General features: G+C 48.5%; 1 protein-coding gene across 5 annotated transcripts; it reads right to left on the reverse strand.

The window, feature by feature from the left end:
• Window positions 1-30,504: 30,504 nt before the first annotated feature.
• Window positions 30,505-48,175, reverse strand: LOC139361188 (uncharacterized). 5 transcript variants are annotated; one of them, XM_071089662.1, is made up of 4 exons: window positions 47,879-48,168; window positions 43,431-43,593; window positions 43,078-43,217; window positions 30,505-31,647 (listed from the first exon to the last, which is right to left on the reverse strand). In XM_071089662.1, exons 1-4 carry the CDS (start codon window positions 48,030-48,032, stop codon window positions 31,589-31,591), a joined length of 516 nt encoding a protein of 171 aa, XP_070945763.1. In that variant the 5' UTR covers window positions 48,033-48,168; the 3' UTR covers window positions 30,505-31,588. The 5 variants fall into 5 exon arrangements, 4 of the variants coding, with proteins under 4 accessions (XP_070945763.1, XP_070945765.1, XP_070945764.1 ...); XM_071089664.1 differs by lacking the exon at window positions 30,505-31,647 and adding an exon at window positions 32,713-33,446 and having other exon boundaries at window positions 47,879-48,175; XM_071089663.1 differs by lacking the exon at window positions 30,505-31,647 and adding an exon at window positions 39,596-39,676 and having other exon boundaries at window positions 47,879-48,175.
• Window positions 48,176-71,620: the final 23,445 nt, after the last annotated feature.

Genomic DNA, 71,620 nt, shown 5'->3' on the forward strand with positions numbered 1-71,620 from the left:
AACCTTGACTGTCGGGATCATTGTAGAGAACCTTGAGGAAAGCAAAACAAAAAGCCTCTGGAGTAGCAAAAGATGTAGCTGATTTCATGTAGTAAAACATACACATTTTTCTTTAAAATGCATCCATTGGAACCTCAGCTTGCTGATTATTTTAGAATCGCTGTAGTCTGCTGACAGCAGTCGTGGGAACAGGTGCATGGCCCTGCTGGTGCAGGAGGGTCTCAGAGCACAGCCACACTGCTGACACCGAAGGGAGGGGCTGGAGCCATCACGCTCGGGACTCGTGCAGATGGCTTTGGCTGACCTCCAGAAGAGGAAACGTCAGTATCCAAGGAGGAAAAAGTATATTCATTTCATGAGCATTTGCCTTCGCAATGGCTACAACCCTGAGTTTGTGGCACCTGCTGTCTCTGGAATGAGGAATCTTCCCTTCATGCCAGACAAGCTCTAGATGGGAACAGGAGCTGTGATTGCTGGATTGAAGAGGTTTCCTTCTTGAGGAGGTGGCCTTCGAGCCTGACTCAAGGAAGCTGTGGCTGGCAGGAAAGGGCCTTGGAGACAGTGTATTTACCAGGAGGGTCAGTGACTGAGAACCATCCTGTTCCGAGTGTTGCCATTCTGGTTCTAGAGTAAACTTGGGGAGAAATAACAGCCAAAAGCCTCGAGGAATCTTCTGTGATGTTGATGACATTTGGTAGATTTGTTGCTGAGACTCTGAAATGAGAAGTCCGGGAGGTGCAGGTCTATCAGGCTGTGGGACGTGGGAGAGCTGCTGCTTCAGGGGTTGGAGTCCCCGTGCCAGAGGCTCAGTCCTGCAGAGACTTCTGCACAGTGGGCAACTGATGCCTCCGGTTGATTGTGAGTCCCCCAGATGAATACCCATGAAAGGTACCATGTCAGTAAAGAGTCAAACTCTGTGAAGCATTTGGAGATTTATTCTGAGCCAAATGAGTTACCATGGCCCTTGATACTGCCCTCAGGAGATCCTAAGAACGTATTCCCGAGGTGGTCAGAGCCCAGCCTGGTTTTATAGCTTTTAGGGAGACATGAGACAATTGATCAAATAAACGTAAGATGTACATTGCTTTGGTCTGGAGAGGTGGGACAACTGGAAGCAGGGGTGTCCAGGTCATAGGTAGATTCAAAAATTTCCTGACTGACAGTTGGTCGAGAGAGTTGTCAGATAAGGGGTTGTGGAGACCAAGGCTTTGTCATGTGCAGGGAATCCTTGTCATGTGCAGGGAATCCTCCAGGTAGCTTCGGAGAGAATGGATTGTAAATGTTTCCCATCAGACTATGAGTCTAAGTTCTGTCTAATTCCGGAAGGGAGGTGGGGTGATGAGGCAAGTCCGACCCCCCAGCGATCATGGTCTGGACTAGTTTTTCAGTTTAGCTTTGGAATGCCCTTGTAAAAAGCATGGGCTGTTCAGATGGCCAAAGGGGCTTCGAATTCTAATGTTTTTACAACCAGAAAGTGATCGTGTTTTTTTCTGTGGATGACAGCCAGTGTGGTAATTAATATTTTATTAGCAGATTAATTTGGAAGTCAATGTGTTTTCAAGTATGTTAATTATTAAATCATCAACAAACAGAGAAGCGCTTATTTTGAAACCAGCCTGAGACTCAAGAGGCTCATCAAAGAAAACGATGGACGTGTTTACTGCCCCAAGTTTCAGGCATTATGAGAGGTCTGTGCTGATACATTGTGACTTGAGAACTTAAATCTTGATTGACTCTTGAGAGTGAGGCTTTTTTTTCTTTTCTTTTTAAACGATCAGTGTTTCTGTCTCCTGTGTTTTGTCTTCCAGCCGCTGAGCACTTTAGGTTTGTGTTCACGTGGCGTTGTTCCCTGAACCACCCGCTTTGCGGCTCCTCTGTCCTGCCCGCCTTGATCGCGTCTTCCCTGCCCCGTGGGTTTTATCCCGGGGACTGTTCTCCGCTGTGTGGAGTGGTGGATCAGTGGACACTGGCTTTACCGACTCATTTTCTATGTAGCTCCCAGTTTCTCAAAATCATAATCGTCTTGGATTCCCTGTGAAACTGGGAGTCAGGCCTTGGGCACAGTGCTGGGTGGCCTTGGGCACAGTACTGGGGCAGGAGGGAGAGATGAGAACAGGACGGATGGTTTGTCAGGGGAAGGAACCCCTTGCCGCATTCCTGTGTCTGTTTTAGGTTAAAGATGAATGGCCGGGTGGTGGATGTCTCACCTGCTGTGGCTGGACCTCGCTGTGCTGAACCCTGAGCAGGGGCCCCAGCAGCTGCCTCCTGCCAGGCCAGGGCCACAGGGCTGGGCTTCTGCCTCTGGGGTGGGTTGCGAGGGCTCCTGCCAAGGTGCAAGGGTCTGCACCGCTCCTGTGTGACCTGAGGAGCATGGGGGAAGCTGGTCTGTGCTCCTTACCTGGGAGAAGCTGAGCTCACCTGGGCCAGAGCCTCTGGGGAGGTAGGAAGGCAGAGGCCTGGAATTCCTGCTTTCCCCACACAGCAAGAAAGCTCAGTGTTGCACCTGCTCTGAGATGCCCTCAGCAGCCATATATAGTTGACTTGAACATGAGGGAAGGTGCCACTTAACCCGGCTCTGTGGAGAGCTTTGAGGAGTCCAGGCCCTGGGCCCCGGGCTTTTTAATATGTTCCTTCCTGAACAAAAAACAACAAAAGATCCCTGTGGCTGATGCCGACTGCGTGGGATAGGACATGCCGAGCTTGCGTGGGGCTTGCCCCTGAGTTTTCTTGGTGCTCCTCCCAGGACCCACGGACACCAGCTTTTCCAGGCCAAGGCTTGTCCTGTTTAGACCCTCGTTGGTGGGGTCTGTGGTCCTGGATCGAGGGCCCAAGCACTTCTTTTTGCAGGATTCCTTAGGTTTCATCATTAGTCCCAGCTCTTCAGCAGGTGGAGCTGATTGACTCTGACATTTCCATTATGTTGTTCTTGTGTTGCCTCAGTTAGACTAACCAGTATTTGCCAGAAATAATTGATGGTGTGATGGGAATTATTGGTGATTCCCTGACATAGGCAACCTGTATAGATAAGCGTGTTACACGGTGTCTGATTTCTGAGATGTTGGTCCAAACCTTCTCAGCAACACACTTTCAGGGGTAGATTCCTGTGCAGGAGAAGCTACTTTTCCCCGAGACGCAGTGGCGGCCCCTGCACTGGCATGGCAGGGTGGGTGTGTGACTGGGCAGGGCTGGACATGCTCCTGTCCGCCCCTGCACTGGGCCCGTGCCTCCGCACCACATATGTGTCGAGGGTACCTGCCTTTGTTCCCCCAGCTTGAACTCATAGAATTGTATACCTTGCTTGACACATTCCTGCATAGAAATGATTAGATCTGGGGGCTGAATCTCAATCTGACATGCATTTAGGTATATCATTCACGTGAATGACTTGGGTCCCCCACGTTCAGTGTCAGGAGGCGCGAGATGGGTTTGGAGACAGCTGCCTCGCCTCAGGAAGTTTCTCTCAGAGCCTGTTTCTTTCTCTAGCAAAGTAAATGATGCCTACCTCACGGGGCTTGACACAGGCTCAGTACTCAGATGCTCTCTGGTCTTTATTATAGTTGGTGTTTGGGGAACAGCGTGGCTGGTAAGAAAATGTGCTATCTTTATAATTTATAGAATGTCATACAAGGCAAGCGTGAAACCGGGATTCTACCCTAATCTTAAGATGCTGGTGCTTACTCTTCTCCTGAAGCATTTTGTTGTAATTCTGGTGTGTCAGCCAAGTCATATGATGGCACCGCATGTGTGATGCCAGCTGAGTTACCTTGGAACGGGAAGCCTGAGGCTGCCAGGGAGCATCCCTCCTGCCTCCAACCCTCGGCGATTTCTTTCTCTCTATTCTTCCCTCTGTCCCCCCCTATCTCCCACTCCTCCTCACCACTCCTGCTCCCCTTCCTACCCTCCTCACTTACTCTACAACAGAGGCTCAGACTTTGACAAATCCCAGCTGGTCCTATTTAATGCTTGGCTGGGAAACCAGAGGGAAAGGGGCCCAGTTACTACAAACATAGAGAATTGAAATAGAATGTGAGCTACTTTTACATATTTTTTATTTTAATCTGAATATAAAAGGCAAGTGTCAACACAAAATCGGTGCTAACTGAGCCACACAGCTCCAAGTCTGCCTTGTCGGGGCTCCGTGGGTTCCCATGCCCTGGCCTTCTCTATGAGCGTCTGGACACGCCGTGACTGCGAAAGGAGCATTCAGTTATGATCCTTTGAATGTTCCAGAGTCATGTTTAATAAAAATCTTCACGTTTACCCACAGCCAAGTCTTGATTTAATAACAGGTACTGCAGGTATCTGGGTGGGCCTAAGCCTCTGTTTTAGAAGCAGCCGCACCATCTGAGGGGCAGGTCCGTGTGGGCTGGCAGGCGGCTTGGTCCTTGGAGCACAGGGTGGACCTGACCCAGTCCTGGCAGTGGGGGGCCTTGCAGTTCTAGAATGTAGTGATGCAACCTGTGGCATAAATAAAAAGCCTCATGTGCCCCCATGAGAAACTGGGGCTTCCCCTCAGTACTGTGGTGTGCTGTGTTTGTGATCGTGCAGATGTAAAAGGGTGAGGGAGATGTCTAAAAACTAGGCTCCCAAAGACAGCCCTTCAGGTCTGGTGCTTTCATGTGTGTATGCACACCTGTTTGATGCGTGTACACCTTCACGCGTGCACCTGTTTCATGCATGTACACCTATTTGTGCATGCGCCTGTTTCACACTTGTGCCTGTTTCACGTGTGTATGTGCCTGGGCATTCACCCTGTATTGCGTCATATGTTGTATTTTACAGATTGGTTTTTTTCAGTTTGTATCGTGAGCTTGTAACGACTTTGGGAAGAAAAGAGGGGTTCCTGGCAGCCTTTGGCTCTGAGAAACATGATGTCACGGGAACAGATGAGACAGCCCGGGTGAGGCCGGCAGAGGCCATCGTGGCCTGGGAGTCCGTGCACATCCACTGTCTGTCACTGTGTGACAAGTGACCCCAAAACCTAGGGGCTTAAGGCAAAGTACACGCACGACTGTACAGCTTCTTCAGGTTGCAAATTCAGGGCAGCCCTGCTGAGCTGCTCTGGCCCAGTCCCCCGGGTCACCGTGAAGATGCTGTCCAGGACTGCAGCCATCTGTAGGCTCAGTTGGGCTGGAGGTTCTGCTCCAGGATGCTGTGCTGACGTGTCTGCGGGCAGAGGCCAGGTCCTCCACACCTGGCCCCTCCCTGGGGCTGCCAAGTGCATTCCTGTGCAGGGCCACTCCTTTCCCCAGAGACGTAGCAGTGCTGGTCTTATGCCCAGCGTCAAGGTGGATGGGTCAGGAGCAAAGACTTGTTTCCTCTACTCAGCGGCTACGCCTGCAGGGCTGGGCGACAGTGGAGGTCGCGCAGGAAGGTGTTCGCTGAAGACCGTGCTCTGTGACTTGACGGGTGTTCCTCCCAGGAGGGTGAAATGGAGACTGGACGCTGGAAGCGGCGTCCTGCGTGACCCGACGTGTAGTGGGCTCACAGCAGAGTTAAGTCCTTCCTTTACAGATACTTTTCAGAGTCTGCCCGCCTTTAGATTCTCTGACTAACGTGTCTGAGGAGGGTCCCAGGAGTCTGCCACCTGCCAGGCCAAGGAAGTTCCCTACATGTGGCTGGTCCCCTGACACCCTGAGAAACATGACTCGAGAGGATCACCCGAGTTTCCTAAATGAGTCACCTGCCTTCTTTTCTCTTTGCTTTCATGCCTCCCCCAGGATGGGTCAGTCCTGTCAGCCGCAGCGATACCTGCATGCTGGGGTTCCAAGGAGATTGGGGGTGTGTGTGGTCCCCCAGGGAGATTCGGTGACTGAGGATGCTGTCATAGCAGTCAACATGTCCTTATTGTTTTCACTTTTAATGAAGTTCAGTTACTAGGTTTTCTGAGGCACAATGATGTCCTTGTGAAAAATTGGTGATCAGGGAAACAAGCAAGTGTGGGAAAATGATCCTGCCCTTAAACCTGAAAAACGATGAAACAGCAAAGAGCCCTGAAGAGCCCAAGAACTTCCTCATGGAGCAGTGAGGAGACACCTCAGTAATGGGTTAAAAAAAAATGAGATAATACTGAAGAAAAGGTAAACTAAATTTTGGGTCTCCTATGGGTAAAGAGATTGTGGTTTACATTTTGGAGGCATGCTTTTATATACTTATTTATTTTTCTTTGTTGGATTTAGAATTAGTTGCAATAAATGTGTTTTTTAATTTAAAAAATTGGGGTATACAAAGTCTAATCTCTTTGTGATATTTCTGTACTGTGAGACTCCACATACAAAAGTGAAGCCCAGACTGTATCTCTAATGAAGCAGAGTGAAGTTGTCATCTCCTGCAGGCCGGTCTGGACTCCAGGCATCTGGCCATCCTCCCAGTCTTGGGCACACCTGCATCACTGGTGCTTCCTGCCAGACTGTGACTCTGCCCAGGTTTCAGGAGCACCCGGAACAGTTTTCCTGGGGGCTCCTGCTTTGTCCTGGCTCCTGGAAGCACAGGCTTTTGATGAAGGACTCTCCCCACTGCCAGGTAAATTGGTGATTGCCCCACAGTCTGTATTTCTCGCATGGGGCGCAGAGAGTCTGGGCGTGGTGTCCTGGCCCTGGAGCCAGTTCTAGGACTGCACGGTGGCCTTGCCTCTGCCCCTCATCTGGGAACAGGGTGGTGGGGAGGAGAAGGGAAGCAGGGTCTTGCCCCTTCTGCGTCTCGAGAACATGAGAACATATCGTCCCATTGCCTCGCACCATTCACAGCCCAAGCTTGTGTGAAGTATTATTTTATAACGTCCCCTGACAATGATGTATTTTATATAAGCAGCACATAAAGTGGTAATTTAATACCCTATCGAGCAAGATTAAACAATAAGGAGCAGATATCACTGTAGAAAGGTTACTTTATCCAGGAAACATTTATCTACTGCAGGTGGATGTGAATCATGGCTTCCTCCTCGGCGGCGCCCGATGAGCCTGTGAGATTCTGTCCTGTTCACCACTGTTAGTTATAAGCTACACCTTTCCTTCTCTGATGTTAGAAGCTCTACCTTTCTTTCTATGATGTTTATTTCTTGCCTGTTCACCGCTGTTACAGTTACCAGCTATACCGTTTCTTCTGCGATGTGTATTTCTTACCTGTTCACCACTGTTAGTTACAAGCTATACCTTTTCTTCTGTGATGTATATTTCTTGAAGGCATGGACTAAATCCTAATTCCACAGTATTTGATGCACATACTCAAGAGATACTTGTCTGAATGAATGGATTAATGGAAAATAGAAGTGGTGACTTCACTTTATTTCATTATGTCAAACTTTGTTTACACAGAAAATTTTATGGTCCTTTGGATAAACAGGGCCTCTGTGCAGCGTGGTTAGAGATTGTGAGAGTGCTGCAAATGGCTCTGTGGCTCTAGGCTCACAAAGGTCATCAGGGACTTGGTGGCGGCACCTGTGTTGAAAACTGAGTTCTGCAAATCCATTCGAGTGACCTGCCAGCACACACAGCCCTGCTTCCCAGCTGATTTCTGCACAGAGGCTTCTCCTGAATGCCCCAAGTGAACGTGGGTTCAGCCAGCACTGCTGGGCTTCCACAGCAAGGATGAGAGAGAAGAGGGGCAGGACCCGAATCTTCCTGGGCCCCAGTGCCCGTGTGGGGACGCTGCCTGGCCTGGCTCTTCTGGGGGAGGTCAGGGAAATGATGGCATGGAGGGACTGTTGGCACGAGCCGCTTGCTCAAACATAGATCCCAGTTCTGTGTGGGAGGCAAAATAGAAATTTATGTGGATATCATCAGTAACATAGCAAACATGGGCTTCTTCCCTAGGGTGGCTGACCCTCTTGCTCATCTGCTGAGCAAAGGCCAGGCCTGGCCTTCTGGGCCTCCACAGTGAGCTTTTCCCAAACTCTGTCCACTCCGTGGAGATGGCTGGAGTCAGGGCAGACATGGGGTGTCTGCCACTTTTTTTTTTTTTTTTCTTTTCTGAGATGGAGTCTTGCTCTGTCACCCAGGCTGGAGTGCAGTAGTGTGATCTCGGCTCAGTGCAAGCTCCGCCTCCCAGGTTCACGCCATTCTCCTGCCTCAGCCTCTCGAGTAGCTGGGACCACAGGTGTCCACCGCCACACGAGGCTAATTTTTTTCGTTTTTAGTAGAGACGGGGCTTGATCGTGTTAGCCAGGATGGTCTCCATCTCCTGACCTCGTGATCCACCAGTCTCGGCCTCCCAAAGTGCTGGGATTACAGGCGTGAGCCACCGCACCCGGCCAGGTATTTGTCAGTTTTTGAAAGCTACATTTAAAGAATGAAATAGACCAAACAGAATTACTTCCTTTTGAATATTTAATACTTAGTCTACCAGAACACTTAAATATAGTTACTGTATTAAAATAATAAGGAAGAACTTTCCCTCTGTTTTCAAAGCAAAAGTATAAACAACCTTTTATTTGGCAGGGATTTCACTATGTTTCTAAAAAGTCAGCAAGCACTTTTCCTGAAATAGACCCGTCTCTTCCTCTGCATAGACCCTATGAACATTTTAGCTACATTTCTGCTGTATCTTGATGTGATAGATTATAGAAAATTCCTTGCTACTGGAACTTCACGATGCTTTCCTTTTAAACATCAAATAGAAAGTATAGATAGTAAATCTCAGATCAGTTGCCATTCTCGGTCTTGGTAGGGCTGCCACAAACAGCCTCTGTCAGTTACAAGAGAGAGTGTCTCCCCAGCAACCCGGCTTAGATTGCAGACCAAGCCAGCCTCACCCAGGATTCAGTGCAACGTCTTCCAAAACTGTAGCCACTGCTCTTGGAGGAGACTTGAGAAGAGCTCCCTTTGATGCCTGTGCATGGCTGTTCTCAGATCACAGCAGCTGCAGCAGCATCTCGGAGGATGCCGGCAGGGGTGTCCTGGGTAATGACACCACGGCAGGGGCCTGCAGTGTCTGAATGAAATGGGCCGTGACACTGAGCAGCCTAGAGGAGTCCACAGCCACGTTTCAAAGGTGCAGTGGCCCGAAGTGAACCCCAGAGCACTGAGGAGCCTGGAGTGACCTGTCACAACTCCATTGAGAGAGCTGGCTGAATTCCGTACCTGTGCGGTCAAAAGATGGCTATTTGCGCTTGGCCCCTTTCCAGGCCAGGGCTAGGGAGATTGTCTGCACAGCTAGTGGGAACTTGATTCTGTTCACACTCGGGGTTGAGTCTCGCTCCTTTCTGTGAGCCCAGGGAAGATAGACATACCGAGCTCTCCTGGAAGAGGGCCCTGACGAGTCGAAACTGAGCTTCAAAATGGTCGGCATTGTGGTGTGCGTGGCGGGTTCGGACTCGGTGCGTGCTACATGGGGCCCAGCTGCTGCTGTCACTGATTGGTCTCAGGAGATGCTGCTGGGGACGTGGCTCCTTGTGGTACTTGGTGATTTTCTCCTCACGGGAGTGGGTTTCCCTGCTGTGACAGGCAGCCTGGCAGGAGGAAGGCCCCCATGGGGTTGTGCCCTGAGGCCCCCTTCCTCTTGAAGAGCAGGAAAGGGGGTTTGGGATCCTGCTTCCAGCTGCGCTGCCTTGCTAGGTTCTTGGCCTCGGGCTGGGAGAAGCTGAGTGCAGACTTGAAGCCTAGACCCCTTCCACAGGCTCCTGGGCACTTGTGGTGGTATGCAGGACATGGCCCTTGGAACTCCAAGCCCTACCCTGGTATGCCTTCCCGTTGAGTCGTCTCGAGCACCTGCTGTGTGCTAGGCTCCGTGGTGGGGTGGGCGGTAGCAAGGGTTGTGGGGTAGAGTGGACACGGTACGCGGATGATGAGGAGAAGCATCAGGGAGGCAGTGAGAGCACAGCTGAGACCTGCAAGGAGGGGACTGGCTGTGGGTGTTGGTGCTCTGGGAGCTGCCTCTACCCAGAGCCACAGTGGCCAGTGAGGGCAGAGCAGGGGACCGAGGACCAGGGAAGCCGTGTGTATAGGTCGCATCAGGTGTGCAGGTCTGCCGGGCTGTGCTGCCCTTCTCAGTCCTGGCTGGGCCTGGGGTCCCAGAGGGAACGGAGGGTCTTCGCATCTCCCTCCTCTTGCTTCCCTGCTGCTTCCTGGTCAAGGGATGCTTCTTTATTGCAACTCTGGCGGTTATTCTGCATATTAAGAGGAGTTTCACAAAATCATAGGGGGAGAGGCGGACTAGGGATTCATTTTTTTTCTCCCCCTGATTTTACACGGAGGCTTCTACTATCCCTTAGTGTGAAGGCAGAGTGCAGATGCTCTACAGTTCTCTGTCCAGGAAGAGAAGAGCTGCTGGGAAGTCACAGATCTGATCATTGCAATAGCACTGACATTTTTAAGTGGCAGAATGCTGATGTCTATAATAATCAGAGTAAAACTTCAGTAGCTTCAACATAAAGATGTTGAGATGATCTTAGAGCCATTTCATCCCTAGATCCTTCTAGAGTGTGGAGTGTGACATCTCTACCAGCCTCTGGTCAGTGGCCGCCTGTGGGTAACTGAATGCTTGAAGTGTAAATGAGAACTTCTAATTTTATTTAATTTTAGTCAAATTTAAATAGCTATATGGGCCCGGGCACCGTGGCTCATGCGTGTGTTCCCAGCAGTTTGGGAGGTCGAGGCGGGTGGATCATGTGAAGTCAGGTGTTGAAGACCAGCCTGGCCAACAAGGTGAAATCCCATCTGTACTTAAAAATATAAAAAATTAGTCGGGCGTGGTGACAGGTGCCTGTAATCCCAGCTACACGGGAGGCCGAGGCAGAAGAATCACCTGAACTCGAGAGGCAGAGGTTGCAGCAAGCCGAGATCGAGCCACTGCACTCCAGCCTGGGTGACAGAGGGGAGACCCTGTCTCAAGAAAAAAAAAGATTTTAAAAAACCCTACATGCCCCTAGTTGCTTCTGTAGGAGACGGCATGTTTCCAGAAGGTAGACTTTGTGTTGAGGACTCTGCAGTGTCAGGCTGGAGACAGTCTCCCTTCCTAGCAGCGTGGGCCCCTGGGCTGCTCTTCTACCAGAAGGGATGGTGGCATCTCTGGGAGGTATCTGTGGACTCAGATCTGCGTGGATTAGTGACTTGTGTTACTCACAGATACTTAAATTTGTGGGTAAATGAATACCTGGACTAGCTGCAACTTCAGGGCGAGATTCGGGAGTAGGGAGTCAAAAGTGACGACGGAACCCTGGGCTTGTCCTGCCGCCCCCACGACCCGGTCGGGGCACCTTCTCGTCTGAAGTCCCAGCACGTGGTCAGGGTACCCCTCCCCTCTGAACCCCCCAGGAAGTGATCGGGGCACCAATCCCCTCTGAAGCCCCAGCACCTGGTCGGGGCACCCCTCCCTTCTGAATCCCTCAGACCCTCCTGGCCTGCGGTGCTGCTTCTCCAAATTCTGCCCTTGGCTGTTTTCTAGGAAACACTTGCACCTGAGCAGGCTGCGTGTGTCACTTCTTGTCGGATCTGGGGTGTCGGTGAAGCTCATTTATCTTGTCTTCCTCCTCATGTGCCATATCTCACCTGTTGTCTGAGTTTGTGTGAGTGCGTGTTGTGCGTTCTCAGGCTGTACTCGGGCTTAGGTGACAAGAACGTCCTAGAGCAATGGACTGTCTGCTCCAAAGGACGCTGTGCATGAATCGAGACACGGTTTACTTGTGGGGTGTAAATTTCCTGGGTGTTGGAGGCAATTGGGGAAAAAAAGTCTAAAAAAGCCCCTGGGGATGAGGAAGGCAATAATGAAAAAAATTACTCTATACACACTTAGCAGTGGATTTAATTTGTAGGTGAATTTTGCATTTTGGGAACTACTAAAGCTACTGCTTGTAGGGATTCCTTCATGAGCTTGTTGTTTTCTGTCGAGTAGAAAGTAAAGTGGATCGGTTTTGTCTTTAATTCTGACTGACTAGAATCTACTTCCTTTTTCCCCCCATTCACGTTAGGGTGGGGATTGGGCTAGAAGAGCTGTAGAATCTCTTTATTTCTGATCTTAAATGAATTTTTTCTTTACTCAGTTTTTTTTTTTTTTTTTTTGGTGAGCTGTTACTTTTTCCTTCAATGCACTGTTCTTTGGTTGAGAAATGGGCTCTATTTGTACCGTGCTTTAAATGTACACAATGGTTCTAAATTGTTACTTTTCGTTAAAGTTAGATAAAACATCTTAATTAAAATGTCATCCATAATTGAGGCATACTCTGAGGCCTGGAGACCCCTCTTGTCACTTCCTTCCAGCCGTGTCTCCTTCCCTGGCCACGTTGCCTCTGGCAACATCTCCTCCCCACACCACGCCGTGTCATCCCCCCACCACGTCACCTCTGGTCACATCAACTCCCTCCCGGCCACATCACCTCTGGCCTCACTGCCTGCCTCCCTCTCTCCCTGGTAGCCTCTGAGACTCCTGCTGTCTACCCTGCCATGGGTCTGTTGAAGGCTCCTTTCCCGTTTTCTGCTCCTGAGTGGGTCTTGGGGCCTGGATGTTTCACAGGATGAAAGTTTCTTCCCTTCCAGCCGCGGGTCTCTGAGCGACAAGTCCAGAGAGGGCGCTAAGCTCTCCTTACCCACCTGGGGGCCCCGAGCCCTGACCGCCGACCACCAGGGCTTTTCTGTAGGGTGTGGGGCAGACTCATGCATGAATTGGACTCAAAAGGTGCTTCCAGGAATCCTTGTTTTAAGAGCACTGGAGCAGAGATGGGGAGAGGGGACCACCGGGTTTGCTCAGAATTTGGCCCTGCTCACATCCAGTGAGGCAACATAAGCTCCTCCTAAATGAAGCATTCCATAGACTGATTTTACACATGACAGTTGTGATGACTGGAAAAGGTTTCACACAATGAGTGAGTTTGAGCTGCCTTTGAAGGAAGAACAGGTCCCTGCCAGTGGAAATGAAAGATCAGGGTGACCCAAGCCATCAGCAGCAGCGGGGGTGGGGTGGTGCAGACTCCCCATGGATGGTGGGCATGGCGGAAATGCAGGAGAGGGCAGGGATTCAAAGGAACAGCAGGTCGGCAGTAAAATTCCCCTGCAGAGAGGGGACGTGACTGAGATATTGTCACATGTATACAACTGAGAGATGATCTGAGGATGATTTCTGGGAGCCTATCACGTGCTCATCATCAGTTCTCGGGATCTCTTTTTATGAAGTGAAAACAGTCATGCCTCTGCCTATCTTGTGAGTTGTTAAGATCAAATCGGATAATCTTCAGCGAGACTTGTAAATGCTAAAGGTTATGACAGACTGGTCCAGCCCGCTTGTCTCCACCCTCCTTTCCTCCTCGGTAACGTGAACCCTGCTGGGTACCTCACTATCTGCCTGGCTTCCTCCTCCATAACGTGAGCCTTGAGTACTTCCTGGGTACCTCGCTGTCCACCTCCCTTCCTCAGTAACGTGAGCCCTGAGTATTTGCTGGGTACCTCGCTGCCTGCCATACAGCTGGCTGTAGAATTGTCAAACGGACTTGACTGGCACATAAACAAAAGTGCTCGCCAGGCCTTGGGAGGGCTTTCTGACATGTGGGTGCCTTCTGTTCCCTGTTAGGCTGGAGCTGCAGGAGCCCTCCTAGACCAGACAGAGGACCAAGGCTGTGGCCTCGGGGTGGGGGTTGGGGGAGCTCCCTGGGTTTATTGTGTGGGTGAGAGCAAACTTCAGTCCCGCTGCGGCATTGGGATTCAGGGTTCCTTCTGAAACGTTGTGAGTGAGAAACAGGAAGTGTGCACAGGTGCGTCTTCTGCGGATTTTGTGGTTATCTTGGGAGAGCACTGGTGCCTCTGAGCTATGAACCTGCAGAACCACTTCTTCCACTAACGGCCGCCTTTATAGAAAGAATGACTTACAAAAGATGTCACTTCAGATGGAGATATTTGCAGCTGTGGCCTGAAAAATGAACAAAATGACTTTCAAGGAAAGTACCTTACATTATTCCCAATGATAGACATTTGAGCTTTCCAGCGAATATTAAAATATAAAAATCTTGTGTCTACCAGTTTCTCATGTGATTAATGATGATATTGATGCGGTTTTTGTTTGTTTGTTTGTTTGTTTGTTTTTACATATAACGAAATGTGGAAGCTGCTCATAACTCTGAATCAGTGTTATCTAACCAATGTGTGATTACAAAATCGTGTGCTGGTAAAAGCCATTCAGTTGCAGGACGGACCAGTCGACTTAGAAGGAATTGGGGCAGAAAGGTCCAACGACCAGAGCACAGACTGTGTTGCAGACAGCCTGTACGGAAGTGCCACTTGTTATATTTGGCAGCAGAGAATTCCTAAAGTGATCTGAAAACACAGTGAAAATACTGCTTCCTAATTGTATATCAGCATAGGGTCGGACTTTCTTCATAAACTTCAGCCACGGCTCTGCAGCCCACTGAACGCAGATGCAGGCATGAGAACCCTGCTGTCTGAGGTGCAGAGATGTTAGGTGTTTTCACAGCAGCACAAACTGTTGTCATGCTGCTGCTTATTTTCGAAAGTGGTTTCTTCTTAAAGACTGTGTTAAGATGTAATGACTTTATCCTTATAAAATGAACTAAATTGTTACTTTTTTTTTTTTTTTTTTTTTTTTGAGACGGAGTCTTGCTCTGCCACCTAGGCTGGAGTGCAGTGGTGTGACCTCAGCTCACTTTCACCTCTGCCTCCTGAGTTCAAGTGATTCTTGTGCCTCAGCCTCCCTAGTAGCTGGTACTTACAGGTGTTCGGCACCATGCAGGCTAATTTTTGGATTTTAGTAGAGATGGGGTTTCACCATGTTGGCCAGGCTGGTCTCGAACTCCTGACCTCAAGTGATCCACCTGCCTCTGCCTCCCAAAGTGCTGGGATTACAGGCATGAGCAGCCACCACTCCCGGCCTGATGAGAAAGCTTTTCTGTGCTCTTTAATAAAGTGCCAAGGGTTCCTGAGACTTAAAAGTTTGAAAACCACTGGCTTAAACTGACAAAATTGTCCACGATTCTTCAGTGTATCTTCTAATCTGTTGGTGGAGAAAGGACGGTAAGGGTTGCTTTTCTTTTTTCCTTTCACAACTCAATGGTGCTGGGACAACTGGGGTATCCACATGGAAAAGGATGGACTGGACCCTTCCTCACCCTACAGGCAAAGCTCAACATGGATCCAATGTAAGGAGCCGACTGTGAGACCCATTCTGTCAGTCTGCTGGGTACCATAACGGACACCACAGACCATGCGGCTTAAACAACAACATCTTATTTCCTTTTTCCTGGAGACTGGAAGCCTGGGATCAAGGTGCGGGCAGGGTTGGATTCTCTGGGGCCTCACTCCATGCTGTGTAGATGGCGTCCTCTCTGTGTCCTCACAGGTTTCTTTTATGTGCGTGCAGCACTGAGGACTGTGTCTAAATTCTCTTAAAAGAACACCAGTCATACTGGATCAGGGCCCACTCTTAAGATCTCATGGGACCTAAATTGCCGAGTTAAAGGCCCTGTATCTAAATACAGTGACATTTTGAGTTTCTGGGGTTGTGACTTTAACATGGGAATCTTGGAGAGGGGGCGGGGGACAGTTCAGCTCATGACACCTTTAGAGGAGGATTCTGGAGAAACGGTTACGTTGGATTAGGCAATGTTTCCTTGGCTGAGACGTCTAAAGCTGTAACAAGCAACTGAAGGGAAAAAGACAGTATCAAAATTAAAATGTTCATTTCAGAGGATACTATTAAAGTTAAAAGATAACCCACAGAACAGGATACATTGTCACAATGAGAGCCTGATATCAAGAATATATTTAAAAACTTTTAATAAAAATCCAATTTAAAAATGGACAAAGGATTTGAATAGACATTCTCCAAAGAAAGACATATAAATGCCTTAAAAAGCACATGAGATGGTTACCAGAATTCATCATCTTAGAAATGGAAATCAAAACCACTGTGAGATACCACTTCACAACCACCGGGAGGGGTAAAACCCCAGTATTGGACAGTGACGTGGTGAATTTGGGAAAACTGAAGTCTTGACATATTGCTAGTGGGAGGGGAAGTAAAATGGTACAGTTGATTTGGAAAAGTCTGGCAGTTCCTCAGAAAAGTTAAATATGAAATCACCGGACGACCCAGCAATTTCACTCCTAGTCATATGCCCACGAAAACTGAAAACACTTTTACAAAAAAAATCTTATGCAAGAATCTTCATAGCATCAGCATTCGTAGTAGTAGAAACAGTCCAGGTGTCAACAGGTCACTCATTGTGAGAATTCCACTCACCTTGGACGTGAAAGATGCCAGCACCGAAGGTCACGCCAAAGGTCACGCACTGTACGATTCTCCTCACAACAGGTGTCCAGAATGGGCAAATCCAGAGAAATGGAAGTTGGCTGGCGATTGCCGGGGGCTGGCGGAAGGAAGGAGCAGGTGCTGACTCTTAATGGGTTCAAGGTTTCTTTGGTCCGTGGTGAAAAAGTCCCAGAATTACATACTAGTGGTTGATGTGCAGCTTTGAGAATACGCTAAACAGACTGAATTGTATCCTTTAATATTGGGACTTTTATGGTTTGTAAATTCCTTTCAATTTCAAAAGGAACTCAAGACCTTCTTTGGTGTTGACATTTAGATGGCGAAAGAGACAGTATCCAAAACAAGTTACTATGTAACTCACGTCCCCAGAGTTAAACTTCATTTTCTGAGGATCTTGAAGTGTTTGAGCCTAGGTGACACAATGATCCTATACTAGATGTTACACCCCATCTTACTGATTTCTATCTCACATAACCATATTCAGGAAAAACCGACATGTAAACATGAGCTGAATGCTATGCACAGGCACATTCCTCTTACCCGGATGATCTTTAGTGGTGCAGTAAGAGATGAGGTCAAAGCAACGTTAGTTTAGTTAAATTTCCATGGCAACAGGAATTTGGCATATCTGATGAGTTAGATGTCCCTGCACAGCTCCGAACGGGGTTGCCCATTTCTGTGTGGTGTCTGTGTATATTCTCACTGTGGAAATAAGTGATAGCACCTGCACAAACACTTGCCTGGAAACGCGCACGAAGCTGGTGAAGGCAGAGGACAGGTGAGAGGGAAGCATGGCTCAGGCCTGGCAAACAAGACCGTTATTCCGAACGCAGAAGATTCAGGAACACAATCCTTGGGAAAACTGGTGATGTCCATGGATCTCACCACTGTCGGGTTGTATCTGTGCAGCCAGTTACCGGAGCCGCCAGAACCGCATGTGTTGGTATTGGTGTCATCACTCAACGCTTCTGACTTTTCCTGGTGCTGATGAGGACTGCATGTGGCGGAAGCAAAGTGCTGACCTAGCACAGATCATCAGACCCCAGTTATTTTCTATGAAGGGGGGGCAGGGTTAGAACCCCCCCACCCACTCCCCAATCCTATAAGAACTGGGATCTGATGATCTGTGCTGTCGAGAGAGGCAGGGTTAGAACACCCCACTCCCCAATCCCATTGTTGAAAATAATAGTTGGCTTGGGAGGGTTTTTATTCCAAAGATTGAAGCCGTGGGTTTCTGGAGCCTGGGCTCTCAGCAATGGTGGCTGGGGAACGCTGGGGCTGTGGTCATCCGGCTGCCGGCAGCCCTGCTGGTGGGTCCTGCCTCTTTGACATCGTTCGTTTCTGAAGCTTGCTTTCCCCGGTGTTGGAAGTAGCAGCACTGGGGGAATGGCCGCCTTCCTACAACGAAGCTCTGCCAGGAGAGTAGACATGGAGCATCTGTTCAAGGACGTGACGTTCTGGGCACCGCACCTATGCGTTCTGCTTCTCAGCGGTGCCTCCTAGTTGATGTTACCATCACCTGGCATTTCCCAGGAGGTAACTCGCAGATGCCACACTGATGGAAAGCCGCAGCAGCGCGGTTCGAGTCCAGTGCCAGCTGGAGCACATCGGCAAGATCAGGCTGGACACATGTGCTTGCTGACAGGAAGGTGACAGGAAAGAGGCCCGTGTGGAGAGGAACCAGTGGATTCAAGGCAGGGAACCAAAGGAGCAAGTAATCACAGAGTGGGAGGCTCAGGAGCCAGCAGGCAAGTGGGATGTGGCTTCGGTGCTGCTGGGTTGGTGAGGGGCCTTCTGTGACTTTTCTAAGCGTGCAGTCAGTTGTAGGGGTGGGTGTTGGCTCCCGCAGATAAAAGCCAAGCGTCTTGCAGGAGAGCAACGTGTGCACTGGGAGTTCCCAGTTGCGTGTCCCGGCATGCGTCCCAGAGGCCCCTGATAAGGCTCAGTGCACCAGGCACACAGTAGATTGTTGGTTCCTGACCCAATGAGGAAGTGAGGGAGTGAGTGAGGGCCGAGATACAGGTGCGGGGATGCACGGGACGGGGTGTAGTCAGGTGAAGAGTCAAGCTGTGGGGTCCGGGAGAGATGGGTTCGAGAATAAAAGGGGGTGCAGTGAGGTGGAGAGTTATGCTGTCGGGTCCGGGAGAGATGGGTTCGAGAATAAATGGGACGGGGGTGCAGTCAGGTGGAGAGTGATGCTGCTGCGGTCTGGGAAATGTGTTTGCTTCTATCTGAACAGCTGGACCTGAGCATATCTGTGCTTTGACATCTAATCTGTACACTGTCCTCGGCAGGGTGTATATCTCTGGCAGAGGACACCCCGGCCACAGTGGATGTCAGCAGCGGTGGCTGGACTCAGGGTCCGTGAATGTTGCGTGATCGAACATGTTTGGTATATTCTCACCTCCTGCCCAGGTGCCTCCCGAGCATCAGGTGTTGTGGCTCCCCACAGCCTTCCCATCTGTGTGTAACATGACCACCACCTTCCTACCATGTGTTTGTCCTACCACGGCTGCCGTGTCTAATGGATGCTTTGCTTTCCAGCTACTTTCCTACCATCAAAACCCTTGAACGACTTTGAGTTTCAGAGATGACATGGTATTAGTCTTTCATGATTGCTCAGAAGATTTCCAAAAGCAAATGCAACTTACAGGATGCAAGATGTTGGAAATGACAGTAATTATAGACGAGTTTTCTCAGTTAGTCTTTTGATTGTGGTAAAATTACATAGCACTCTATTTTTAATTGTATGGTTTGGTGGCATTAAGTGCGTTCACACTGTCGTGCCGCGATCACGGCCATCCATTTCCAGAACTTCTTGGTCTCCCCACGCTTGAAACTCGATCTACCAAACACTAGTTCTCCTTCCGCCCCAGCTCTGGTAAGCACTACAGATTGCGTACAAAACAGGCTTTTTCAGTAAGAGAAGGGGCAAGGAAAAGAGCTCTAAAGACTGTCCTGAGATTTGAGGAATTGTTTTAGGTTTTGCTGTCTGGTTCCCAGTGTAAAGGAACTATTGAAGACATGGGAGGGCGGAGGTCTGTGATCTCAGGAAGTGCTGGGCTGGGCAGCTTTCCCACTGTGACGGGGGCACTTGCCCTCAAACCCGCCTGAGATAATCGCGTGAGGATACTGCTGCATTGTGACAGCTCTGAACTTGGTCTCCTTGAACGTTACCAAGTACATAAGCTTTGGAGGTTACCGTCTAGTGTCTGCAGGAGACCTAGAATTTGAACATTGTTGACTTTAGAACACACTCATTTTATAACACTTTACCTGTTCTCATCAATAGGAAATATGCTGTGTCTTTTTTTTTTTTTTTTTTTGCCTTAATATTCTGTGTTGCGGTGGCAGTAGTTGCAGCGGATGCTACTTCTGGTTCATGGTCATCGCCAAACACAAGCTTCTGGAAATCATGTGAAAAATGAAGGGGAAAGTGCTTTTCTGTAAAGGCCTTTTTTGAACATCTTGTTTTCTTCTGGAATAAACGTTTTCATATTTGGAGGTTTGTAACGTGTTTTATACTGGTTAGCTTTGAAACCCCATGTTTTTGCATGTCATGGGGCTGCTTTATCCTGTTATTCTATGATATAGCTGGTTTGCAAAACTATTGGTTATTTCACTTTAAAAACCAAAGCAGCTTACAGATTGAGCGTGATTCCTGTAAGAATTTAATTGTAAAATTGATTTGTGTTCAATAAACTTACTGGAATGACTAGATCAGTGGACAAAAAGATAAGAACATGTCAAGTCTCTGGGCCAGGAAGGACTTCCAAATAATACAAGTGATACACAGTAATTTCTTAACAAAAGATTAGATTGAGTACATAACTGTTTAAACCTCCATATTTTCTATTATAGCCATTCCACAGTGCCCATGGGGGTGGGCAGCAGGACTGCCTATGGAATCCAAGGTCTGTGGGCACTCAGATCCCTGCTATAAAATGGCATGGTATTTGCATATGGCATACGCACGTCCTCCTGCAGACAGTCATGTCAGGGTTGCTCGTAACAGCTATACCATGGACATGCCATGCGAGTAGTTGTTTAATGAATAATAAAATCTGAATGTTTAGTACAAACACATTAAAAACGTTCTTGATCTATGGTTGGTTGACTCCACAGGCCTGGAACCCCGGGAGAGAGTACAAACTCTAGAAGCAAAACGAAAAAATAAAGAATTTGAGGTCAGCAGTGATGGGCGTGGGATCACACTGAATCTCATGTGTTTTGCTGTCTGTGTCACCGTGTCCCGGGTAAAGGGGAACCATTTTTAGCTTAAGGTAAAATAGCTAACAGGAAACACTACAGAATGGGCACGAAGGCGCGCCCCTCATTACCAGATGCTGCTGCATTTGCCCTTAGGCTTCACTGAGGGAGGGTCAGTTCTGACCCTTTCTTAGATACTGACCTGGAACGGACAGAATCGGGTTTCAGAAAAACCCTCGAGCTGTGAGAGTTGCTGATATCTATGTGAGTGGGGTTCATGTGTCAAACTCAGGTTTAAGAAAAACCAATTCTAGGCTGGGCATAGTGGCTCACACCAGTCATCCCAGCACCTTGGGAGGCTGAGGTGGGCAGTTCACTTTTGAGCCCAGGAATTCGAGACCAGCCTGGGCAACATAGCAACACCCTGACTCTACAAAAAATTGAATAGGAGTGGTGATGTGCACCTGTGGTCCCAGCTACTTGGGAAGCTGAGGCTAGAGGATCACCCAAGCCTGGCAGGTTGAGGCTGCAGTGAACCATGATAGCACCACTGTGTTTATGGTGCACTGTGCCTGAGTGACAGAACAAGAACCACCACCCCACACACAAAAAATCAATTCATGCAGAGGCCAGTTCTGCTGGGACCACCTGTTAAGGCTACTCTGGGCTTCACAGTTTGAGAAGTTTCTGTCCAGGGGTGAGAGGGAGTGACTTGAGGGCCTAGAAGCCAGTTCTTGTGGTTCAGTGTGACTGCGGATGTGGAGCTGGGGGCAGGGCTCTCTAGGGCATGAGTGGGTAAACGGATGGGCTTCCAGGATGAGCCCCTGTGACTTTGCCTGGTTTACATCCGTCCAATACAAATCCACAGGCTCTTACTCTAGAAGCTTCTGCCGGGGCTGATGGACTGGCCTGGGGACAGAGGGTGCCCTCAGAGCCTCAGGGTGCCATCTGGTTTAGGAAGAGCACTTAGTCACCTAGATCTAGGATTTATGACACTACAAGGGGACTCGTCAGACTCGGAGCGACAGCCATCTGCATTCTAGACTTGGTTCTAGGCGAAGTATTTTGGAGCCTGTTGGTACCCTGTGTTCTGTTTATGTGTAAAACAAGTTAGAGTTATAACTAGTTACAACCTATTTTTTAAATTTTGCCACAGAATATGGCAGTTGCGGTGGAGCCTGGCCAGAGACCCCCACACTCGGACGCTGCCGCGTGCTGGGGTTGCAGGCGTTGCCTGCATCGGCTGTCCCTCCCGGCGTGTCTGTGTTCTTGACACGGGCGCCCATCGAGGCTTGGCCTGTGGGACTCGTGCAGCCATTTGTCTCCGTGTTCCTCTGAGGTTCCGCAGACTTCACGGTCCTGTGGCAGAGCGTACGGTATCTGCTTGCATCCTGATCTCCCCAAACCCCAGGACAGGCCAAGAGTTCCTTACACACAACTGCAGAGGGCCCCGTGGTGTGGATTTGCGGTGACACAGCCTTTCCCCAGCTCGGCCTTCGTCTCCAGAGTTGGCTTTAGGGTGATAGAAGCTTCCTTCAGACTGGGGGGCCCTGAAACTTTGGTGCTAGGAATTCAGTGACCAGCACGGATGATACCCCGTTTCTCTGCATTTGTAGCAATAGTTGTTAACATGACCACGAGATGTACAAAGGAAGGGAAAAGGCGGTTTTATTTTCAGAGTAACACTCTGTGCTTTGGGAAGTGTGGTCTCGGGGGAGCTGTAAGCACGTGCCCCTCAGGAGGGGAGGAGGCCGCGGCGTTACACGTTCCGGGGTTTGTTGGCTGTGTGTGTTCATCGGGCTCATGGAATGTCTGAACGTTTACAGGGAAAGTGGGGTTTGCTCATCCGGTTCGTGCAATGTCTGAACACTTACAGGGCAAGTCTAGCACACATGCAGTGAGTTAACCTGTAACATCCATGTTCGCCTTGGGGCGAGCGTAACATTTGAAATGAGGTGGACTGGGCGTGTCATGTACAAAGGTGAGCTGTTGGGCGCAGACGTTTATGCGCAGCCTCAGTCACAGCCAGGACTGGCTCAGGGTCTGCAGCTTGTGGTGGGAAAGACACTCATGAGGCCATTCTGTCCAGTCGGGGCTGCCGGCAGGGCCCCAGGTTGGGGCTCTCTGTTCGGCCGGCGTCTGGAGTCCGCCCAGGTCCCGTGGGCAGCTTTCCTCTAAAGCAGGCTTCTGATTGTGGAGGAGACTTCATGCTGGTTAACAAACTGTACATGAGCAGTGCTGTGGGGCTTTGGGGTCGACCTTCCCTATGATGCTGGTTACATTTCTCTCCGGACCTCATCGTAGACATAGAGATTGTACCTCGTCTGACAGCAGGGGGGGTGCCATGTTGATATAGTAATTTATTGTATTAACCTTTTTGTTACTATTTTAATAACCTTTTTTTTTTTTCTTTTTAAAGAGATAGGTTATTGCTGTGTTACTCAAGTCTGTCTTGAACTCCTAGTCTCAAGCAATCGTCCCACCTCGGCTTCCCAAAGTGCTGGGCTTATAGACGTGAGCCAGTGTGCCCAGCCTACAGCCATGTTTTCAAAACTCAGCAGTTTAAAAATCCTACTCCTTTCATCCCCTCAAGCAGTCTGGTTGGCCTTGTGCAAACTGGGGTGTCACGATCTTGGCACCCCTTTTATTTTTCGCTTTGGCCTCAAGTTCTGATTAGAACAGCAGTTACAAAATGGGCCTTAGGTGGTTCTTCCATTACTAAAGCCAGAATTCTTACCAGTTAGAGATGTTTGTCCCTAGGTTCCCAGAAAGCTCTTTTGAATCAAGCCCGCAGCAAATAAGTAAGGAACTAAACTCTTGGTCCTCTGCTTGGTACCTGGGGAATGGGTTAGTTGCTGATACCCTTTGATCTGTGCTCACATGCTACATCTCGTCACGGGAAGCAGAGTCGCCCTGTGGAATAAAGCCCAGCTCACGGTGGCACGTCGAGACACTCTGGGCTGTCAGTCCCTTATACAACGGCAGACTTGGAGACTCAACATCGCGTGCAGAGCCCGGGCAACCAGAGTGCATCCACCTTAGAGACCACAAGGCCGGTCGGCAAGGTGGACGTCTAAGCATATGGCGCTGACAGGCCCGCTGCGAGGTGAATTAGGAATTCGTTAGCAAAGAAATCAAACTCGCCTGTGGGTACCAGCTGCTTGGAAGGCTGAGGTGGGAGGATTGCTTGAGCCAGAAGGTCAAGGCTGCAATGAGCCGTGATTGTAATACTGCACTCCGGCCTGGGTGACACAGGAGACTCCGACTCAAAAAAAAACAAAACAAAAAAAAAAAAACAAAAAAAAACCCCAAACCTTACTCTTCATAGCAGGAAGGAGAATTTATCAAAGTAACTGCAACAAAATCTTAGATGATATAATTTCAGTGGCTAAGTGAACTGTCCAGCCCATGTGGCTGGCTCACAACGCAACAGAGCCAGGTGCTGCTGCAGCTGCCCTCCCACCCGATCGCTTGTGGACATTTTCTGTTTTCCCATATCTCCCTTTTGGATACGTAGCTCGCTACTTTATAGCTAAGCATCAGTAAAACAGGTTGTCTATTTTGAAAAGTAACTATTAAGTCTTTTAAGGACAGAAAACGAAGCAGGTGACAATAGCATGGCAACCTGGTAAATAGATTTAGAGGCATATTTAATACTTGGCACCACTCTGGTCCCTTCTTCTCTCATGCTTAATTACAACTGCCGCCTCCTAGGACAGAACACTTTCAGCTCTGTGAGTAGGAATTAAACATGTTCTAAATCAGAAGTTTTAGTTAAGCAGTATTTTCTGTGAATGCCCAGATCCTAAGTGCTCACTGTACTGGTGTGTGGTGTCGAAGAAGAAACCAGGGCTTGGGGCCGGGTCTATGGTGCAGTGTCCGCGTTCCCATATGTGAGATGAGGGCCATAACACACGGCCTAGAAAGTTCAGACTGTGAGATTGAATGGATCTGCCCACTCCTAGGAAGCCTCGAGTCTAACTCGACTTGGGCTGGTTTTAGGGAGATGCTGGCAGCGCTGTCCTCACAGGGCACTGGGAGGGGCTCTGGCACCGTCCCTATCAGGTGTCTCATGATCAGCCTAGCTTGCTCATCTCAGAAGCTGCTGGTCGTGTTCTCGTTCCTGTTGTTTGTTGTGTGTTATTTCGGTTCTGTCCATGTGGGGACCTAGGAAGTTCCACAGTGAGAGGAGAGCCACTGAGCAACCTTCCTGCCTGGACACCAGCCCCACGGAGGACCGTAACTGTTTGAGGTTGGTTTCTGCTCCTGGCCTCACCTGTGGAGGCATTGATGCAGTGGTACTTTCTAAGCTTCTGGGGCACACAGTGCTGTTGTGTGGATCCACAGGTCACTGTGGCGTCCAAGCACGTGCTCCCGGAGGAGAGGACTCTGCGGGCACTGATAGTGGGAGCTGGCTGAGAGTCCAGTGAGTGAGACTCCCTGTGATGTGTACAGCTGCCATCTGCGCAGCCCCTCCTGACGCCAAGATGGTCGTGTGATAAATGCACAAAGCGCATCTCCAGCAAAAAGCCGCCGAGTGTCCACATCCAGGATATCCACCACGGCGGCTTTTTGGTGTTAATACGATGAATGTGAGTAGCAGGTGGTCTGCGTTCTGGGTGAGTGTGACTGTGCCACTGCAGTTTTGTTCTCATGTCTTGATGAGCATGAACGATTCCTGACAAGGGTAGGTAAGGATGCTGTGATCTGAGACTCTGCAGTATTGTAGCTTGAGGAACCAAGGAGTTTTTCTCTCTTGCAAACTCATGAGGGAGGATGTTCCAGGCTGGTGACTGCTCCATGAGGTATTCAGGGATCCAAGTTCCTTTCAGACCCCTGCTCTGCGTTCCCAAGAACACGGCTGTCCTTGCTGTGGTTGGGACTGGGTGATTGCCACGGTGGCGGGGGGAGGCTTAAGGTGAGAGTGGCCATGATTTACCTAATCTGCATAATGACAGGGAGCCTGGGAGTGAAGTGTAGCCATGCCCCAGAGGATGGATGATGGATGTTGGTGAATGACTGGCCCACCAGTCACCGCAGCTGGCCCCCGGATGGGAAGGATGACTGATTATGCCATTCAATGGTACCTGATTCTTTCAGATTTGACTTCCTTATGGATTTTCTGCTGTAAAGAGAAGATAGCCTGTGGTTCTAGGCCAAGCATCTCACTCATCTCATAACATCTTGTATCTCTTAGCCAACATTTTTGTCAAGTTTTAGAAGTCCTATCAAACTGGCAAGCATTTCTCAATTTGGTTTAACCATTGGATTCTATATCTGTGTCTGCATCTCTATTTTACATCTATGTGGTTATTTGACACTCTGTAGTACCTTTGTAATAGGTTCTATTTGGTGGAAGTTACTTTCAACAAACCCTTGCTGCTACTTGAATTTTCAAGGTTACAAGTAGAAAGGAGAATAAAAACCACATCTTCTCTAATTTTAAAATGTGTTGTTCCTCGAATCACACCAGAAGTACAAATATTACAAATTACAAAAGTAGTCAGAATCAAGGTTAAGAGATTTCTGGGTGATTCTGGCTCATCAGCAGTATTTGCTGAGGTGTGTGCAGCAGAGCAACACGCCAAGAAGCCCGGGAGGGGAGAGTTGGGAGGCCAGACTGTGACTTCAGAGGTGCTGTTGCCTCAGGGAGAGGAGCTAGATGCAGAGAGGATAAATGGCCACAGGTGTGACCACCGCCATCCTTGCCGCGGTACTGGGACCTTTGTGAGCTGAGTTATGAACCAGATGAAGGCTGTGCAGGCGTGTGAGAATCCAGGCCAGACTCGACGGGTGGAGGCTTGGCAGAGTTGAGGAGCTAGTGAGACACCCCCCACAAGGTGGGGACTAATAGCCACCCCTTCTCCTTCTGCTGGCTATTGGGGGCCATGGTGGACTCACAGCCTGTTTATGATATTGTGAGTAATATCATCTCCCCCTCTGGAAATTATGAACTCTTTCACAGATGGGTGTATACCCTCAGTGTGTACACTATCAGAGGGTGTACACCCATCTGTATTGGGAGTAATATCATCCTCTTCCTCCCTGAATGTTAAGAAGAATATCCCAGGATTGCTTCTACTCCTTGCATTATTGGGTGTCATATCCTCCTCTGCCACATAAAAATTAGAAACAATATCACTGGGGGCGTGTACACCTTCTGTAATATTTAAAGTAATATCATCCCCTTCCCTCCAGGATCATGGGAACAGTATCCCTGGGGGTTGTATACTTTCTGCCATATATGTAATATCATCCCTCCCGCCTAGAAACATTATGAAGGACCATCTCACATGGGGTGTGCAACCCTTGGTGCGATATTGGGAATGCAATTATCCTCTTTCCCCCTTGCATGTTTGGAAAAATATCAGAGTGAGTGTACCCCTCCTGCCGTATGAGGATTACTATCCTCTTCTTCCTTTCTGCATATTAGAAAGAATATCACACGTGGGTTTGCACTTTCTTCGATATCTGGAGTCATGTCATCCTCTCTCGTTTTGAATGGCAAGAACAATCCCTTGGGGGGAATGTACACACCCTGCCATATTGGGAGTAATATTACGCTCTCCCCCCTTTGATAATTAGGAACAACATCCCATGCTCTCTATCCCTGGATATTAGGAACAACATCACAGGTAGGTGTACACCCCCTGCGGTATTAGGAGTAATAATATGATCAATTATTAAACATCCATGATCGATATTAACAATTATCAATGATATTAATAGGATACTGTTATGGATAATTATTTTAAATATATGATTATGCATGCTTAAAATTAATTGTTAATATTGTCATTTTATTACCAGCATCACTTAGTATTGATTTAAGTAACATTAATTGCTGATATTATATTATTAATAGTGATATTACGATTATTAATGCTAATCATTAACATTTTTAGTATTTTACTACCTTTATTGTAATTATTAATATCGATGATTACTCTTAATTTTTCTCATATTTATTAATATTAATAATTAATAGACTTGTTCCTGATATCCGGCGGGGAGAGGATATTACTCCTGATATCAAAGAAAGTGTACACCCCTCTATGATGTGATTCCTAACAGCCAGGGGGTAGAGGATGTCATTATTGAAACTATGGCAGTGGGTGTCCATCCGTTCGGTCGTCTTGTTCCTTATATCCTGGGTGGGAGAGGATGATACGACTCCCAATACAGGAGGGGGGTGTACATCCTCCTGTAATATTGTTTTCTATATGCAGGGGGAGAGGATGATATTACTCCCAATATCGCAGGGGTTGTACACACCTCTTGCGATATTGTTCCTAATATTCCGAAGGGGAGAGCATATTACTCTCAATATGGCAGGGAGTGTACACCTCCTTTGTAATATTGTTCTTAATATCGATGATGGGAGAGGATGATATGACTCCCAATATCACAAGAAGTGTACGGCCGCCTGTGATAGAGTTCCTAACATCTAGGTGGGGAGAAGATGATATTACTGCCCATATCCCACGAGTTGTAAAATCCCTTCGATATTTTGCCTACAATCCTGAGGGGAGAGGATATTATTCCCGATAGCAAAGAAGGTATACACCCCCCTGTGACACTATGCTCAATATCCGCATTGGGAGACGATGACATTAAGCCCAATATCACAGGGGATGTACACCCACCCTGGGATATTGTTCCTTATATTGAGAGGGGGAAAAGATGCTATTGCTCCCAGTAACGCAGGGGCTGCGGCTGTACGCCCCTCCTGTGATATAGTTCTTAATATCCTAGGGAAGAGAAGGTGATATTACACCCAATATCTCATGGGCTGTACGGTGTCCGCTCAGAGATGTGTGGGGCTCTCTTACACCAGTAGTTCCTTCTCTAACTTTAGCCACATACTGGTCATCCAGGGGCCTCCTAAAATCCAGGAGCATAAAAACAAGTGGAATTTCTGAGAACCAAAGATGGCACATGGCTCTGGTTGGGCTGCCACAGGCAGTTTTGTGAAAAAACAGAGATGTATTTCCCACAGTTCTGTAGTCTGGAGGTCTAAGGTCAAGGTGAGTTCAGGGCTGGCTCCTCCTAAGGCCTCTCTCCTTGACTTTCAGATGGCATCTTCTCTTGTGTCCTCGTGCGGTTGTCACTCTATAGATGTGTGTGTCCTGATCTCTTCTTACAAGGGCATCAGTCCTAATGACTTCGTTACCTTCATCACCTCTTTAAAAGGCCTATCTCCACATACAGACACATTCTGAGGTCCTGGGTTAGGACTACAACCTGGGAATCTTGGGGTATGTAATTAAACCTGAAGCAGATGGGGTCTTATAAACTTGTGTCACCCAAGCTCATGCCAGAGCCCCATGAGGGAGCCCCAGGTCCCCCCTTTGATATGGTTTAGCTGTGTCCCCACCAAAATCCCGTCTTAAATTCTCATGTTTTGTGGGAGGATAGAAGTGATAATTTGACAGCAGAGAAGACAGTTGCTGCCAGGGAGGGGAGAGGGGACCCCAGACCTCCAAAGGTTGGAGGGTCTCGGGCCCCGGGCCCTGGGCAGAGCAGGCAGCCCCACCCCCGTGACACCCCTGATGACCGCTCAGTAGTTGGAAAAGGTGGAATCATATGTAGAGGCTGGTTGGGGAGATAGGAAGTTGTTGAATGAATTTTTAAATATTTCCATCAAAATTCTTACTGCACCCTTGGTGTTGATGGGGACTAGTGGCTTCACCAGGTGCCTGGCTTCTTCCTGGCTCTGACTCTGGGAGCCTGGCCTGGCCTAGGGCTGCTGGTTGGATTCATTGCTGGCAGCAGGTAGAAGGTGGAGGAGGGAGAGGAGCTGTCCTCCCTCCTCTCTTAGTCATGCCTGTCCACGTTAGCAGCCCCTCCCCAGGCATCCCTTGCCCATGATCTGGGGAGTGCTATTCTCACTTCCCTTTGGGCCCTGCCCACCGATCTCCAAAGAATCCCGTCAGTGACTCCTTTTAATCACCTCTTTGTCTGTGACAAAGTCTTCTGGGGCCTCCTGACTGATCTAAGGGAGAAGCCTGGCTATCTGTGCAACTTGTTAAAGTGAAGTGAGTCATTCACACTGGCATGTATCTACAAGTCACACAGCTTTGCAACTGGAGTGACTTTAAGCTCATCGAACCAAAGCTTCCATGACAGATGAGGACACCCAGAATGATAGGATAGAAGTGACTTGCTCCCATCTCGGTCGGCCAAGCTGAGACTCAAGGGTAGAGTCTAGCAAAGCACACTTTGTCCTCCCTTAGAAGAAAGATCCTGCCCGCACGGCTCACCTCCACCTACCCTAGGTCTCCCCCACCCTCCCTTAGAAGGAAGGTCTTAGAAGGCAGCACATTCAACTTCACCTACCCTAGGTATCCCCCACCCTTAGAGGGGAGTCTTTGGGTCAGTCGCAAGACTACTCCGGACATCTGTAAGAACAAATAGTTTCCAGCACAGTCCTTTCCTGGGGTCTGCCTTTTCTCTCTGGGATGCTTGGAAGTTGAAGGGGTCAGGCAATTAAAGTTCTCCCTGGTATCTCAGGGGCCACTGACACACAGGAAAATGTGCTGCTCTGCTCGCTGTTTGACTTTGATGGATGCAAATTTGTTCTAAATGAGCCTGACATTCATTAGCATGTAAACATGTTACTGGTGGCGGCTGGCAGGGCCACATGCTGATGGATCTCGTGGGCTGTCCCCGCCGGACACCACCAGGCTGCTTGGGTCTTTGCTGCTTCTGCCAAAGGCTCCAGATGTTGTTTTTCTTGCACTAGGAAGTAGGCATTTTAGCTACAGGGATATATATATATATATATATATTTTTTTTTTTTTTTTGAACAAAAGAAACACAGACAAATCTGTGAAAAGAACTTGAGTTTATGCGCCGACCTACTGGAAGGAACCTCTTAGAATGTCAGCTGCTCACTGTCTGCTTTGACTCCCAGGCAGTTCTCTGTGTCCTGTGGCTCAGATTCTGTGGGACTGAATTATATATTTCATTCCAGTTCTGCTCAATATTTCCCCACAAGTAGTGTTTAGGATGCGACTGATGCCTTTAAAGATATCTGCAGCAGGAATAGTGCAGAGAAAACACTCCATGCTAAAATAATTTGAGCTGAAGGCAATTAAGAAGCGCTCTGGCCTTCCCTCTATTTTCTGAAAAGCACACAACATAATCATATTATACAAAGAAAAAAGTGCCCTTTCTCCCCTCTCTGCCAGAAAGGACGCAGGTCAATCTCTGCAGACAACTTCAGACCCTTATCGTTCGGGAAACAGCACCAGAGGAATTTACACAAAAATCTATCATTTATTGGCCTTCCCACAATTTGTTGCCCCCAATGACCCAAAGTCCTTTTACTTTGTCTTGGCACTTCTATAAACATTGATTATCCTTGTTGAAGATGTTATATAAAAGAAAGCTCTGAGCTGTCTCTTTGAGATTCCCTCATTCCCTGTGTATCTCCCATGTATATATGAAATATACATGCTAATAAGCCTCGGTTTGCTTTTTATGGGGTTCATATGGTTATAGGAACCCCAGCCAATGAAGCTAAGATGGGTGGAAGAAAAGATTACATTTTTCTCCCCTGTAGTAGCATTGTTCTAGCAGTAGCTTTTTTATTTTGTAGATTTCTGTTGAACACACACACACACGCGCGCGCAGACACAGCAATGTAAAAATAAGTGTGGGGAGTCCTGATGAAATTTTAGGTCCCAGAGATTCCTAAATATGTTGGGAAGTTGTCTTTAAACATTGATTTTTTTTCCCACATTTACTCTCATATTTTTGATTTTTTTTTTCTTCTGAGATACCATTTCTAGATTGTTTTCCTACATTTTCTTGCAAGTCCGAGAGAGTATGCTGGTTAGTAGTGTGTCCCATGCACCACCTCTGTCCTCGTCAGTAAAGAAATGTAGTAATTGAGAGGGATATGAGGGTCACACTACACAGGGACGGAAACACAGATATGAAGTAAATAAAAACACGTGAAAACCCAGCATTTCTGGAACTCTCACCTACTCCTGTGCCGATATTCATCCTTCAGCTTTGCCTCCGTTCTTCCCTTCTTTTCTCATGCTATAGGGTCTGCTTTGGCGATGTCATCTACTTTCATTCTTCCAAAGTCAAGCTTCTAGCTTTGGTTGGAACTGCAGACCCATTGACTCATTCAGCAAATACTTTGTAAGCACATGGATAGTCACTGAGAATACCATGGTTCACCAACATGACCGTGGCCCCTGCTCACGAACCTGCGGCCTGATGGGGAGAATGGACACTAATATGACAATCACTCGAATGGGTTTCTGATGAAGAATTGAGGAAAGCGCACCAAAGAAAGGGAAGCGGGATTCTCTAAATTTATGCTGTAAAAGAACCTGGTGTATCTTGAGATAAGAGGTAGAAAATCGATGCATTCTGGAAGGTATGATCCCCTTGCAGTCTGGAGAGAAGTAGAGGTTGATTGTTGAGGGGGTTGGAGTGTAGGAACACCACGGTCTAAACAGAGATGGGGGTGCATGCAGAATGCCTCTTGCAGCAGGAAACAGGCACGTGCAAGGAAGTAAGCACGGGAGAAAGTGGCACAAGACAAGAATGAAGGCAGGCAGGCAGGGGCTGGGAGATGATGGTAGATGCTTTATTCTCTTAATAACAGCAATGGCATGCTGTTGAAAGCACTTGGAGGTGGGGAAGTGGGTATGACATGTTTAGTGTTTTTAAAATTATCACATTGTCTTACCCAACTCTACTTTTTTTTTTTTTTAATTTTTAAGTTCTTGGATACATGTGCAGGTCTGTTACATAGGTATACATGTGCCATGGTGGTTTGCTGCACCTGTCAACCCATCATCTAGGGTTTAATCCCTGCTTGCATGAAGTATTTGTCCTAGTGCTCTCCCTCCTTTTGTCCCCACTCCCCAACAGGCCCCCGTGTGTGTCGTTCCCTTCCCTGTGTCCATGTGATCTCATTGTTCAACTCCTACTTATGAATGAGAACATGCGGTGTTTGGTTTTCTGTTCCTCTTTTAGTTAGCTGAGAATGATGGCTTCTAGCTTCATCCATGTCCCTGCAAAGGACAGGAACCCATTCTTTTTTATGGTTGCATAGTATTCCGTGGTATATACGTGCCACATTTTGTGTATCCACTGTATCATTGATGGGCACGAGATATCCTCTTAACATGTGATCCAGCAATTGCACTCCAGTATTTATCCAAAAGAGTTGAAAACTTGTGTTCACAGAAAATCCTGCACATGGACATTTATAGAAGCTTTATTCATAATTGCTCAAACTTGGAGGCAACGAAGAAACCAAAATGTTCTTCACTAGGTGAGTGGATAACTAACTTGTGATATATCCAGACAATGGAATATTCTTTAGCACTGAAAAGAAGTGAGCTATCAAGCCATGAAAAGACACGTAGGAACTTTAAACATGCACAGCTACACAAAAGAGGCCCATCAGAAAAGACTAAATACTGTAAGCTTCCAACTAAAGGACATTTCGAAAAAGGCCCGACTATGGTGTGAAAATATCCATGGTTCCCAAGTGTTGGGAAGAGGGAGAGATGAGGTTTTTAGGATTTTAGTGCAACTGCTGTGTACGATGCCATCATGGTGGATACATGTCATGACACATTTGTTCAAACCCATAGAACCAGCACCAAGACGGAGCCCTCATGTAAACTGTGGACTCTGGGTGACAATATGTCAACGTAGGTTCTTTAGTTGTTACAAATGCTCCCTCTGGGCAGGAGAGTTGTTAGTGGGGGAGGGTGTGCATGTGGGGGAAGAGAAGGCATATAGAAGGACTCTCTGCACCTTTCCCTCAATTTTTCTGTGAACGTGAAACTGCCTAAAAGATAGTGTATTTTTAAAAAATAAAGGAAACAAATGGAAACAAAAAGTCCTCACAAAAATCAAATGACAAAATGATCACACTGGGTGCTTCAGGTCAAAATGGAAGAACAAGGGCTGTATTTACCATCCCACCTGATGACTTTTTTCTCACTGCTTTTCAGCATTGTTCTGGAATCTAGTCAGTGCAATAAGGTAAGCTGAAATACATAAAATGCACTCTTATTAGAAAATAAGATGTAAACGTATCTGTATCTGCAGGTGACATGATCACCTGTGTGGAAAATCTCCTGGAATCACAAAAAGCCACTAAAACTAATAATAAGAAGTTACTTACTAATAAGTGACTTTGGAAAGTTTGCAAGATACAAGCTGAACACACAAGCAATATTTATGTCTTTATACACTGGCAAAGAAATAATTGGAAATGGAAATTAACAAAGCAATATTATTTATAGCACATCAAAACATGAAATACTTCAGACTAAATCTGACAAAAGATGTGTAAGATCTATACACTGAACAGCCCGCAGTGATGCTGAGATAACTAAATAAATGAAATTATATACTAAGTTCATGGATCAGCAGGCTCAATATTGTTAAGATGTCAGTTCTGCCCTTGTGGATCAGAGGTTTAATGCAATTCCAATCCAAATCCCAGCATGATTTTATTTTACTTTTTTATTTTTCAGTAGAAATGAACTAGCGGATTCCAAAATGTGTCTGGAAATTTAAAGAACCCAAAAGAGCTAAGACAACTTGGAAAAAAAGGTGGAGGACTTACCTGAACTATCAAGATAGTGTGGTATTGGTATAATAAGAGAAAACTGGGTTAATGAAACCTCCTAGAGGGTCTAGTAATAATCTCACAAACATGTTACATATACGTAGTGGATTTTTGAATAAAGGTTCAAAGACACTAAATTAGAGAAAGGACGATAATGATGATAGAAGGATTAAATACCATAGGCCAAAAAGAGAAAAAAGAGCTCCTGCTAAATATCTTCACACTGTTGATGTCACTCATGCAATTCAATTCACATTTTGCGTGTCTAAAAGTTGAACAGACCTCTTCATTCTCTTTCCCCAATTCACTCCACAGAGATGCTGGTGTCTTTCAGTGGAACTTGGAAGTTTGCTCTTCTTTTTAAAATGACTCTCATAGATACTGTTTATGCAAGAAGTTATGGGACTATAACTTACAAATACTGTTCTAAACCTTGGGATCACATATTCCCCTTTTTCTCTACTTATCGTTTCTAATCAGTTTCCCATTTCCTCTTTCTCCTTCATATTTACACTGCATCCCTTTTAGTTCAGGTTCTTGTTACCCCACTCGATTTCTTGATGTGGTCACCTGAATGTCCTTCGTGTTTCAGCCTCCTGGAATCCTTCCTTCATGACCCTGAAGAACTGCCCTCCAGACCCGCAGGTGTGACCCAGAATCAAGGATCTCAAAGCCAAGTGGGATCTGAGAGGCTATCTAGACCAATCCTCCATGACAGACGTATACCTTTTGATGACTTCACTTCAGAGCCCAAAATATTTGCACTGCAGGCAGAATCACCTAAATCACTTGATGCGATGTTCAGTCTTCCCGTGGTATTTTCCTAACTGCATCTCCCTACTTTCGGTCAGCCATTTCTCACTCATGACACGGAATCCTTCATTCACAACACATTATTATTGTTCTCCACACACACTCATTTGTTTTCTGCCTGGGTTTTTTGATACATTATTCCCTCTGCTGGAAATACCATTTTCCAAGATATGACTACAGAATTTTAACGTATTCCTCAGAATGATTCACATATCACATATTCTACCAAATGGCTGCAGATTCTGTCACCTCCTCTCTTATCCTATGGCAACCTGGAGAACGTTCTTCTCTTAGCCAATAGGATTTATCATGGTCCTTCTTTATCTTAACAAAAGTTTAGCGGGACTGAGAACTGGGAAGTAGATTTTTCTCTCAGGGCTGAGAACTGACTTAGTTTAGCAGATCTCTCTGGGGCTCCATTCTGGTTGTAGAAAAGCAACCCATAGGGCATGGTGGGGAGGAGAAGAAGGGGAAGTAAGCTGTGTTGCATGAAGATGGACAGTTGTGACCCTTACTCCGGGGTTGGGAGTTGAGGCCCCTAGGAAGGAGAAGCTGTAAGGATGAAGACGAGGCATAAAAAGTGATACAGGCCGGGTGTGGTGACTCACGCCTGTAATCCTAGCACTTTGGGAAGCCAACGTGGATGGATCACGAGGTCAAGAGTTCAAGACCAGTCTGACCAATATTGTGAAACCTGTCTCTACCAAAAATACAAAAATGAGCTGGCTGTGGTGGCACATACCTGTAGTCCAGCTACTCGGGAGGCTGAGGCAGGAGAATCACTTGAACCTGGGAGATGGAGCTTGCAGTGAGCCAAGATCATGACACTGCACTCCAGCCTGAGTGACAGAGGGAGACTTCATCTCAAAAAAAAAAAAAAAAGGGATGCATAGTAACAAGACTGCCTGAGGAGAAGAGGCAATCAGCAACCTTCTCCAGGGTGGGATGGCTGAAGACCCTTTAAGAACAAAGGTGTCTACTTTCCTTCTTTAGGTTGCTCTATCGTGATTTAATGAACCCTCCCAATCTACTGTATTCAGTATTTGGTATGAGTCAATTTAGGGGAATTTTAGAAAACATAGCTGGCTGTTATCATCAGGTTAATGTAGATTGGGAGGAAGGGAAAAACCCCAGGAGGCACGTAGGAAGGACAATACGTGAAAATAGAAACTTGAAGTCAGTTCACCCTTCAAACAAAATCCAGTTTCCAGAAGACATTGTCAGGGCTGCTGGGTCTTCTCATCTGAAGATGGGGGATTCCAGATAATTATTATACTTGAATCTCACAGGATGGGGTGATCACCACCGGCTCTCAAATGGGATGAGTTACAATATCTTCTATCAGGAGGCGGTAAATAAGAGGTTAGGTACACGTCTGTAGTCATCACAATTTTGTCAAGATTGCTCTTTTTACTTCCATGTCATAGATGGAGAGCCTGATGCTTGTGGAAGTGATTGGTTCAGGGTCTCACCATCAAAAGTGGCAGAGGAAAGATTCCAACATGTTTTAAAAGCTGCAAACTGAGCTGACTCCCATCCTTGCTGTCATACCCGACTTTGAGATTTCAATCCTCCTGAAGGCAGGAAACTTATTCCATTTGTTTTTATACCCTCCATAACACTAGTGAGCAAGTTTTGCTCAAAGTAACATGGAATATTTTGCTGACTCAAGGGGAAAAAGTAAGACACCATCACAAGTCAACATTCAAGGAACAGAGACAGATTTAGCATGAGCTGTCTCAGTCAAATCAACATAAGCATGCACGTTTATCCTTTACATGGGGGTAAGACAGCAAACACAATTGCAAAAATGAGCCAAGTGTAAAACATTTGTCACAAAGGGATGGATTTAGACAGGAGAGCAGTGAAGTAGGTTATAAAATGGTCAGCATAATCCATTTTAAGGAATTATTAGCTGAAACATGCAAAGCATTTAGGATTTCTGGGAGAAGTGTACAAACACACCAAATGTTTGTCCGACATTTTCTTCACTGCTTCTGTCTTTCCACAGGGCTGGAGATGATGTTGACCAACGGCCTTGGGAGGAGGGGTTGCAGCTGAGTCCACACCCTCTCAAACTCCTTCAGACTGTTTGTTTTTGTAGACTACTTTACCCTTAACAACAAATCCTAAGATTTACTCAATCAGTACAGCAGTCGTTGGCCAGAGTTCAAATTTCTGATTCGAAGGAATCTGCACTCTGCCTGCCAGGATCGACTATTAATGGCTTCGTCCGTAGAGGACCTATGTCTTTGCTCACTACGGAATAGTATTGAGGCTTCGAAAGGGGTATTTTGCTGGTCACCTCCTGGTCATCCTTCTGCTCACCAAGAACAGATACTGTTCTCAGCCCCTTACATTGACAAGGTCGTTTAATTCTCACATAGCCCTTTCAGATAGATGCGACTATTACCCCCATTTTACAGAGGAGGAAATCAAGAGGCAGAGGACATAGGCGAATTGTCCCAGATCACAGAGCTGGCCACGGAGCTGGGACTTGCACCCGGCCAGCCTGGCTCCAGAGTTCCCTGCCCTCCTCCTGTACAGCACGTGTGACCTGCAGTAATCACCGCCCAAACAGGCAGGCACTGCAGATAGCCAAGCACATCTCTTCCGACTTCAGCACGGAGGAAGGTTCGTTTTCATTCTGGTGTTCAGCTCGGGACTGTGTTTATCACCACAAGGACGCACAACCCAGAAAGCTCAGTCACGTGACGTTGCCTTCTACGGTCATGGTTTTCTACTTTTTGGCCCCATTTTCCTGCCCACTTGGCCTGCTGGGACGTGAATGATACATTACTACTTCTACAGAATGCAGGTGAGCAGGTGGCATGGCAAGGTGGGTTATTGGACAAGATTTCCTGACAGCTGGAAGCTTGGGGGAGACCCGCGGTGGCCCCTTGTTATTCTTCCCTCTGGGGTCGAGCGTGAGTCCCTCATCGCTGGTGCCAGGCGGTGTCACAGTTTTTAGCACCCCACAGCCAGGGCGGCTTCTCTGTCCAGCTCCCCCCGCCCCGCCCGGCTTCTTTAGTGAGAGAAGTTCTCTGACTTGGGATTTTTGCAGTCAGAAGAGTGATCATTACAATTTTCATTTTGAATATTGTGGCCCTGCTGGACTGCGGTGCAACAGGCTCTTTCATGAAGATTGGCAGAGATGCTAACGGCTAAGGCAGCAGGATCAACGGGAGCGAGGAGGACTCCTGGGATACAGCTCTTAGCTCCCCCCGGAGGGAGCCACAGAAATGTGAATCTGCTCTTCACATGGCCGTAGACTCTCCCGTGTCCTCCATGGAACCTGTGGAGGCAGCGTTAGGTGCTGGCCGTCTCCGGGGTGTGAGCTCCGTGAGCAAGAGAACATCTGCCCTCCCACCCCCATCTCCGCAGCTGAGTCCTCTTGCAGTTTTGATTTTTAGAATGAACGCAGCAACCTGCCCCATTCTGCTGATGCTGCAAAAAGGAGCTGGAAAAGAACGTGCACAGCTTCTCCAGTCTTAGTATTTGTTACCTTGTAGTTTGGGAAACTTTGGCTTGAAACTTGGCTGTCCTAGTACAAGGATGTGCTGAGGATTCTATGATCCTGCTAGATTCTTCCAGGAGGTCAAGTTGAAAACGAGCTAGCTGCTCTGCCTCTGTCATTCTGTTTCTCTTTCTCTTGTCTGTGTCTGTCCCGTCTCCCGGTTCCTCTGTTCGCCTTTTCCTCTCTACTTCTCTCTCCATCCCTCCCTCCCTTGCTATTACTCCAAAGAATATTCTTGTTGAATTTGTTTCTCCATATCTTCTGCCTTTCCTTGGAATACATTCCTAAGAGTCTACTCATTGTGAAAAGCAAACGGCCTTTAGATGTTTTCCAAATCTAACAGATGGGTGTCCTTTCAGACAGAGCTTCATTTTACACTTTTATCAAGAAGCCCGGGGCTCCCTGCTCGCCATGCTGCAGTCGCCCTCAGGAGGTTCATGGAGAGCAGAGGCCTTGGGGCTACATTAAGGGGTGTCTTTTTTCCAATGTCCCGAAGGTATACTTTGGGGGGGGGGCCGTTGAAGTAGGAAAGTGACATCAGCACTGCCTGTATGGCATGGGTTGGTCAAGTACAGTGTGCACCCGACCCCCGGACTGGCTCTAGGTGGGGACAAAGGACTTCAGTTATTACAGGGTGGGTTGGGCTGGCGGCTGCCCAGCTCTGGGGACAGATGCGTCGGCTTTCGAAGCCCAGGTAGCACCTGTCTGAGACTGCACAGCCCTCCTCACCTCTTCAGTTCCTGAAGGGAAAGACCCCAGGAGACTGAGGTGAAGAACGCTCTTCCATTTTCAACTCACCCACCATTAGGGTTCTGCCCCCTCTACCCTCCAGCTCGCCAACCGTGAAGTTTCCAGGGTCCCTGGCCAGTCACTTGCGGAAGCCTCGCTCTCCAGGACCTCGGGAAAGAGGCACCCTACTCGAATGCGTGCTTCTCCAGGAATATTTGCTCTGGTAATAGCTGAGATTAAAAGGCATGTCTAACAGTTTGATTGCAGGTGGGTGACCCCGGGGCAAGTGACTTTGGGAAGATGGGGCTGGCTGGCGTCCTGTGTCCTGACTTTTCTTCTGAGCCTCTGCAAAACCACTTTTGAGAAAATTAATCGGGGTGGGTACTCCTGGGTGGCATTTTCTTCTAAGTGAAAATCTGTAGAATTCCTGCATTTGCGGGAGCTGGGGTTTTCTGTCACGACCTTGTGGGGAGAGGGGCTGCCCTTCTGTGTCCTGGCAGTGTGGGGCCTGTTTCTTATCCAGAAGAGTCAGGTGCCTGGCCAGTGAACTGCCCAACTCAAATTTGTATGTCGCTCGTATCGACCTAAAATGAAATAATAATGAACTCTAAAACATCCCATTTCTGGCATTACAGAGACCTAGGAAGGGAAGGCTTATAGCCGGCTTCTTCACAATCCAACTGGAAGTAGGGTAACCGGATCCTGGCATCCGTATCTCCTGCTGGGTGAGGGTCACAGGATCTCAGCGCCCAGGTGAGACAACGATGTTGAAAGAGGCTTCAGAAGAACTGGGCCAGAACAGTGGAATCAAACGGAAAAGACTGGAAATTCAATCAGCTTGGGGAATGACCAGAGAGCGTCTGTTGCCCAGCAAGGCTTGAAAACAGAGATTCCCAGCAACAGGGCCATAGCAAAGCTCTCTCAGCACACCTGCCCCGGACCGTCAGCTGATGAGAGCTTGTGATTGTGCCATCCAAGGAGACGTAGCTATTTGGTCTTCAGCTGGTTCTGGGCACAGAGCATCTAAGACCCTTGGAATCTTGCGAGTGGTCAGAGTGCCTTTGTGTAGTCGGGACAGGCCTGGGAGCTGGGGCCCCCTAGGCAGTTTCAGGGTGGTTCTCGGGTTCAGAAAGACCAAGGCAGGACTAGAGGGCTGGAGCTGTCAGTCTCCAACCCAACCTCTGACCTGGAGGGAGAGGGCTGGAGATGAGTCAATCCCCAATAGCCAAAGATGTCATCAACCATGTCTACAGTGACACCTCTAGAAAACCCTAAATGGTGGGGTTGGAGAGCTTTCAGGTTGGGGAAAACCTTGACATTCTGGGAGGGCAGCATTCCCACTCCCCAGGGCCAGAAGCCCTTGCACTTGGAACCCGCCCCCACCCACCAGGCCTGGAGCAATGCACCTCTTCATCTGGCTGTTCACAGGTCCTTCATAAAGAACTGGTGAGAGTAGGTAAAGGTGTTGCCCTAGGTACCGTGAGCCAGTCTGGCGCGTTATTGACCTTAAGTAGAAGGACATGGCAACCCCGATTTGTAGGTGGTCATCCAGAAGCAAGCGAGACCTGAAACTTGCCATTGGCGAAGCGGGGGCAGGCTCAGGGGACTGAGCCCTTGACCTTGATTTTTCCTGTTGCAGCAATATGTCCAATTTCAGAGCTGAAACATCAATAAATATTTCAACTGCTCTAACGTTAGTGTGCAAGTTGTACTTAGGGGTGTAACATCTGCCATTTAGATTTGGGGAGGATCCTCAGAACCAACCTCAGGGCCACCTGCCACTTGTACATCAGCACTGTGGTGCAACTTGAACTCTGCAAATCAAGCCTCTAATGTCTTAGGGGAATCTGAACCTTCGATTTCATGCCCCGTGCAAGGTGAGTCCTTCCGAGAACACCCCTGGAGCACTTCGCACATGGTTCAGTGCTGATCAGTTCTCAATGATCTGTGCCACCAGCACTTTGATGCTTTGAACAACAACGTCCTATATCCCCCCCAACGGCAAGCTACAGATCTGATTAGCGAGCCAAGAGCCTCACGCTTCAGAGGGGTGGAGTGTGCATTAGTGACAGCTGAACTGTTTAGAAAGAGCCTGAAACAGCCAGCACCCGCTGGGCTGGAGTACAGGTGCCTAAATCGTGCAACAGCGGACACATAAGCTAAACTCACAGGAAGACAAATTCACATTAAAATTACACTGAAAGATTCTTCACCCATCATATTGACAAAAATAAAAGTCAGCTAATAGGGCAGATAAGGGAGTGGAGAAAGAAGTGCTGCTGTTTACCGCTCAGCAGGGTGTAGAGCCTCACAGGCTTCAAAAAGACAATCATCGTAAAAGCTACATCGGTAGTTCTCTTTGAAACAGAACTCCCACTTCAAGAACTGTTTCCATTTGCCACGAAGGGGTCACGCACCGCAGCAACAAGAGAGGGAAAATCACCAAACAGGGCTGGCTCAAATAACCTTAGTGCTCCCACAACGTAGCACTGTGCCACCTCGAGAATAGCACGGAGCTCGTTACATGCTGACAAAGGACCCCAAGATATAAAATATGCGTGTGTAGGCAGTCTATCACATCTGTCATGTTTCTGTCAGTTTCTCACATCTATCATGATGTGAGAAAATCCCCAAACCCAGGGCAGAAAATTACACACAGGGTGGAGGGCGCACGCTTCTGTCCCACAGCCCCAGGTGCCTCTGACGGGGAGCATGGGAAGCTCGCGGTTGCTCTCACAGTCACAAAGGAGCGTTTCCATTGTGTCCTTCAGAACTTTTTGAAGATTTTACCATGAAGCTCCATTTATTTGAAAACTAAATATTAAAGAAAGGGAGCCAGGGGGCCTGGCCACAGCTGGGGGGCAGGGAGTGGGCTGGACACAGGGGCTGGAGGGCTGGAAGCAGAGGCAGAGCCGCGGGGATGTTGGAGGGCGTCCACAGGGAATCGGGTTAGTGAGGCAGAGGGAAGCCCAGGGCTGCCTTCATTTCTTTTATGCCAAACCAGGCGAACAGAAAGGCAAGAGTTTCTGGAGCGCCTGGCCCCAGTGCAGCTCACCATGAAGGGGCATGAGGGGTCTGCCTGTGTGAGACTCCACGGGGAGGGGGTCCCTGCTGAGACCCACCTGACCTGGCGTCCTGCACCCGCTGCTGATGGTGGCAGCACTGCTCGCACGGGCATGGCTACCCTGCTGGGTTGAGCCCACACCCCATGCCTGGAGGGCTCAGCAGGAGACACAGGCTCTGGGGTCCCCAGCTGAGAAAAGAGCCAGGTTCCCTTTCAGGGGCCAGAGAGCCAGGGGCTGATGCTGCCTGTGACCCCATGAGTTGAGCGCCAGGTGTGTGCACCCTGAGAATGGTAAAGTGGCTCCTGGGAGGTGCCTGGGCACTCCTTGTGGGGCTGGTGGGAGGCACGCTGGGCCCTGCAGCTGGGTGCTTCCTCACGCATCTGTGGAAAAGGCTTCTGAGACTTGGAAAAAGGGCTCTACTGCTGAAAAGAGGCTTCGTGGTCACACAGACTCACATTCCTAGGTTTTCACACGTATCTGCCATGGGGGCAGTCAAGCTTGGCTGTTCCCACTCTGACTGGTGCCTTAAGGTGATGGACGGGCACGTCCTCTGGGGCAGAGAAGCGAAGCTGCCCAAGCACCAGTGTGGACACTGCACTGGCCCAGAAACCTTCCAGGGAAGAGAAGCCTGAGGCCCCACTGTGCAAAGCTGCTCTTCCCCATCTTTTTGATCATTTCCCAGGACAGGGAACGCTGCCTCAAATGTCTGAAGCCTGACAAGGGCTTCAGAAGACTGGGAGTGAGGCTCGCAGCCAGAGGACGCACCACAGGAACGTAGGAACGTAGGAACGTAGGAACGTAGGAACGTGGGAACGTGGGAACGTGGGAACGTGGGAACACGGGAATGTGGGCTTTGGTGATGTGTGTTAGAAAAGCATTTAATAACCGGTTAATCTGTGCGGCTCGCAACGCACACTCACCTCCAGGCATCACGAGGCTGACATCCTGCATGGTGAGCACGGAGAGCTTCTCTTCGGAGTCCAAACGAATGACTCCATAGGTCAGCCCATGCATGGAGAGGACGCCCCAGCCCGGGGGCTGGTTACTGTCATCCGTGGGCCTGCAACGACAGTTTTTAACTTGAATATGCAGGGGCAGACAAGCCATCACAACCACAGTTGTGCAGTCAGCACACACGCGGCAGGCTGGGCACCCCTGGGAACAGTGCCGGCCACCCACGTGGCCGCATTAGGGGGTGCTCGTTCTGTTTATGAACGGCTGCTGGCGAGTCTACTGCTTCCGCCTCTACGTTCTCAGGGAATCTCAAGAATACCTGAAAACTACGAAGGCAGCTCCTCTCCTGACCTCTCTTTGCAGGTCCTGCACACACCGGCTCTCTCTGTCCTCCCAGCTCCTGCTCACTGCATGGTCTGCTCTTCCAGTTCCGCAAACGTCTGGAAGGGGGTGCATCCACTCCAACAATGCAGACAAAACCACTGAACAGAAATGATGGAAATCCTGACTGTTCCGCCTCAATTCAGACGCAGGCTGTCTGGGCGTATGCCCAATTTTATATATAAGAATCTAAAATAAGATTGATGCTGTGCCATTCTGGCTGCCAAGTTCTCAGGAAAATTATTTGGGTGGCAGGCAAGCTGTAGAATGAACTGTGGGTCAGGAGAAGGGGGTCCACAGAAGGCAGGTTTCAGAAGACCACTGTGCACATGTGCACCACTCTGGGGTCCGCCCCACCTCCTCTGCCGGACACCCCAGCTTGCCCCCGCTTTGAGGCTTCTGTGCTGGTTCTCGCTGCTACTCAGGACGTTCCTCCGGCAGACCTCCGCACGGCCCTCTCCCTCCGCATCTCCAGAGTTTGGTTCAAATTTGAGACTTCTCATCCCCTCAGAAAACACTCCCCACCCAGCGTGCCCACCCCATCGCACACATCTCTGACTACCTGTGCGACCTCCTCCCTCAGACCCAACTCTCCAGTTTGTTTTGCTCACTGCTGCATCCCAGCCCTGGAAAATGTCTAGCAATAAATATCTGCTGACTGAATTTGTGAACAAATAAGTTAAAATCTAAGATCATGGATTATATTCCTGAAAACTAACAATTCCTCAATGGTTATCTAAGGGAGTCACCGCAATTTAGGTACACATCACATTTGTTTCTGTAATTTTCCATATGTAAATCTTTAATGCACTTTACACTTAAAAGCTGGACCTAAGCTTGCTGTTTAACTTTAAAATATTATGGTTTATAATGAAGCTGAAGACATAAATGAGGCAACATAAAAGTTAAAATTCGCAAGAGGAGATCTCATTTGAATGAATTAACTGGTGTACTGAAAAAAGCATAAAAGACTCCTGATACAGAACTATTCTAGATGTAAGAATCAAAAAGGATAGAGCTAATCAGATAGAAAAGTCTGCCCAAGTAAGAAAACCCACACAGAACCACCTAGATAGCGTGAGCTCAAATCACTGGGCTTTACATTATTCTCCTGGCCTTTACTTCCCAGAGACCTCAAAAAAAACTAAAACTCCAAAATGAAAACACAGTGTTGTCAGTGGTCCTGCCACCATTCCCTCACCCTAACAGTCCTCTACAAAGATCGATGTGGGAGTCAGGAACTGTGAGCTTCAGTATCTGCTGTGGGTTGAGTCGTGTCCCTGCAAAAGATCACCCCTCGTATCTGTGACCTTATTTGGAAGCAGGGCCTGTGCAGAGACAGATACCCATGGACTTACAATGGGGTTACAACCTGATAAACCCATTGTAAAGGTGAAAATCGCAAGTTGAACCACCTTAAGCCAGGGCCATCTTATGATCAGGTTAAGATGAGGTCATACTGGGTTAGAATGGACCCTAAATCCAATGACTTGGTCCTTGAAAGAGGAGAGAGAGGCCCAGACACTGCGAGAAGCTCACATGATGATGGAGGCAGGGACTGGAGTGACAGGTACCCCATCCAGGATCGCTGAGCACCCGAGGCCGGGTTGAGTCCTGGGACAGGTTCCCTCAGCACCTCCAGAGGCCCAGCCCTATGATACCTCGGGGTCTCCGACTTCACCCTCCAGAACTGAGACAAGTGTCTGTTGTTTAAATCACCCACTGTGTGGTACTTTGTTACAAGAGGCCGAATACACTATCTTAGTGATGAAAATTTAAAGTATACTTAGTTTTGTTTTAAAAAGCCACATGAAGATGTACCATATGACCCAGCCATCCCATTACTGGGTATATACCCAAAGGATTATAAATTATGCTGCTATAAAGACACATGCACACGTATGTTTATTGCAGCACTATTCACAATAGCAAAGACTTGGAATCAACCCAAATGTCCATCAGTGACAGATTGGATTAAGAAAATGTGGCACATATACACCATGGAATACTATGCAGCCGTCAAAAAGGATGAGTTTGCGTCCTTTGTAGGGACATGGATGCAGCTGGAAACCATCATTCTTAGCAAACTATCACAAGAACAGAAAACCAAACACCACATGTTCTCACTCATAGGTGGGAACTGAACAATAAGATCACTTGGACTCAGGAAGGGGAACATCACACACCGGGGCCTATCATGGGGAGGGGGGAGGGGGGAGGGATTGCATTGGGAGTTATACCTGATGTAAATGATGAGTTGATGGGTGCAGCACACCAACATGGCACAAGTATACATATGTAACAAACCTGCACGTTATGCACATGTACCCTAGAACTTAAAGTATAATAATAATAAATAAATTTAAAAAAACAAAAAAGAAAAAAGAAAAAAGAAAAAAAGAAAAATAAAAATAAAAAGCCACATGACAGCAAAACGCTGGGCTAGCCAAGATTCAGAACACTGACCTGCCGGGCAAGAGGCTGGGAGGAAAAGTCATCTTAGGGCCCAATCACGTATGTTTTGTTATCTCCATTACAAAATCCCCCCCTTTTTATCTGAGACACGGTTTCACTCTGTCGCCCAGGCTGGAGTGCAAGGGCGCACACAGAAGCGTGGTGTTCAGGCAGGCACAGAACACAGGCAGGCACACAACACAGGCACACAACACAGGCAGGCACACAACACAGGCACACAACACAGGCAGGCACAGAACACAGGCACAGAACACAGGCAGGCACAGAACACAGGCACAGGCAGGCTCAGAACACAGGCACGGGCAGGCACAGAAGCGTGGTGTTCCCCGCCCCCCCACACACACACCCAGGCAGGCACAGAAGTGCAGCACTTCTGACACACGGGCCGGCACAGAAGCGTGGTGCTCCCAACACACACACAGGCCGGCACAGAAGCGTGGTGCTCCCGGCACACACAGCTGGGCACAGAAGCACGGTGCTCCTGACACACAGGCAGCCTCACAGCCCCACCTCGCCACAGACGTGGTGTCCAGGGTCACCCCTTAACTTCTGACCTGGTGGTGCTGATGCCTCCCCCTACAGATGGCAAACCAATGCCCTAGTGCTACCCTCCATGTGCCAAATGGTTCTGAGTCATGCATAGGGACTCAAAACTCACCACAAGCCTATGGTTATTATTCCCCAATTTGAGATGAGAAGACTCGGGCACGGAAATGTTGACTTCACCGCCCAAGGGAGTGGTGGGGCTTGGCAGCACTCAGACCCAGAGGACAGCCTCTATTCCCAGGACACTGAATGCATCAGTCTACTGCTCTCTTTTTATAGAAACTTAGAAGCAAAGAGTACAACCAACGCGAGCACATTCTTAGTATGAACAAGGCAAACATCACAGTTCAAAGGGAAAGTGCCTGTTTCTGCGCCAATCCTGTGCCCCACAGATAACCACTATGGAGATTTTTATATGTCAAAGTTTATACTCTAAGATATGCAGTTAAGTATAAAACATGTATGTATAGCAATACATTGCTTTTTTAAAGAAAAGCAGAATCGAGATGCTTCTTCTATGTTGGCAGAGAAGTTGAGTGTTGGGAGAAGCTCAGTGTTCCGAGAAGCTGAGTGTTGGGAGAAGCTGAGGCAGGGCTTCCATATCTGACATAACGTAAGAGTCTTGGAACATGTCCGGGGTCCAGGGTCTGAAACTCCTCGTGGCCTTTGGAACACCAAGCTCTGTGCTAAAGGGTGGAAGGCTACCCTGACGCACCATTATCTAAGCCCAGGGCGTACACCTCCCTGTCCACTGTGAGTGTCGGGGCTCTGATAGTCCTCCCTGTCTACTTGTTGGGGCTGGGATAGACCTCCCTGTCCACCTGTGAGTCCCATGCACTGCAAGATGATGCTATGCCAAAACTGCTCCATGAGGCTTCACACAGGGGCATTGTGTTTCATTCACTGCTAGGCTCTGCACTGACTTTTATGACCCCAGGAAGGACTGAGACTTAAATAGAATAGGGGCTAGGTGATACAAACGGCCGCTGTAATCAGAACATACCAAGACCAGGCCACAAGGAAGGAAGGAGAAGCCCCCTGCCAGAGCCTTTTACCAAGTCGCTGACATCTCTGTCCAACATGGATAAAAAGACCCTTTTTCCTCCTAAGTCTGAAGCAACATATCGGCCCATCTGGCAGTAATTCTGTTGTACATTTAACTTCATCTTGCTCTTCTAAGTGACTGTTCATGGTCTTAACACCTGTACAAGAATTTCTCAGTTGCTGAACCACTGTTAGTTATTCAGCAGATAAAATGGCAGCAGATTGTACCCCAGGAAGAAACACACCCAGTCACGGGCACGGAACGGGACATCAGCACAAACCGTTTACCAGAAAAAAACGCATCTCTGCTTTGGGACGTACCACCGCTGGTCTCCATGAGCTCGGCGTTGCCATACTCGGGCGCTGTCCGGGACCCCGTGGAACCCTGTGGTCGCTCCATCTGTATGGAGTGCTCTGAGGTGTACGTGGTTACATCAGGAGGTGCAGAATGATTTTCTGTAAAGAAGCACATCATGAGTGTTTCTGGTGGTTGTGGCGTTTGCTCTGCAGGTTGAGCAAGCCATAACTTAGGAAGAGACCGGAGTGCAGGCTCTCACCCTGGGGTTGCCGTGAGAAGCCAAAGCCGATCTCAGCCATGTCTGCCACAAACATCCGGCACAAAGGGGGACCCCAGCATAACTCATGTTGCCAAAAATGGAGTAGAGTTCGGTGAAACCTCAATTTCCTAAGAGAAGCCACCTCAGCGGCATTTTTACTAGAATAACGTTAGACCGGCGACGGCAGGGCACCAAGAACCGTGTGTGTGTTTATGGAAGGGTCCCGTTTCCTGTCAGCCACCGTCGACACAGCCCAGGGCTTTACTGGCGCTTTGGAGCCCAGGGCCTGGAAATGGAAACCCAGCACTGGAAACTTCTGGAGATTTGGGGATGTCCCTTAAGCTCTCCGTGCCTCAGTTTCTTCATCAAATGGGAACAGTAATGGCTATGACCATGTAGGGTAGTTGGGTAGATTACATGAGTTAACACATATACAGTTCATAGGATTTTCTTTACAAAAGGGGGAGACATCAAGAACTATTATTTGTCTTAGTACAAACAATACTAGTCATTCAAAAAACCACCTTTACACCCTAATGTGTACTAAGGACTGCCTAAGGCCAATGAGCGCATGGAGCTCTTTCTCTTACAGCACCCCGTGGAGAGAAAGTCAAGCCGTAAACGGCTAAATGGGGAAAAGCATGCTTTGCTAGTTAATGAATAAAACGTTGAGGAAGATGTGTCAAGCAGCCCACTGACGACGCCCGTCACACCTAGAATCTTGAGGATGGGCGCCACAGTGCGGATCTGGATTCTGAATCCTGCTTTGACAGAAGCTTTTCAGGATCACCCACCACCGTCCCACGCAACAGAAGACACAGAAGCGTGATATTCTGTGCTGCTGAAAGTGGTGCTCATCCTCAAAAGCCTTTCTTCACCGCACACTGCCCGTGTCAGCACCCGCCCGGAGGCCATTTAGACGGCGAAATCAACTGAACGCACAAAAACAGCACACAGAAAATCGAGGCACAAAAGAGGCCGTGAAACAATGCTCCTTTATGATCCGAGAACCGGGCGGGGTGGGGGTGCTGAGCCGCCTGGGCACCGCGTCAGCCCCTCCCGAGGGTGTCAGTCTGGCGTCACAAGTCGATTTGGCAACGCCACTCACTTGGAACCCGTGACTGAGAAGAGAAGAATGATCGGCTGTCACTAAGGGGAGGGTCCGCCACACCGTCCGTCAGTGCCACGACTTTCCACCGGCAGGCAGGCCGCCCGACTTCCTGCAGAACCAACCCTCAATCCTCAGCGGACTTGGATGGTAGCGCTTCGGAGGCCTCCTCTCAGCTCCGAGGTGTGAAAGCGCTGCAGACAGCTTCTAGATGGACAGCGGGTAAAGCAGTAGAAAAAGAAAACTAGAATGCGATTGCCTATCTTATGCCAAACTGGCTTGACTGCGAAGATACATGTGAGATGTTCCTACTTAACTGCTGGCATAAATTGGTGGAAAAAAATCCACAAAGGACTTGAGATTTCGCTTCAACAACAAGTAGAAGCGCGGCCAGCTCTGTGAGACTGGGTGACCTGGAGTCTGCAGCCCTGGGCTTTTCTCCCCTCCGACGAAAGCAGCCTCTCTGGCCTCCCCTTCCATCCCTTGGAGGGGTTGGCCAGTGTGACTATGTTGTGCCTGGACTCCTTAGAACTCTCACACGCATGCGCACACACGATCACACACGCTAAGTTCTCGTTCACAGGCTTCTGATGATCTCAGAAGGTCACATGCACATCTGACTTTTTACTTCTCTTGTTTTGCTACAGAAAATATTTCTCCTCTTCAAGTTTCATTATTTTGCCACGGCTTTTCCAAAAAACACCAAACTTATAGAAAATGTCCAGATAGTCTACGAGGATTACCTTTGTGCCCAATTAGAAATTACTGGAACGTGATCACCTGAGAGTTACATTTGGGTCACACTGAGCCCTGATGTACATGAGTTAGGAGCCCCTCACAGTTTGGATAAATTAAGTCTTTGTACTAAAACTTCCTCCAGTATTGCAAGGGTCAACCCGCAAAGGGAGGCCCAAGTGCAGTGCTTCATTTGTTCAAAATATGTGTTTTCCGGGTAAGATTCTGTGCACTTCCTTAAAATTGAATACAATCCGAGGATACAAATGCTTCCACCAAGTGGTAGAGGTGGTGTCTGGCCTCCCCGTCAGGTCTAGCAGAGCCTCGACCACTATCCTGGCATCCAATATACACATGGAATTTTATTATGGAAAAATATGTAACAGTCACACATTTCTGTTCAATGTTTAACCTACTGTGATTTCAAGTATAGGTTATTAATTCACATAAATGAGTGTACATGTTCCTGAAACTGTGTCAAACTGAAGTGTAATACTGCTTTGCATCTGAATACTTTGCAAACTTTTAAAGAGTATTTCTGCTTTCTCCTTTATACTGACAACAGTTGAGAGAGAAAAATTATTTTTTTCAATTTTTTTCCCCTCACTGAAAGCCTAAAGCAGGAGAAGGAACTTCCAGATCCCAGCAGCAGTTATTGGGAAAAGTGAGACAGACCAGCTCTCCTGACAGCAAACTCCTGTTCCAGACAGAAAACAGCTGACACTTTCAGTGTCAGTGAGCACCGAAGGGGCTGGGACCCAAGTCAATCCCAAACGCCTCTGGGTGTCAAGGAGTCAGTGATCTAGAAGTGAACATTCTGGGGTTCTAGGGTGTCTGTGGGCTATCTGATCACACATGACGTCCACCTGCTTCCCACTGAGGGATTTGCAGAGATCAGGCTTTCCTGTGGTAGCTGATGCCGGGAGAGTCTGAGCCTGTGTCTTGTGCTCCATTATCGGCAACATGGTACACAGTCGTCTCCGATTACTGCTTTAATAGAGACACACACCAAATCCTAGTCAACCCAAGTCCCATACTTGATGGAAAACATGTAGTCCTGAACCATTCAAAGGCAGAGCGACAGAAGGCTCATCACCGCTCCTCCACGCGCCGGCTCTACCTCTAGTAATTCTCACTTCACTCCTTTTCCACGGCATCTTCAAACGTTGTAGGGCAGTGATCCTAACTTCGTTCTAACACAGAGGATCTCCCTTGTCATAGAACCTACACAAAACAGTGCGCCACGCCCAAGAAATCTGAACACCTGTGGCAGACAGCAGCGTAAAGCAGCCGTGGTTAAAGCCCTCGTTTCCATAAATGACTCCCGTGGTCAGGAGGAGCACACTTTAAAACCCTGTCCTGTTGACTGGGACTGTTAAGGTTTCACAAAGGAGCATAAGTGAGAAGAAAAGATGGGAGCGGATATGGCTGCAGGATTCCCCAGTAGCAAGGCCCCTGCAATTCCAGCTGTGGGTGGGACCTGGGCATGAGAAGCAGTAAAGGAGCTTCCAGAAACAATCCAACCAAAGCACCCCAGGGGCCAGAGGGGCTCTGCACTCTTTCCACCAAGGGATTCCACAGCCATGATGCAAACAGAGGAAAACCTGCACCCACAAAGGCATTTAGACAACAGGCACAGAAAGACATTGTGAAGCGTGCTCACCTATGTCGGTCTGGGCCATGACCTCCGCCAGCTTGTGGGCAGCCCCGCTGCCCCCCGCTCTGCATGGAGGACGAGGAGGTGGAGGAGGTAAGGTATAAGGGACTGACAGCCCAGAGCGTCTTGACGTGCCACAGTGAGCTAGGCTTTATTCCACAGGGTAACTCTGCTTCCCGTGACAAGATGCAGCATGTGAGTACAGATCAAGGGGTATCAGCAACTAACCCAATCCCCAGGTACTAAGCAGAGGACCAAGAGTTTAGTTCCTTACTTATTTGCTACGAGCTTGATTCAAAACAGCTTTCTGGGATCCTGGGGACAAACATCTCTAACTGGTGAGAATTCTGGGTTTAGTAACGGAAGAATCACCTAATGCCCATTTTGTAACTGCTGTTCTCATCAGAACTTGAGGTCAAAGGGTAAAATAAAAGGGGGGCCAAGATCTTGACACCCCAGTTTGCACAAGGCTAACCAGCGTGCTTGACGGGGTGAAAGGAGTAGGATTTTTAAAGTGCTGAGTTTTAAAAACATGGCTGTAGGCTGGGTACACTGCCTCATGTATATAAGCCCAGCACTTTGGGAGGCTGAGGTGGGAGGATTGCTTGAGGCCACGAGTTCAAGACTGGCTTGAGTAACACAGCAATATCCTATCTCTTTAAAAGGAAAAAAAAGTTATTAAAATAGTAATAAAAAGGTTAATACAATAAATTACTATAGCAACATGGCAACCCCTGCTGTCAGACGAGGTTCACTCTCTGTGGCTACGATGGGGTCCAGAGGGAAATGTAACCGGCATCATAGGGAAGGTGGACCCCAAAGTTCCACGGCGCTACTCCTATACAGTCTGTTAACCAGCATGAAGTCTCCTCCACAATAAGAAGCCCCACCCTGGGACCCTGCCGGCAGCCCCAACTGGACAGAATGGCCTCGTGAATGTCCTTTCCCGCCACAAGCTGCAGACCCTGAGCCAGTCCTGGCTGTGACTGAGGCTGTGCATAAACGTCTGCGCCCAACAGCTCACCTGTGTACATGACACGCCCAGTCAACCTCATTTCAAATGTTACGCTCGCCCCAAGGCGAACATGGATGTTACAGGTTAACTCATTGCATGTGTGCTAGACTTTCCCTGTAAGTGTTCAGACATTGCACGAACCGGATGAACAAACCCCACTTTCCCTGTAAACTTTCAGACATTCCATGAGCCCGATGAACACACACAGCCAACAAACCCCGGAATGTGTAGTGCCGCGGCCTCCTCCCCTCCTGAGGGGCACGTGCTTACAGCTCCCCCGAGACCACATTTCCCAAAGCACAGAGTGTTACTCTGAAAATAAAACCTCCTTTTCCCTTCCTTTGTACATCTCGTGGTCATGTTAACAACTATTGCTACAAATGCAGAGAAACGGGGTATCATCCGTGCTGGTCACTGAATTCCTAGCACCAAAGTTTCAGGGCCCCCCAGTCTGAAGGAAGCTTCTATCACCCTAAAGCCAACTCTGGAGACAAAGGCGGAGCTGGGGAAAGGCTGTGTCACCGCAAATCCACACCACGGGGCCCTCTGCAGTTGTGTGTAAGGAACTCTTGGCCTGTCCTGGGGTTTGGGGAGATCAGGATGCAAGCAGATACCGTACGCTCTGCCACGGGACCGTGAAGTCTGCGGAACCTCAGAGGAACACGGAGACAAATGGCTGCACGAGTCCCACAGGCCGAGCCTCGATGGGCGCCCGTGTCAAGAACACAGACACGCCGGGAGGGGGAGCCGATGCAGGCAACGCCTGCAACCCCAGCACGCGGCAGCGTCCAAGTGTGGGGGTCTCTGGCCAGGCTCCACCGCAACTGCCATATTCTGTGGCAAAATTTAAAAAATAGGTTGTAACTAGTTATAACTCTAACTTGTTTTACACATAAACAGAACACAGGGTACCAACAGGCTCCAAAATACTTCGCCTAGAACCAAGTCTAGAATGCAGATGGCTGTCACTCCGAGTCTGACGAGTCCCCTTGTAGTGTCATAAATCCTAGATCTAGGTGACTAAGTGCTCTTCCTAAACCAGATGGCACCCTGAGGCTCTGAGGGCACCCTCTGTCCCCAGGCCAGTCCATCAGCCCCGGCAGAAGCTTCTAGAGTAAGAGCCTGTGGATTTGTATTGGACGGATGTAAACCAGGCAAAGTCACAGGGGCTCATCCTGGAAGCCCATCCATTTACCCACTCATGCCCTGGAGAGCCCTGCCCCCAGCTCCACATCCACAGTCACACTGAACCACAAGAACTGGCTTCTAGGCCCTCAAGCCACTCCCTCTCGCCCCTGGACAGAAACTTCTCAAACTGTGAAGCCCAGAGTAGCCTTAACAGGTGGTCCCAGCAGAACTGGCCTCTGCATGAATTGATTTTTTGTGTGTGGGGTGGTGGTTCTTGTTCTGTCACTCAGGCACAGTGCACCATAAACACAGTGGTGCTATCATGGTTCACTGCAGCCTCAACCTGCCAGGCTTGGGTGATCCTCTAGCCTCAGCTTCCCAAGTAACTGGGACCAAAGGTGCACATCACCACTCCTATTCAATTTTTTGCAGAGTCAGGGTGTTGCTATGTTGCCCAGGCTGGTCTCGAATTCCTGGGCTCAAAAGTGAACTGCCCACCTCAGCCTCCCAAGGTGCTGGGATGACAGGTGTGAGCCACTATGCCCAGCCTAGAATTGGTTTTTCTTAAACCTGAGTTTGACACATGAACCCCACTCACATAGATATCAGCAACTCTCACAGCTCGAGGGTTTTTCTGAAACCCGATTCTGTCCGTTCCAGGTCAGTATCTAAGAAAGGGTCAGAACTGACCCTCCCTCAGTGAAGCCTAAGGGCAAATGCAGCAGCATCTGGTAATGAGGGGCGCGCCTTCGTGCCCATTCTGTAGTGTTTCCTGTTAGCTATTTTACCTTAAGCTAAAAATGGTTCCCCTTTACCCGGGACACGGTGACACAGACAGCAAAACATACGAGATTCAGTGTGATCCCACGCCCATCACTGCTGACCTCAAATTCTTTATTTTTTCGTTTTGCTTCTAGAGTTTGTACTCTCTCCCGGGGTTCCAGGCCTGTGGAGTCAACCAACCATAGATCAAGAACGTTTTTAATGTGTTTGTACTAAACATTCAGATTTTATTATTCATTAAACAACTACTCGCATGGCATGTCCATGGTATAGCTGTTACGAGCAACCCTGACATGACTGTCTGCAGGAGGACGTGCGTATGCCATATGCAAATACCATGCCATTTTATAGCAGGGATCTGAGTGCCCACAGACCTTGGATTCCATAGGCAGTCCTGCTGCCCACCCCCATGGGCACTGTGGAATGGCTATAATAGAAAATATGGAGGTTTAAACAGTTATGTACTAAATCTAATCTTTTGTTAAGAAATTACTGTGTATCACTTGTATTATTTGGAAGTCCTTCCTGGCCCAGAGACTTGACATGTTCTTATCTTTTTGTCCACTGATCTAGTCATTCCAGTAAGTTTATTGAACACAAATCAATTTTACAATTAAATTCTTACAGGAATCACGCTCAATCTGTAAGCTGCTTTGGTTTTTAAAGTGAAATAACCAATAGTTTTGCAAACCAGCTATATCATAGAATAACAGGAAAAAGCAGCCCCATGACATGCAAAAACATGGGTTTTCAAAGCTAACCAGTATAAAACACGTTACAAACCTCCAAATATGAAAACGTTTTACACCACAACAGATATTCCAGAAGAAAACAAGATGTTCAAAAAAGGCCTTTGCAGAAAAGCACTTTCCCCTTCATTTTTCACATGATTTCCAGAAGCTTGTGTTTGGCGATGACCATGAAGCAGAAGTAGCATCCGCTGCAACTACTGCCACCGCAACACAGAATATTAAGGCAAAAAAAAAAAAAAAAAAAAGACACAGCATATTTCCTATTGATGAGAACAGGTAAAGTGTTATAAAATGAGTGTGTTCTAAAGTCAACAATGTTCAAATTCTAGGTCTCCTGCAGACACTAGACGGTAACCTCCAAATCTTATGTACTTGGTAACGTTCAAGGAGACCAAGTTCAGAGCTGTCACAATGCAGCAGTATCCTCACGCGATTATCTCAGGCGGGTTTGAGGGCAAGTGCCCCCGTCACAGTGGGAAAGCTGCCCAGCCCAGCACTTCCTGAGATCACAGACCTCCGCCCTCCCATGTCTTCAATAGTTCCTTTACACTGGGAACCAGACAGCAAAACCTAAAACACTTCCTCAAATCTCAGGACAGTCTTTAGAGCTCTTTTCCTTGCCCCTTCTCTTACTGAAAAAGCCTGTTTTGTACGCAATCTGTAGTGCTTCCCAGAGCTGGGGCGGAAGGAGAACTAGTGTTTGGTAGATCGAGTTTCAAGCGTGGGGAGACCAAGAAGTTCTGGAAATGGATGGCCGTGATTGCGGCACGACAGTGTGAACGCACTTAATGCCACCAAACCATACAATTAAAAATAGAGTGCTATGTAATTTTACCACAATCAAAAGACTAACTGAGAAAACTCATCTATAATTACTGTCATTTCCAACATCTTGCATCCTGTAAGTTGCATTTGCTTTTGGAAATCTTCTGAGCAATCATGAAAGACTAATACCATGTCATCTCTGAAACTCAAAGTCGTTCAAGGGTTTTGATGATAGGAAAGTAGCTGGAAAGCAAAGCATCCATTAGACACGGCAGCCGTGGTAGGACAAACACATGGTAGGAAGGTGGTGGTCATGTTACACACAGATGGGAAGGCTGTGGGGAGCCACAACACCTGATGCTCGGGAGGCACCTGGGCAGGAGCTGAGAATATACCAAACATGTTCGATCACGCAACATTCACGGACCCTGAGTCCAGCCACCGCCGCTGACATCCACTGTGGCCGGGGTGTCCTCTGCCAGAGATATACACCCTGCCGAGGACAGTGTACAGATTAGATGTCAAAGCACAGATATGCTCAGGTCCAGCTGTTCAGATAGAAGCAAACACATTTCCCAGACGCAGCAGCATCACTCTCCACCTGACTGCACCCCGGTCCCATTTATTCTCGAACCCATCTCTCCCGGACCCCATAGCATGACTCTCCACCTCACTGCACCCCCTTTTATTCTCTAACCCATCTCTCCCGGACCCCACAGCTTGACTCTTCACCTGACTACACCCCGTCCCGTGCATCCCCGCACCTGTGTCTCGGCCCTCACTCACTCCCTCACTTCCTCATTGGGTCAGGAACCAACAATCCACTGTGTGCCTGGTGCACTGAGCCTTATCAGGGGCCTCTGGGACGCATGCCGGGACACGCAACTGGGAACTCCCAGTGCACACGTTGCTCTCCTGCAAGACGCTTGGCTTTTATCTGCGGGAGCCGACACCCACCCCTACAACTGACTGCAAGCTTAGAAAAGTCACAGAAGGCCCCTCACCAACCCAGCAGCACCGAAGCCACATCCCACTTGCCTGCTGGCTCCTGAGCCTCCCATTCTGTGATTACTTGCTCCTTCGGTTCCCTGCCTTGAATCCACTGGTTCCTCTCCACACGGGTCTCTTTCCTGTCACCTTCCTGTCAGCAAGCACATTTCCTGTCATTTTCCTGTCAGCAAGCACATGTGTCCAGCCTGATCTTGCTGATGTGCTCCAGCTGGCCCTGGACTCGAACCGCGCTGCTGCGGCTTTCCATCAGTGTGGCATCTGCGAGTTACCTCCTGGGAAATGCCAGGTGATGGTAACATCAACTAGGAGGCACCGCTGAGAAGCAGAACGCATAGGTGCGGTGCCCAGAACGTCACGTCCTTGAACAGATGCTCCATGTCTACTCTCCTGGCAGAGCTTCGTTGTAGGAAGGCGGCCATTCCCCCAGTGCTGCTACTTCCAACACCGGGGAAAGCAAGCTTCAGAAACGAACGATGTCAAAGAGGCAGGACCCACCAGCAGGGCTGCCGGCAGCCGGATGACCACAGCCCCAGCGTTCCCCAGCCACCATTGCTGACAGCCCAGGCTCCAGAAACGCACGGCTTCAACCTTTGGAATAAAAACCCTCCCAAGCCAACTATTATTTTCAACAATGGGATTGGGGAGTGGGGTGTTCTAACCCTGCCTCTCTCGACAGCACAGATCATCAGATCCCAGTTCTTATAGGATTGGGGAGTGGGTGGGGGGGTTCTAACCCTGCCCCCCCTTCATAGAAAATAACTGGGGTCTGATGATCTGTGCTAGGTCAGCACTTTGCTTCCGCCACATGCAGTCCTCATCAGCGCCAGGAAAAGTCAGAAGCGTTGAGTGATGACACCAATACCAACACATGCGGTTCTGGCGGCTCCGGTAACTGGCTGCACAGATACAACCCGACAGTGGTGAGATCCACGGACATCACCAGTTTTCCCAAGGATTGTGTTCCTGAATCTTCTGCGTTCGGAATAACGGTCTTGTTTGCCAGGCCTGAGCCATGCTTCCCTCTCACCTGTCCTCTGCCTTCACCAGCTTCGTGCGCGTTTCCAGGCAAGTGTTTGTGCAGGTGCTATCACTTATTTCCACAGTGAGAATATACACAGACACCACACAGAAATGGGCAACCCCGTTCGGAGCTGTGCAGGGACATCTAACTCATCAGATGTGCCAAATTCCTGTTGCCATGGAAATTTAAACTAACGTTGCTTTGACCTCATCTCTTACTGCACCACTAAAGATCATCCGGGTAAGAGGAATGTGCCTCTGCATAGCATTCAGCTCATGTTTACATGTCGGTTTTTCCTGAATATGGTTATGTGAGATAGAAATCAGTAAGATGGGGTGTAACATCTAGTATAGGATCATTGTGTCACCTAGGCTCAAATACTTCAAGATCCTCAGAAAATGAAGTTTAACTCTGGGGACGTGAGTTACATAGTAACTTGTTTTGGATACTGTCTCTTTCGCCATCTAAATGTCAACACCAAAGAAGGTCTTGAGTTCCTTTTGAAATTGAAAGGAATTTACAAACCATAAAAGCCCCAATATTAAAGGATACAATTCAGTCTGTTTAGTGTATTCTCAAAGCTGCACATCAACCACTAGTATGTAATTCTGGGACTTTTTCACCACGGACCAAAGAAACCTTGAACCCATTAAGAGTCAGCACCTGCTCCTTCCTTCCGCCAGCCCCTGGCAATCGCCAGCCAACTTCCATTTCTCTGGATTTGCCCATTCTGGACACCTGTTGTGAGGAGAAACGTACAGTGCGTGACCTTTGGCGTGACCTTCGGTGCTGGCATCTTTCACGTCCAAGGTGAGTGGAATTCTCACAATGAGTGACCTGTTGACACCTGGACTGTTTCTACTACTACGAATGCTGATGCTATGAAGATTCTTGCATAAGATTTTTTTTGTAAAAGTGTTTGCAGTTTTCTTGGGCATATGACTAGGAGTGAAATTGCTGGGTCGTCCGGTGATTTCATATTTAACTTTTCTGAGGAACTGCCAGGCTTTTCCAAATCAACTGTACCATTTTACTTCCCCTCCCACTAGCAATATGTCAAGACTTCAGTTTTCCCAAATTCACCACGTCACTGTCCAATACTGGGCTTTTACCCCTCCCGGTGGTTGTGAAGTGGTATCTCACAGTGGTTTTGATTTCCATTTCTAAGATGATGAATTCTGGTAACCATCTCATGTGCTTTTTAAGGCATTTATATGTCTTTCTTTGGAGAATGTCTATTCAAATCCTTTGTCCATTTTTAAATTGGATTTTTATTAAAAGTTTTTAAATATATTCTTGATATCAGGCTCTCATTGTGACAATGTATCCTGTTCTGTGGGTTATCTTTTAACTTTAATAGTATCCTCTGAAATGAACATTTTAATTTTGATACTGTCTTTTTCCCTTCAGTTGCTTGTTACAGCTTTAGACGTCTCAGCCAAGGAAACATTGCCTAATCCAACGTAACCGTTTCTCCAGAATTCTCCTCTAAAGGTGTCATGAGCTGAACTGTCCCCCGCCCCCTCTCCAAGATTCCCATGTTAAAGTCACAACCCCAGAAACTCAAAATGTCACTGTATTTAGATACAGGGCCTTTAACTCGGCAATTTAGGTCCCATGAGATCTTAAGAGTGGGCCCTGATCCAGTACGACTGGTGTTCTTTTAAGAGATTTTAGACACAGTCCTCAGTGCTGCACGCACATAAAAGAAACCTGTGAGGACACAGAGAGGACGCCATCTACACAGCATGGAGTGAGGCCCTAGAGAATCCAACCCTGCCCGCACCTTGATCCCAGGCTTCCAGTCTCCAGGAAAAAGGAAATAAGATGTTGTTGTTTAAGCCGCATGGTCTGTGGTGTCCGTTATGGTACCCAGCAGACTGACAGAATGGGTCTCACAGTCGGCTCCTTACATTGGATCCATGTTGAGCTTTGCCTGTAGGGTGAGGAAGGGTCCAGTCCATCCTTTTCCATGTGGATACCCCAGTTGTCCCAGCACCATTGAGTTGTGAAAGGAAAAAAGAAAAGCAACCCTTACCGTCCTTTCTCCACCAACAGATTAGAAGATACACTGAAGAATCGTGGACAATTTTGTCGGTTTAAGCCAGTGGTTTTCAAACTTTTAAGTCTCAGGAACCCTTGGCACTTTATTAAAGAGCACAGAAAAGCTTTCTCATCAGGCCGGGAGTGGTGGCTGCTCATGCCTGTAATCCCAGCACTTTGGGAGGCAGAGGCAGGTGGATCACTTGAGGTCAGGAGTTCGAGACCAGCCTGGCCAACATGGTGAAACCCCATCTCTACTAAAATCCAAAAATTAGCCTGCATGGTGCCGAACACCTGTAAGTACCAGCTACTAGGGAGGCTGAGGCACAAGAATCACTTGAACTCAGGAGGCAGAGGTTAAAGTGAGCTGAGGTCACACCACTTCACTCCAGCCTGGGTGGCAGAGCAAGACTCCGTCTCAAAAAAAAAAAAAAAAAAAAAGTAACAATTTAGTTCATTTTATAAGGATAAAGTCATTACATCTTAACACAGTCTTTTTTTTTTTTTTTTTTTTTTTTTTTTTTTTTTTTTTTTTGAGACAGAGTCTCGCTCTGTCGCCCAGGCTGGAGTGCAGTGGCCGGATCTCAGCTCACTGCAAGCTCCGCCTCCCGGGTTTACGCCATTCTCCTGCCTCAGCCTCCCAAGTAGCTGGGACTACAGGCGCCCGCCACCTCGCCCGGGTAGTTTTTTGTATTTTTAGTAGAGACGGGGTTTCACCATGTTAGCCAGGATGGTCTCGATCTCCTGACCTTGTGATCCGCCCGTCTCGGCCTCCCAAAGTGCTGGGATTACAGGCGTGAGCCACCGCGCCCAGCCGAACACAGTCTTAAAGAAGAAACCACTTTCGAAAATAAGCAGCAGCATGACAACAGTCTGTGCTGCTGTGAAAACACCTAACATCTCTGCACCTCAGACAGCAGGGTTCTCATGCCTGCATCTGCGTTCAGTGGGCTGCAGAGCCGTGGCTGAAGTTTATGAAGAAAGTCCGACCCCATGCTGATATACAATTAGGAAGCAGTATTTTCACTGTGTTTTCAGATCACTTTAGGAATTCTCTGCTGCCAAATATAACAAGTGGCACTTCCGTACAGGCTGTCTGCAACACAGTCTGTGCTCTGGTCGTTGGACCTTTCTGCCCCAATTCCTTCTAAGTCGACTGTTCCGTCCTGCAACTGAATGGCTTTTACCAGCACACGATTTTGTAATCACACATTGGTTAGATAACACTGATTCAGAGTTATGAGCAGCTTCCACATTTCGTTATATGTAAAAACAAAAAAACAAACAAACAAACAAAAAAAAAAACCGCATCAATATCATCATTATTCACATGAGAAACTGGTAGACACAAGATTTTTATATTTTAATATTCGCTGGAAAGCTCAAATGTCTATCATTGGGAATAATGTAAGGTACTTTCCTTGAAAGTCATTTTGTTCATTTTTCAGGCCACAGCTGCAAATACCTCCATCTGAAGTGACATCTTTTGTAAGTCATTCTTTCTATAAAGGCGGCCGTTAGTGGAAGAAGTGGTTCTGCAGGTTCATAGCTCAGAGGCACCAGTGCTCTCCCAAGATAACCACAAAATCCACAGAAGACGCACCTGTGCACACTTCCTGTTTCTCACTCACAACGTTCCAGAAGGAACCCTGAATCCCAATGCCGCAGCGGGACTGAAGTTTGCTCTCACCCACACAATAAACCCAGGGAGCTCCCCCAACCCCCACCCCGAGGCCACAGCCTTGGTCCTCTGTCTGGTCTAGGAGGGCTCCTGCAGCTCCAGGCTAACAGGGAACAGAAGGCACCCACATGTCAGAAAGCCCTCCCAAGGCCTGGCGAGCACTTTTGTTTATGTGCCAGTCAAGTGCGTTTGACAATTCTACAGCCAGCTGTATGGCAGGCAGCGAGGTCCCCAGCAAATACTCAGGGCTCACGTTACTGAGGAAGGGAGGTGGACAGCGAGGTACCCAGGAAGTACTCAAGGCTCACGTTATGGAGGAGGAAGCCAGGCAGATAGTGAGGTACCCAGCAGGGTTCACGTTACCGAGGAGGAAAGGAGGGTGGAGACAAGCGGGCTGGACCAGTCTGTCATAACCTTTAGCATTTACAAGGCTCGCTGAAGATTATCCGATTTGATCTTAACAGCTCACAAGATAGGCAGAGGCATGACTGTTTTCACTTCATAAAAAGATCCCGAGAACTGATGATGAGCACGTGAAAGGCTCCCAGAAATCATCCTCAGATCATCTCTCAGTTGTATACATGTGACAATATCTCAGTCACGTCCCCTCTCTGCAGGGGAATTTTACTGCCGACCTGCTGTTCCTTCGAACCCCTGCCCTCTCCTGCATTTCCGCCATGCCCACCATCCATGGGGAGTCTGCACCACCCACCCCCGCTGCTGCTGACGGCTTGGGTCACCCTGATCTTTCAGTTCCACCGGCAGGGACCTGTTCTTCCTTCAAAGGCAGCTCAAACTCACTCATTGTGTGAAACCTTTTCCAGCCATCACAACTGTCATGTGTAAAATCAGTCTATGGAATGCTTCATTTAGGAGGAGCTTATGTTGCCTCATTGGCTGTGAGCAGGGCCAAATTCTGAGCAAACCCGGTGGTCCCCTCTCCCCATCTCTGCTCCAGTGCACTTAAAACAAGGATTCCTGGAAGCACCTTTTGAGTCCAATTCATGCATGAGTCTGCCCCACACCCTACAGAAAAGCCCTGGTGGTCGGCGGTCAGGGCTCGGGGCCCCCAGGTGGGTAAGGAGAGCTTAGCGCCCTCTCTGGACTTGTCGCTCAGAGACCCGCGGCTGGAAGGGAAGAAACTTTCATCCTGTGAAACATCCAGGCCCCAAGACCCACTCAGGAGCAGAAAACGGGAAAGGAGCCTTCAACAGACCCACGGCAGGGTAGACAGCAGGAGTCTCAGAGGCTACCAGGGAGAGAGGGAGGCAGGCAGTGAGGCCAGAGGTGATGTGGCCGGGAGGGAGTTGATGTGACCAGAGGTGACGTGGTGGGGGGATGACACGGCGTGGTGTGGGGAGGAGATGTTGCCAGGGGCAACGTGGCCAGGGAAGGAGACACGGCTGGAAGGAAGTGACGAGAGGGGTCTCCAGGCCTCAGACTATGCCTCAATTATGGATGACATTTTAATTAAGATGTTTTATCTAACTTTAACGAAAAGTAACAATTTAGAACCATTGTGTACATTTAAAGCACGGTACAAATAGAGCCCATTTCCCAAACCAAAAAACAGTGCATTGAAGGAAAAAGTAACAGCTCACAAAAAAAAAAAAAAACTGAGTAAAGAAAAAAATTCATTTAAGATCAGAAATAAAGAGATTCTACAGCTCTTCTAGCCCAATCCCCACCCTAACGTGAATGGGGGGAAAAAGGAAGTAGATTCTAGTCAGTCAGAATTAAAGACAAAACCGATCCACTTGACTTTCTACTCGACAGAAAACAACAAGCTCATGAAGGAATCCCTACAGGCAGTAGCTTTAGTAGTTCCCAAAATGCAAAATTCACCTACAAATTAAATCCACTGCTAAGTGTGTATAGAGTAATTTTTTTCATTATTGCCTTCCTCATCCCCAGGGGCTTTTTTAGACTTTTTTTCCCCAATTGCCTCCAACACCCAGGAAATTTACACCCCACAAGTAAACCGTGTCTCGATTCATGCACAGCGTCCTTTGGAGCAGACAGTCCATTGCTCTAAGACGTTCTTGTCACCTAAGCCCGAGTACAGCCTGAGAACGCACAACACGCACTCACACAAACTCAGACAACAGGTGAGATATGGCACATGAGGAGGAAGACAAGATAAATGAGCTTCACCGACACCCCAGATCCGACAAGAAGTGACACACGCAGCCAGTTCGGGTGCAGGTGATTCCTAGAAAACAGCCAAGGGCAGAATTTGGAGAAGCAGCACCGCAGGCCAGGAGGGTCTGGGGGATTCAGAAGGGAGGGGTGCCCCGACCAGGTGCTGGGGCTTCAGAGGGGATTGGTGCCCCGATCACTTCCTGTGGGGTTCAGAGGGGAGGGGTACCCTGACCACGTGCTGGGACTTCAGACGAGAAGGTGCCCCGACCGGGTCGTGGGGGCGGCAGGACAAGCCCAGGATTCCGTCGTCACTTTTCACTCCCTACTCCCGAATCTCGCCCTGAAGTTGCAGCCAGTCCAGGTATTCATTTACCCACAAATTTAAGTATCTGTGAGTAACACAAGTCACTAATCCACACAGATCTGAGTCCACAGATACCTCCCAGAGATGCCACCATCCCTTCTGGTAGAAGAGCAGCCCAGGGGCCCACGCTGCTAGGAAGGGAGACTGTCTCCAGCCTGACGCTGCAGAGTCCTCAACACAAAGTCTACCTTCTGGAAACATGCCGTCTCCTACAGAAGCAACTAGGGGCATGTAGGGTTTTTTAAAATCTTTTTTTTTTCTTGAGACAGGGTCTCCCCTCTGTCACCCAGGCTGGAGTGCAGTGGCTCGATCTCGGCTTGCTGCAACCTCTGCCTCTCGAGTTCAGGTGATTCTTCTGCCTCGGCCTCCCGAGTAGCTGGGATTACAGGCACCTGTCACCACGCCCGACTAATTTTTTATATTTTTAAGTACAGATGGGATTTCACCTTGTTGGCCAGGCTGGTCTTCAACACCTGACTTCACATGATCCACCCGCCTCGACCTCCCAAACTGCTGGGAACACACGCATGAGCCACGGTGCCCGGCCCATATAGCTATTTAAATTTGACTAAAATTAAATAAAATTAGAAGTTCTCATTTACACTTCAAGCATTCAGTTACCCACAGGCGGCCACTGACCAGAGGCTGGTAGAGATGTCACACTCCACACTCTAGAAGGATCTAGGGATGAAATGGCTCTAAGATCATCTCAACATCTTTATGTTGAAGCTACTGAAGTTTTACTCTGATTATTATAGACATCAGCATTCTGCCACTTAAAAATGTCAGTGCTATTGCAATGATCAGATCTGTGACTTCCCAGCAGCTCTTCTCTTCCTGGACAGAGAACTGTAGAGCATCTGCACTCTGCCTCCATACTAAGGGATAGTAGAAGCCTCCGTGTAAAATCAGGGGCAGAAAAAAAATGAATCCCTAGTCCGCCTCTCCCCCTATGATTTTGTGAAACTCCTCTTAATATGCAGAATAACCACCAGAGTTGCAATGAAGAAGCATCCCTTGACCAGGAAGCAGCAGGGAAGCAAGAGGAGGGAGATGCGAAGACCCTCCGTTCCCTCTGGGACCCCAGGCCCAGCCAGGACTGAGAAGGGCAGCACAGCCCGGCAGACCTGCACACCTGATGCGACCTATACACACGGCTTCCCTGGTCCTCGGTCCCCTGCTCTGCCCTCACTGGCCACTGTGGCTCTGGGTAGAGGCAGCTCCCGGAGCCCCAACACCCACAGCCAGTCCCCTCCTTGCAGGTCTCAGCTGTGCTCTCACTGCCTCCCTGATGCTTCTCCTCATCATCCGCGTACCGAGTCCACTCTACCCCACAGCCCTTGCTACCGCCCACCCCACCAAGGAGCCTAGCACACAGCAGGTGCTCGAGACGACTCAACGGGCGGGCATACCAGGGTAGGGCTTGGAGTTCCAAGGGCCATGTCCTGCATACCACCACAAGTGCCCAGGAGGCTGTGAAAGGGGTCTAGGCTTCAAGTCTGCACTCAGCTTCTCCCAGCCCGAGGCCAAGAACCTCAAGGCAGCGCAGCTGGAAGCAGGATCCCAAACCCCCTTTCCTGCTCTTCAAGAGGAAGGGGGCCTCGGGGCACAACCCCATGGGGGCCTTCCTCCTGCCAGGCTGCCTGTCACAGCAGGGAAACCCACTCCCGTGAGGAGAAAACCACCAAGTACCACAAGGAGCCACGTCCCCAGCAGCATCAAAGGGAGCTCTTCTCAAGTGTCCTCCAAGAGCAGTGGCTACAGTTTTGGAAGACGTTGCACTGAAACCTGGGTGAGGCTGGCTTGGTCTGCAATCTAAGCCGGGTTGCTGGGGAGACACACTCTCTTGTAACTGACAGAGGCTGTTTGTGGCAGCCCTACCAAGACCGAGAATGGCAACTAATCTGAGATTTACTATCTATACTTTCTATTTGATGTTTAAAAGGAAAGCATCGTGAAGTCCCAGTAGCAAGGAATTTTCTATAATCTATCACATCAAGATACAGCAGAAATGTAGCTAAAATGTTCATAGGGTCTATGCAGAGGAAGAGACGGGTCTATTTCAGGAAAAGTGCTTGCTGACTTTTTAGAAACATAGTGAATTCCCTGCCAAGTAAAAGGTTGTTTATACTTTTGCTTTGAAAACAGAGGGAAAGTTCTTCCTTATTATTTTAATACAGTAAATATATTTAAGTGTTCTGGTAGACTAAGTATTAAATATTCAAAAGGAAGTAATTCTGTTTGGTCTATTTCATTCTTTAAATGTAGCTTTCAAAAACTGACAAATACCTGGCCGGGTGCGGTGGCTCACGCCTGTAATCCCAGCACTTTGGGAGGCCGAGACTGGTGGATCACGAGGTCAGGAGATGGAGACCATCCTGGCTAACACGATCAAGCCCCGTCTCTACTAAAAACGAAAAAAATTAGCCTCGTGTGGCGGTGGACACCTGTGGTCCCAGCTACTCGAGAGGCTGAGGCAGGAGAATGGCGTGAACCTGGGAGGCGGAGCTTGCACTGAGCCGAGATCACACTACTGCACTCCAGCCTGGGTGACAGAGCAAGACTCCATCTCAGAAAAGAAAAGAAAAAAAGAAAAAAAAGTGGCAGACACCCCATGTCTGCCCTGACTCCAGCCATCTCCACGGAGTGGACAGAGTTTGGGAAAAGCTCACTGTGGAGGCCCAGAAGGCCAGGCCTGGCCTTTTCTCAGCAGATGAGCAAGAGGGTCAGCCACCCTAGGGAAGAAGCCCATGTTTGCTATGTTACTGATGATATCCACATAAATTTGTATTTTGCCTCCCACACAGAACTGGGATCTATGTTTGAGCAAGCGGCTCGTGCCAACAGTCCCTCCATGCCATCATTTCCCTGACCTCCCCCAGAAGAGCCAGGCCAGGCAGCGTCCCCACACGGGCACTGGGGCCCAGGAAGATTCGGGTCCTGCCCCTCTTCTCTCTCGTCCTTGCTGTGGAAGCCCAGCAGTGCTGGCTGAACCCACGTTCACTTGGGGCATTCAGGAGAAGCCTCTGTGCAGAAATCAGCTGGGAAGCAGGGCTGTGTGTGCTGGCAGGTCACTCGAATGGATTTGCAGAACTCAGTTTTCAACACAGGTGCTGCCACCAAGTCCCTGATGACCTTTGTGAGCCTACAGCCACAGAGCCATTTGCGGCACTCTCACAATCTCTAACCACGCTGCACAGAGGCCCTGTTTATCCAAAGGACCATAAAATTTTCTGGGTAAACAAAGTTTGACATAATGAAATAAAGTGAAGTCACCACTTCTATTTTCCATTAATCCATTCATTCAGAAAAGTATCTCTTGAGTATGTGCATCAAAAACTGTGGAATTAGGATTTAGTCCATGCCTTCAAGAAATATACATCACAGAAGAAAAGGTATAGCTTGTAACTAACAGTGGTGAACAGGTAAGAAATACACATCGCAGAAGAAACGGTATAGCTGGTAACTGTAACAGCGGTGAACAGGCAAGAAATAAACATCATAGAAAGAAAGGTAGAGCTTCTAACTAACATCATAGAAGGAAAGGTGTAGCTTATAACTAACAGTGGTGAACAGGACAGAATCTCACAGGCTCATCGGGCGCCACCGAGGAGGAAGCCATGATTCACATCCACCTGCAGTAGATAAATGTTTCCTGGATAAAGTAACTTTTCTACAGTGATATCTGCTCCTTATTGTTTAATCTTGCTCGATAGGGTATTAAATTACCACTGTATGTGCTGCTTATATAAAATACATCATTGTCAGGGGAGGTTATAAAATAATACTTCACACAAGCTTGGGCTGTGAATGGTGCGAGGCAATGGGACGATATGTTCTCGTGTTCTCGAGACGCAGAAGGGGCAAGACCCTGCTTCCCTTCTCCTCCCCACCACCCTGTTCCCAGATGAGGGGCAGAGGCAAGGCCACCGTGCAGTCCTAGAGCTGGCTCCAGGGCCAGGACACCACGCCCAGACGCTCTGCGCCCCATGCGAGAAATACAGACTGTGGGGCAATCACCAATTTACCTGGCAGTGGGGAGAGTCCTTCATCAAAAGCCTGTGCTTCCAGGAGCCAGGACAAAGCAGGAGGCCCCAGGAAAACTGTTCCGGGTGCTCCTGAAACCTGGGCAGAGTCACAGTCTGGCAGGAAGCACCAGTGATGCAGGTGTGCCCAAGACTGGGAGGATGGCCAGATGCCTGGAGACCAGACCGGCCTGCAGGAGATGACAACTTCACTCTGCTTCATTAGAGATACAGTCTGGGCTTCACTTTTGTATGTGGAGTCTCACAGTACAGAAATATCACAAAGAGATTAGACTTTGTATACCCCAATTTTTTTAATTAAAAAACACATTTATTGCAACTAATTCTAAATCCAACAAAGAAAAATAAATAAGTATATAAAAGCATGCCTCCAAAATGTAAACCACCATCTCTTTACCCGTAGGAGACCCAAAATTTAGTTTATCTTTTCTTCAGTATGATCTCATTTTTTTAAAGCCATTACTGAGGTGTCTCCTCACTGCCCCATGAGGAAGTTCTTGGGCTCTTCAGGGCTCTTTGCTGTTTCATCATTTTTCAGGTTTAAGGGCAGGATCATTTTCCCACACTTGCTTGTTTCCCTGATCACCAATTTTTCACAAGGACATCATTGTGCCTCAGAAAACCTAGTAACTGAACTTCATTAAAAGTGAAAACAATAAGGACATGTTGACTGCTATGACAGCATCCTCAGTCACCGAATCTCCCTGGGGGACCACACACACCCCCAATCTCCTTGGAACCCCAGCATGCAGGTATCGCTGCAGCTCACAGGACTGACCCACCCTGGGGGAGGCACGAAAGCAAAGAGAAGAGAAGGCAGGTGACTCATTTAGGAAACTCGGGTGATCCTCTCGAGTCACGTTTCTCAGGGTGTCAGGGGACCAGCCACATGTAGGGAACTTCCTTGGCCTGGCAGGTGGCAGACTCCTGGGACCCTCCTCAGACACGTTAATCAGAGAATCTAAAGGCGGGCAGACTCTGAAAAGTATCTGTAAAGGAAGGACTTAGCTCTGCTGTGAGCCCACTACACGTGGGGTCACGCAGGATGCCGCTCCCAACGTCCAGTCTCCATTTCACCCTCCTGGGAGGAACACCCGTCAAGTCACAGAGCACGGTCTTCAGCGAACACCTTCCTGCGTGACCTCCCCTGTCGCCCAGCCCTGCAGGAGTAGCCGCTGAGTAGAGGAAACAAGTCTTTGCTCCTGACCCATCCACCTTGACGCTGGGCATAAGACCAGCACTGCTACGTCTCTGGGGAAAGGAGTGGCCCTGCACAGGAATGCACTTGGCAGCCCCAGGGAGGGGCCAGGTGTGGAGGACCCGGCCTCTGCCCACAGACACGTCAGCACAGCATCCTGGAGCAGAACCTCCAGCCCAACTGAGCCTACAGATGGCTGCAGCCCTGGACAGCACCTTCATGGTGATGCAGGGGACTGGGCCAGAGCAGCTCAGCAGGGCTGCCCTGAATTTGCAACCTGAAGAAGCTGTACAGTCGTACGTGTACTTTGCCTTAAGCCCCTAGGTTTTGGGGTCACTTGTCACACAGCGACAGACAGTGGATGTGCACAGACTCCCAGGCCACGATGGCCTCTGCCGGCCTCACCTAGGCTGTCTCATCTGTTCCCGTGACATCACGTTTCTGAGAGCCAAAGGCTGCCAGGAATCCGTCTTTCATTCACAAAGTCGTTACAAGCTCACAATACAAACTGAAAAAACCCAATCTGTAAAATACAACGTATGACGTAATACAGGGTGAATGCCCAGGCACATACACACACGAAACAGGCACAAGTGCGAAACAGGCGCATGCACAAACAATTGTACATGCATGAAACAGGTGCACACGTGAAGGTGTACACGCATCAAACAGGTGTGCATACACACGTGAAAGCACCAGACATGAAGGGCTGTCTTTGGAATCTGGTTTTTAGACATCTCCCTCACCCTTTTACATCTGCACGATCACAAACACAGCACACCACAGTACTGAGGGGAAGCCCCAGTTTCTCATGGGGGCACATGAGGCTTTTTATTTATGCCACAGGTTGCATCACTACATTCTAGAAATGCAAGGCCCCGCACTGCCAGGACTGGGTCAGGTCCACCCTGTGCTCCAAGGACCAAGCCGCCTGCCAGCCCACACGGACCTGCCCCTCGGATGGTACGGCTGCTTCTAAAACAGAGGCTCAGGCCCACCCAGAGACCTGCAGTACCTGTTATTAAATCAAGACTTGGCTGTGGGTAAACGTTAAGATTTTTATTAATCATGACTCTGAAACATTCAAAGGACCATAACTGAATGCTCCTTTCGCAGTCACGGCGTGTCCAGACGCTCATAGAGAAGGCCAGGGCATGGGAACCCATGGAGCCCCGACAAGGCAGACTTGGAGCTGTGTGGCTCAGTTAGCACCGATTTTGTGTTAACACTTGCCTTTTATATTCAGATTAAAATAAAAAATATGCAAAAGTAGCTCACATTCTATTTCAATTCTCTATTTTTGTAGTAACTGGGCCCCTTTCCTTCTGGTTTCCCAGCCAAGCGTTAAATAGGCCCAGCTGGGATTTGTTCAAGTCTGAGCCTCTGTTGTAGAGTAAGTGAGGGGGGTAGGGAGGGGAGCAGGAGTGGTGAGGAGGAGTGGGAGATAGGGAGGGACAGAGGGAAGGATAGAGAGAGAGAAACAGCCGAGGGCTGGAGGCAGGAGGGTTGCTCCCTGGCAGCCTCAGGCTCGCCGGTCCGAGGTAACTGAGCTGGCATCACGCATGCGGTGCCATCATATGACTTGGCTGACACGCACCAGAATTACAACAAGATGCTTCAGGAGAAGAGTAAGCACCAGCATCTTCAGGTTAGGGTAGAGTCCCGGTTTCACGCTTGCCTTGTATGACATTCTATAAATTGTAAAGATAACGCATTTTCTTACCAGCCACGCTGTTCCCCAAATACCAACTATAATAAAGACCAGACAGCATCTGAGTACTGAGCCTGTGTCAAGCCCCGTGAGGTAGGCATCATTTACTTTGCTAGAGAAAGAAACAGGCTCTGAGAGAAACTTCCTGAGGTGAGGCAGCTGTGTCCAAACCCACCTCGTGCCTCCTGACCCTGAACGTGGAGGACCCAAGTCATTCACATGAATAATTTACCTACATGCATGTCAGATTGAGATTCAGCCCCCAGATCTAATCATTTCTATGCAGGAATGTGTCAAGGAAGGTATACAATCCTATGAGTTCGAGCTGGGGGAACAAAGGCAGGCA

This window comes from Macaca nemestrina, assembly GCF_043159975.1.
Source record: "Macaca nemestrina isolate mMacNem1 chromosome 14 unlocalized genomic scaffold, mMacNem.hap1 SUPER_14_unloc_3, whole genome shotgun sequence".
NCBI lineage: Eukaryota > Metazoa > Chordata > Mammalia > Primates > Cercopithecidae > Macaca > Macaca nemestrina.

Bases quoted from the DNA above. Each gene is read 5' to 3' on its own strand.
- LOC139361188 (XM_071089661.1), bottom strand. From the start codon at position 48,032: ATGATGTGCTTCTTTACAGAAAATCATTCTGCACCTCCTGATGTAACC. The intron at 43,594-47,878 runs GTACGTCCCAAA...ATTTCTGTTCAG, and splicing joins GCTCATGGAGACCAGCGGTG to TGGTTTTGTCTGCATTGTTG. The intron at 43,218-43,430 runs GTATTCTTGAGA...CTGTCGTTGCAG, and splicing joins GCTGCCTTCGTAGTTTTCAG to GCCCACGGATGACAGTAACC.